The 69,222-nt window shown below is 33.2% G+C and overlaps 1 protein-coding gene, 1 long non-coding RNA gene and 1 pseudogene across 5 annotated transcripts; all 3 read left to right on the top strand.

Annotated features, from left to right (window-relative positions):
- The first annotated feature begins 9,415 nt into the window (after positions 1-9,415).
- LOC104877580 (uncharacterized) lies at positions 9,416-14,257 on the top strand. Of its 2 annotated transcripts, none has more exons than XR_784618.3 (5): positions 9,416-9,609; positions 9,830-9,924; positions 11,336-11,519; positions 11,682-11,778; positions 13,586-14,257. It is a non-coding gene; the product is annotated as an uncharacterized LOC104877580 (long non-coding RNA). The 2 variants fall into 2 exon arrangements; XR_784619.3 differs by having other exon boundaries at positions 9,444-9,609; positions 11,689-11,778.
- Positions 14,258-18,486: 4,229 nt separating this feature from the next.
- LOC100258946 (gibberellin 2-beta-dioxygenase 8-like) lies at positions 18,487-25,390 on the top strand. 3 transcript variants are annotated; one of them, XM_010646101.3, is made up of 4 exons: positions 18,487-18,656; positions 23,107-23,552; positions 24,159-24,480; positions 24,922-25,390. In XM_010646101.3, the coding sequence occupies exons 2-4, from the start codon at positions 23,116-23,118 to the stop codon at positions 25,150-25,152; spliced, it is 990 nt and encodes a 329-aa protein (XP_010644403.1). In that variant the 5' UTR covers positions 18,487-18,656; positions 23,107-23,115; the 3' UTR covers positions 25,153-25,390. The 3 variants fall into 3 exon arrangements, with proteins under 3 accessions (XP_010644403.1, XP_010644402.1, NP_001268435.1); XM_010646100.3 differs by lacking the exon at positions 18,487-18,656 and adding an exon at positions 21,904-21,972; NM_001281506.1 differs by lacking the exon at positions 18,487-18,656 and having other exon boundaries at positions 23,116-23,552; positions 24,922-25,152.
- Positions 25,391-36,604: 11,214 nt separating this feature from the next.
- Positions 36,605-38,515, top strand: LOC100253798 (gibberellin 2-beta-dioxygenase 8-like; annotated as a pseudogene).
- The last annotated feature ends 30,707 nt before the right edge of the window (positions 38,516-69,222 follow it).

Raw genomic sequence — 69,222 nt, 5'->3', positions numbered from 1 at the left:
TGCCTTTTAAAGAGAACCGTTAACTGCAAGTCTGCAACCACCCAGACTTCTCCATATATTAATTTATTTTTCTTTTCTTAATAAAATTTATATATATAATACTTTTTCTTTTTGAATTAATTAATTAAAAAGGGTGAAAATTTCCAGATTTGTAAAAATAATTGTCCCCATTTTTTAATTTTTATATAAATATTCTTTGATATTGTGATGATTTAAAATTTATTTTTATAAAAAAAATGAGAATATTCTTATTTAAAATAATTATTTTTATAATAAAAATAAAAAAAAAATTAATTTTTCAAATTAGGAAATATTTCATCTTTATAATTAAATAACACTTTCTCTTTGGCTATGTTTGGTTCCCAAAAAATTTGAAGGAAAATGTAAGGGAAAGAAAATACAAAGGAAAAGCAGAGGAAAATAAAAAAAATAGATTAAAAGTTGATAAATTATTTTTTTTGTTACTTCAAACTCATTTTATTTATTTTAACTTATCAATATAAAGATTAAATAATTTAAAAATACATAAGTTTTTAATTAGTTTTAATCATATTAATTTTCTTTGATATTTTTCATAGAACAACCAAACATAAAAAAATCATTTTCCTTTGCATTTTTTTTCTTTCATTATTATTTTTCGGGAACCAAACATAACTTTTCTAAAAGTTGAAAAAGGTGTTTTAAATATTTATATATATACTAGTGAAATAAGACGTGTCATGCACGAAATTGAAATCAATTCTTTTATATTTTATTAAAAAATTATATGAGGTAAATGAAAATCACATATAAATTTTAATTTTAATAAATAGAAAAAGGTAAAATAGTTTTAAAAATAAATAAATTTTAACCATAAAATAATTCATACATCCTTAAAAAATAATTAAAAATCTTAACTAAAAACTAAGACATAAAAAATTCAAATTAATAACTAAGTTACACCCCTATAAAGCAATAAAAAAAATAAAGGGAAAAATATGCATTGATTCACGAAAATATATAGAAAAAAAAAACTTCAAAATTTTTTTAAATTAATATTTTTTTTTTATAAGTAAGCACAGAATTCATAGAAAAGAGGCAAAAAGTCACATAGTATACATGGGGTATACATGAGGTATACAAGACTACTGTCAACCCCTTAGCCTCTTGACTTAACCATGGAGGAAAAGGCCTCATGGGTAGCCTAGGCTAAAAGCAAAGAAAGCCTGGAGGTTTGGTGGTTCAAACTCCAGGGGCTAAGTGAGGAGGCCACGGGCGAGCCAGACATGCACCGCGTGTGCACCGTGGGCGAGCCAGACGCGCACCACAGGCGAGCCAGATGCACACCACACTACGAGCGGGCCAGACATGCACCGCAAGCGGTCCAGACGTGCACTGCGAGCGGTCCAAACGCGCACCGCGAGCGAGCCAGACGCGCACCGCTAACGGGCCAGACACGCACCGCGGGCGAGCCAGACGTGCACCATGCACGCACCACGAGTGGGCCAAACGCGCACCGCGCGCGCACTGCAAGTGAACTAGACATGCACCGCGTGCGCACCAGATGGGCATTGTGCACGCACCTGAATTAGGTGGTGCAGATGAAGGCTGAGGGACTTTTGGAATTTTAATTTATAATTATTTATTATTCCATTATGTCTCCTCAAGCATATTGATGTCTTCTCCAAAAACAATGAAAACGACATGTATTGCTCTTTAAGGGGGGGTAGGTGACTCAAAGGAGGGAGCACCAAGGGAAGCCTTGACCGCACTAAAGGGGCACCATGGCACGGTCTAGGGCGTGCCTAGGACACACGGACACAACTCGAGCACGCACACATGGGCTCCACAACATGTGTGGTGTGCACCCCATGGCCGCAACGACATGGGGCCTAGTGCTGCGTACCCCCTCCCTGCACAAGCACGAGGGCACCTAAGCCTTATGTGGTGAGCCAGCTAAAGAAACCATGGGCACAATGCCATGGTCTGATGGCACCAAACAATAGTTGACTCACACCATGATGCCTATGCACAACACAGGGGCGCAATGCCCTATGCACCAAGAGGAATCAGTCATAGGCACAATGCCATGGATCGTTGCTGTGAAGCTGGACCGAACAGGGGAAGCAAGCAACAAGCCCCAAGCCATGGGCACCTAGACATGGCACAGGCTCACACATCAATGTGGAGAAGGCACACTGATGCACCAGACGCTTGGTCAGCTGGTTGGTGCACCCTACTTGGCTTAAAAGACCTTGATCAAAGACATGTTGATGGGCACCTGATCAAAAGAGGCACCTTGCATGGAAGGAGGCAGCTTGTTAGGGGGACTCTCTAGCAGCTTGGCGAGCAAGGCTTGAGGATATGGTAGTGCGGCTTGCTAATGGCAACTAGCTCAAATAGCAAGTGACCAAGTCAAGCCGTCATTTGACTAGCAGTTGGTTGAGGAGATGATGGATGGTGCAAGTGGGTGGCATGTGCAAGCCACTATCTGGGTGGTGGGTGGTTATGCAAGGCAATTATGGGCGGTTCTGGCCAGTTGCATAACCACCATATTGGCTCCAACATTTGAATTTGGAAATTCAAATTCGTAACTACAGCTTGAGTCTTTTAAAAGGGCTCCTGCAGCCTTGAAATAGAGAGAGAGAGTTTGGGAAAAGGTTCCTTCTCGTAATGCTTGGGTGTGAGTATTGTACTCTAGTTCAGGGGAAAACGATTTTGTCCTGTAGAGTGAATTAATACAAGTTGGGAAAAGGTTTCCTGTAAACATTGTGTCCATGTTACTTTACTATTGTTGTGCTTTTACTCTGTTTTTCTAAACGTTGTGAAGGAAGGTTGGCTAAGGAAGGGTCCTTAGCACCACGCACTCGTGAAAAATTTAGTGTAAACTTTAGGGGTGTGATAGCTACTAAGGCCTCACAAGCAAAAAAACCCACCACTCCTTATTTGGAAATTTTTTTTAAATTTATCTTTCATCTATTTAAAAATAATTTAAAATATATGTATTTTTTAATGAGACATCCAATTATTTTCACAAAATATTTTTTTACTTGTCATGTCATTCAAATCAATTGACAACTAGACTCTTCATAAAAATATTTATATTTATTATTATTATTATTATTATTGAATTATTTGAGATTTTTTTTTCTCTTTAAACAAACACGTCAAAGGATTCTTATTTTAGTTTTTTAAAAGTTTAGGAAATATTATACAAAAAAATCCTATTAAAATAGGATTAATATTTTTTTATTTCCTATAATTTTAAGAGGAAATATTATCAACCAAATCCTATTTAATCATAATTACTAATTCAAAAAGTAATAAAGTTGTTTATTAAATAATAAATAACAAATGTAGTAATATATAATTATTTTAATTATGATTAATTTATTTAATATAAAATAATTATTTATTTATTTATTTTTATACTATATATCAAAGTACTGTTAGCTTTTTTCCTATAATGTGTGACCATATATAATTATATTTATATGAATATTATTTAAGGGTATCAATTGATAGGTAGCTGAATCAATTGATTGGGCATCCAATAGTCTTATGTATGGAAGACTTAAATTACAAATGGGGAGTTAGAAAATTTAACTCATATGGATGTGGTGTTACAACTTTTGTAACCCCATCATTATGAAATTTATTTGTATATTACGTTTATGAGTAACGGAGGAAAATGAAAAAGTATAACCTATGCAATTATATAGATGCATTCAAGTTCATTACCCATCATTACCCATTAATTTGTACATAATGGGTGTAAATAATGAGTATAACTCTCATATAGTCTTTGATGGAAAGACTAAGAGATGTACAACTTATTATAAATTGAGGTCCCAAGCCACACTCTCATTCTTATGTCTTTTTCTTTCTTGCTGTTTATTTTTAACAACATACACCACACAAGTGACTCATCCACTATATGAGAGTAGTGAGTTGAAGACCTTGACAATACAATTCACAAGGTGACTCAATCTCACTTCATGGATCAAGGTAAGAATATGATCATTATTTTAGTGCTTCCATTTATTTTGTTTTATGTATCCAAATTTGTTTTCAAAAATAATTATTTCCGCATAAAGTTTATGAAAGTTTGGTTAACAATTGGTATCAGAGCCAACCAATTTTGGATCATAAAACATTTTTTTTTTTATTATTATTGTTTGATCTTATAGACAACTAATATATATATGATGTGATGCATATGAATGATGTAGTAACACACATTTTCAATGTTTCATGATTTCAATTATATCTATTGCATGATTTTATGAAAGTTGCAAAAAATATGATTAGTAATTTAAATGTGTGATAATGGAAATCTCAAGCAATAGATTTTCTAGTATGCATGTTTATTTACTTGTATGCATGTTTATTTACTTTTTTGTTTGAAGATGATCATATATATGTGTGTGTGTGTTGTTTAACTTATGAAACAAGTGTTGATCAACCCAATGGAGGATCATCACCACGTTTGATTATATGATAAAAGTTTAATAATAAAAGGTTGATGAAGTTTTTACCCAACGGTATTAAACTTCTTTACATTCCAATATTTTATTTTAATAATTATGTCATATCTATATGATTTATGAATTATTATAATTCAACCAAACAGAGGGATTATAATAATGTACTTTTGAATTATATGATTGTAGTTCGGTCAATGAAAAAAACTATGATATGATCTCTTATGTTTATGATTAATGTGATATCTAACTTAATTTTTGTTGTAGTTAGATTATTGTAAAGTGTGGTGTTAAATATTGTCATGATATAAAATAATTTTTCTTTTGAATTAAATTTTATTTTGCAGCAATGAATTCTACTGCTATTACAGGCTATTTGTCTGGTATTGAACAATTAAGTGGGGCAAATTTTAAAAAATGGAAGGAACAAATTGGAATTGTTTTTGGTTGCATGGATTTAGACTATGCCTTAAGAGAGCCTACACCCATAAAGCCTACTTCCGAAAGTACTAATGAACAAAAGGCTTTATATGAAAAGTGGGAGCGCTCTAATCGCATGAGTCTAATGATTATGAAATGTTCAATCACTCCTGCAATTTGTGGAGCAATCCCGGATTCAGATAATGCAATGAACTATATTAAATCAGTTGAAGAACAATTCTTAGGAACTTCCAAGTCCTTGGCAAGTACTCTTATAATCAAAATGATAACAATGAAATATGATGGTCATAGTGGTGTACGTGAGCACATCATGAAGATGAGTGACATGGCTTTATTCTCTATTATATTAAACAATTATTAATATTATATAATAAATACAAATTTATTATTAGTTTATTTATTATCAAGGATATGAATTTATTTTTAACTTATTAATACTATAATAAACTATTTTTTTTAAATTCTTACTTTATAATGTTTCTAAAGAAAAAAATTATCAAATAATAAAATAAAATAATAATAATAAAATATATTTTTTTTATAAAAAAAAAAAAAAACATTTACATGAAGTAGTTTAATTGTCAATTAATTTGGATGATATGACAAGTAAACAGGCATTTTTGGGAATAATCATATAACTCATTAAAAAATACATATGTTTCAAATTATTTTTAAGTAGATGAAGATAATACAAATTTAAAAAATTTGAGATTCTTTTTTCTATATATTTTTATATTAGTGAATCAAATACCACTTTTTCCAATAATAAAAGCTATTATTCTTTGATATTTCAAAACTCTCAAACCTCATCTTCTTCCTTGTGATTTGATAATTTAACGATGTGCTATCTGTTATGAATTCCTATTAAGGCACTGTATAATCAATGTCTTTATAATTTTAACGTTGCACAATTCTAATGTCTATTATCATTAGTAACAAATTGTCATTGATAGGGTTATTTGTGATCAATATTGCAAATGAAAATATCTTTTTAACCATTCGCTCTTAATCCTTTACAAACATTTATGCGAATAACGTCTTTAATTAGGAACATGTCACATTGGATATGTAGTAACTTCTTAAATAAATTAACACTAAACCCGTTTTTTTGAAGAAACCCATCTCTGATGTAATCATGGTGCCATGAAATCAATTTCAAATGTTTATATTGATTTTTAATGAAAATAACGAAAAATTAGAAGAAATTTTGAAGGAGGGCTAAGATATATTGAGCTCCTTATAATAACCAAATTTTATGCCAAAAACAAAATATGTGAGATTTTATCACAAACAAGCATTCCATAACATCCAAATTTTAAAAAGTAGGTTGTATAGAAAATATATGCAAAATGAGATCATTTCATTGATAAAATATCAATCTAAAAAGCAATTTGTTTTAAGAGAAAATATACGATGATGCTTGTTTTTTGATTGAATAGAAAAAGTCAAAATATTTGACTTTTTTTATTCAGTTAAAAATATTTTATTGATATCAATCAATATAACTGAATTGAATTTATTAATAACAAACTTATTTTAATTATGTTGGTTAATATCAACAAGTTACTTTTAGTTAAATATAGAAAACCAAATATTTTGGCATTTTCAATTCAACCAAAAACAAACATCACATAAATTAATAAATATTTTAACAAAATAACATTCCTTATAGATAAAGATTACACAAAATAAAATCCTTATTTTAAAAATATTTTATTTTAAAAATTATACTTGAATGATTCGATTTCTAATAAAATTTTAAAAGCAAAATCATCTATAACCAAGTAAAGTGTTTATTTGTCTAATTTCATTAATTTTTAATTAATAAAATAATAATAAAAATGTCTTAAAAAAATTATAACGGGGTATAATATTAATACTTTAATTTATATAAAGAGTATTAATTAGATATTTTATAGTTAATTAATAAAAAGTTAATTGCATCTTTTATATTTAAACTAATAAAGATTTTTTTATTTATTTAATCCTTCAAACCAACTTATTTTACTATATTGGAAATTTGAGATGTGTTTATCTATGTCTCCAATTTCCTATTTTTGTTAAGAGAAATAGGACTTATAAAGATTATTTGAAACTATCATAGAGAATTTTTTTATAAGAGTACCATAGTTTAAAAAAATAATTTATATACCACTATAGTAGAAAAAATGTTTAAAAATTTGCCATAATTTAGTAAAAATCGTCTTTTAAAGAGAATTTATTTTTAAAATAAAATAATAAGCAAATTGACTCTTAAAGAGATCATTTGTAAAAGGTCTTTAAAAAGAAATTTATTAATTAAATCAGACAATTTTTTTTATCATTTTTAAAAAATTTCCAAAAAGTTTAAAATCGTCACTTGAAGATACAATTTTTTTTTTCTTTTTAAAAAAACAAAATTTAAGGTAAGAAAAAAAAAGGGAAATCATAGGGAAATTGGGAGGATTCCCAAATAAAAATTAATTTAGTTTTATATTATTTTTCTTATTTATAAGATAAATAATAGATATTTTGATTTTTAAACTTTCTACATTACTTTTTGTTTCTTTCACTTTGGGATTAAAAAAAAAACTATTATCAATTTTATGTAAAACTTGAATTTATAAAAAATAAATTTATTATCAATTTATTAAATAATTATTTATAAAATAAATAATTTCTTGTTTTAATTTTTAAATTAATTTTATTTGATAAACTTTAAAATTAAAGACTCGTCATTTAACTTGGTTTTAAACTATTAACAAACTTAAACCATAATTTATTATCATCAAAATTTCATTTAGGGTATCCTTGAATTAACAATTTTTAATTAAAATACAACAAATAAAAGTGCTATAAATAAAAGACATTTTAACCAAAATCAGTCCAAAACATATTTTAAATCAAAATAATAAAGTTTTTTTTTTTATAACTACTGCAAATTAAAGAACTTGAAATTAACATCTAAAAAGTTATTACACATCTATTGTTATTTGTTCAGTAACAAAGAAATCATTTGTGATATTCCATATGATGGAGAAGTGTTGATAGAGAGAGGATGTTAACATTTGCATGATTGATTGCAAGTTGTCTCTCGGCATGTGGTGTGGATATGTAGTTTGTGACTTGTGAGGTTATTGCATGATTGATTGCAAGTTGCTTCACGGCATATTCTATGGATATCTTGGTTGTGAGGTTATATGGTTGTCGATATATATACCACAATGGGAATCTATGGTAAACGACATGTCTATTAAATTATTCCATCGACCACAAAAGAAGAAGATAAGGGAACAATTCATTTTGAAAATAATTTCTTCATTAGAAATTACAAATTCCAATAAGGTTTTATGATTTATTTTAAATTTTTATTGAAAATTCTAACCATTCAATTTTAGTCCTTATCATTTCACACTGGTAAATAGATATACTGTGTCTTAATTTGGGATTACCATATAGTATATAAAAGGAAAATAAAAAAGAGAGTGAATATATTCCATCGCTAATCAAAATAAGTGATGAAATAATTTATCATATTTCATTATTAATCAGGACAAGATACAATATATGATATGTTCTCTCTTACGGTGTTTGGTAGATAGGAATAGAAAATTAAAATGAATACTTTGTTTCCATTCCTAATTTTTTTGTGAATGGAAATATATTTGATGATTCTATTTTTAGTGTTTGAATGAACTCAAGAATTTAAAATTATCTATTTTCATGTTTGGTAATAATAGGAATGAGAATAAAAAATAAATAAAATGATAATAATACCATTACATATAGTTTGAAATAAGATTTTTAATTTAATTTAAAAAAAATAAAATTTGAGAGTTTTTTTTAATTACTAAATAATAAGACTAAAAATAATAATTTTATTACGAGATGAAGAGACAAAAGAGTTTGATGAATGAAATATAAGGCTAAAATAGTAATTTTGTACTATTTTATATTTTCTTATGGAATGAATAAATCATAATCCTATCAACTTGTAATGAATTAAAATCTCACTTATAAGTGGGATTTGATTTTTACCAAATCAATTTTTATTTTATTCCTATATTCATAAAATTTTATCCAAATATGATAACGAGGGGAATGAATGAGATGTTTATTCCCACTTTCATGCACCAAACACCCTTTTACCTTCTTCCATGTTATATACAACTAATCAAATATAGCCATAACTACTGCGTTTGATTGACGAGATAGGATACGATACAATATATATATATATCCAAGAATATCATATTTTATTGGATATGTATGCTCCTATATATTATAAGATATCATATCTAATGAGTATATAAAAAATAAAAAATTGATAAAAAAAATAAATTTATGATACATTATTATGAATTAAATATTTTAGAATTTAAATATAATATTATGAAGTGAAAGTATTGATCTTACAAATAAAATGATATAAAATTGAGATAATATCAAATTAAATTATTTTAAGACACTTAATTAATTATAAATTTAATATGCTTAATTAATATAAACTATATAAATTTTAAAATTAAATTATTTATCAAATTTGTGAAACCGAAAATGGACTTAAACCTAATTAAATTGATGGACTGAAAATCTTAAGAGTGAATTGAATGATATACCGCTTTGGGGTTTGCTCGCAGCACAAGAAGGTCCGATCTCTGTTTGCACAAAGGCATTCAATCCTTCCTCCTCCAAATGCCGCGTTTGGGTCGATCTCTGAGTTAAGGTACTGTTTCAATCGCTATTCCCAATTCAATCAAGCGAATTCTAGGTTCAATGCATTCGTTTAAATGCTGAGAAAATGAAAAAAGAAAAGAAAAAAAAAACAATGAATCGTAAAATTTTCATCGTCTAGAGCTCGAGAATACGGAAAATTGTGCCCTTACCTAAAACTCATATGACTCTGGTTTAGTTGATCTGAGTTTTTATTTTTGGATTTTTGGCAGCAAAGAGAGTGGGAGACAGCATTGCAATCAAAATGTGGTTTTCTTTTATTTTTCATCGCTTTCTTAGTAACCAAGCAGAGGGGTCGGATGTCACTGTGAGTCCTTTATAAACTGGGAATGCTACTGTGGGAAATTCTGAATTCTAGGATTTCATTTTGGATTAGACTGAAATTTTCTGTCAGATTAATAGTCTTTGCTATTTTGGGAACGTTTTGTTGTATAAAAATATATTTTTAGATGCAGATTATATGAAAAAAGTAATTAAATTTTCACCAGCGATCATTCTGGAATACGGGAAAATGCCGCTTTTGCTCAAAATTCACACTGACTGTTTGCTTTGTTGATCTGAGAGGTTCCCCCCCCACCCCCACTTTTTTTTTTGGAAGCAGAAAATGATTGATAACATAGGAGTGAGGACGTTGTTTTTGTTGTTGTTCTATTTCCTTGGAAACCAAACAAAGGGCTAGGGATTCTCTTTGAATGCTTTTAACTTGTCAATGCTATTGTTTAGATTTCTAGGATTCCATTTTGGACTACATCATAAGTTATAATTTTTATTGAATTAGCTATTTGGGAGCATTATCTTATACAATTACATATAAAAGAGATTTAGCTTGGATTGAAATTCATTGATTTTACCATGGAAACATAAATGATACCTACCATGCTACCAATGAATCCCATTGTAAATGGAAGCTTGGAAGAACCATTTAAAAAATAAATAAAATCTCCTACCTGAAAAAAAGGAAAAGGAAGACCTTTAAAATGCCAAACACTGTGAAGACAGGTTTTTTGTCTTTAACCAAATAATGACTAATTTATAATTGACTATATTCTTCTATTAGATCATATCTTATTTAATTCTTGATAAATTTAATCACATTTAATTTATTCCCATAATTAGACTTTGGATCTAATTTTACTTATGGGTAATCATATCGTTTAATAGGATATTTTTTCAACTATTCCTATGTACTTTGGTGTGTGTGTGTGTGTTTTTGTTTTTTTTTTTTTTTTTTTTTTGTGTGCGTGTGTGTTTGTTTGTGTTGTTAATAATATTATTCTTTTGCCTATAAAAAAGGAGAGGATATTTTCAACTATAGATCATAACTAACAAGTTATTATTAATCACATTATGTTTGAGACTTGTGACTCGACTAAATTTTTGACTATCGAGCCACTCATGTTTTAGTATTGATGCAACACTCAAAAACAAGTGCAAACAACAAAAATATGTTATTAGAAAACATCATGTTTTTTATTTTTTAAAAACAGAAAATTATGTTCTGTGTTTCTAGTTGCCAAACATGTTTTTCTGTTTTTGAGAGCGATTAACAAATGGGCCCAAAGTTTCTGGCTTCATGACAGGATATGAATGAAAAACCATTTTTCTTTATTGGCAATAAGAAAAATCATATTAAGCATTTATAAGATTTAATAACAGTCCCAAATCAGAAAGGATATTTTGCAAACTATAAATAACACTCTTCTTTCCTTCATTTTCAGTGATTAAACCATATTGCCTGTATATAGAAGCTACACAAACTCTTCAAACCAATCAAAACATTGAAGCAACACCAGCTCAGTTCACTTCAGATCCCCATTTTTACAGTTCACTCCAATATAATCTTCCATGGCTTCCACTGCTTTAAGACCTGGAGGTGCCATCTTTGCTAGCACAGAGTGTGTGGTAAGAATCCCACACATTTGCGTTCCAATTTTCATTTCACTACATTTGGTTGCTGAGAAAACTGAGGGGTATGAAATAAAATTTTAAAAAGAAAACCCCTAAATCTAACAAATGGTTTCTGATTCCTTTGACCTGTGATTTCTGAAATTAACTTGTGGGTAGAATGCAGAATTTTATCAATTGCATATGGTGCTATTGTGTGTCAACTGCTTATGGATCTGGAAGAGGTTGAAGAAGTCAACAAACAGCTCAATCAAATGTAATCTCATTGTTTCAATTCCGTGTTTTCATTTTTATTAATGACGTTTTTCTTTGATTTTTGTGTTTCTCAATGCTTTTAATATTTCTTTTGATTTCATCCTTTTTCAAAATAATCTGATTTGCTCTCCCATTGTCTGCTTGTTTGTGTTTTATAATAATGAAATTAATTTGGGAAACTTACATTTTGCTCTGTTATGAAAATTGTGTTTTAGGCCTGATCTCTGTGTGTGTGTTCTTAAATTTTTTTAAGTTGTGAAATGTTCAGGGCTGTTTAGAAGTGTAAGAAATTGGTTCAATGGTTAATATCATTTGAATATGTGTTTTTTTTTTCCCTTTTTCAATAGATATATAAAATTTGAATGTATGGTTAGCTTAGTTACTGCTTGATGGTCCACTGTCGTACAGATTCCATTTCTCCTTTGTTTCTGAAATTTAAATTGTAGCTTGGTTCATTTTCCTACTTGCCAACTATGTTAAGTGTAAAATTAATTGGTCCATTTTCAAGGACAAGCAACTTTTAGGAGGAATATATTCATTGTTTATTTTTCTCAGCTTTGTTGGGTAATTGGTTTTTCTTTCTTGTCTAGTGAAACTGTGTTTAGCAAAAAAAGAGAAGAATGACAGAAATAAAGAATATTATATAGGACATAAGTTTATTTCCAATCAAATGATGAAGTTCATCAATAGAATGGTTGAGTGCTATGCATTTTTTTAAGACTGAAAGTTATGAGCAGATTTAATGCCATTACTTAAAGTGTTCAACTCTGAATATATAACATGAGATCATGCCCACTTAACATAGCAAAAATTAAGCATGTAATGTACATTCCTGAAAACTGAGTCTTCGTTGCAAGAAAGCATGTGGACAAAAGCAAAATTAGGTTTCTTCCAAAGTTTTTAAAGACGAAAGCCTAAGGTGAGCCATAAACCTTGAAGCATTGGGGCGTAAGTTTTTTGAGATCCTAATCTTTATGGTTAATAAATATTTAAAAGTAATTTAAAACATAAAAAAGAAGATAAAATAGAATAAATGAGACACCTCATAACAGGTTTAATTTGATTGAAATGCTTTTGCAATTCAGTACTCATCTTGACCTACTTACTATGAGAGCCTTTTTGAAATGCTTTTGCAATTCACATGTTATAGGGGTATCAAATTTAAGAAGGGACACATCCTACCCCATGCTGTCCCATCAAGAGTCTCATCCATCATTAAACAGATATTTATTTAGTGGAAAATGGTATAACATGTGGCTTCCTCATCAACATAAATGAAAGATTTTAGGTATGCAGAAACATGATAAATGGTAAACGAATAATAGCTATTTTCAAATAGATCAGGATCATTTGATGTCTGATATGGATCAACATCCATATAAATATCTATAGGGGATCCTATGATTGAGATCCTATTATTTTAAATCTAACCAATTAGATAAATTACTCTTAAAGTTTTACATTAGATAGTGAGAGTTGACGATAGGTACTTCAAAAACAAATGGAGTAGAGTAAAATTCATTTCGGTTATTCGCTCATTTACAACAAAATGCTACAAGGTCTAGTATGAGTTGGGATTAGAATGTATATGTATAGAACTTAAAATAGGGTTTTGAAAAGCAAGTAATTTCTGCTGGGCCTTGAGCCTTCTTTAGTTTCATTAGGACTCTTGTTGGTCGGAACTTCCTGTTATCTTGACAGGAATTTGATATTTTTATTTCCTTATCAGAAAATGATGGATTTATTTGTCTTCCCATGGGATAGCCAGTCTCTTTATTAGCTTTTACTTCTGGTGTGTAATTTTGCAGAATGTGGGTGTTGGTTATGTTCCAGTTTCGGTATGTATGATCGCCTTTGTGCTTTGCAAACTCATGATAAAGACGGAATGCGAGTGTGGCAATTTTATCCATGACTGAAATGACTTAAGGTGTGAAGGCCCCATAGGACATTTGTTAGAAATTTCCCTTGTTGTAAAGTACTCAGAAAGGAAAAGAAGCACAAGGATAATTTGAGAAAAGTTCCCTTTTAGGCTGAGTTTTTGTGACAATTAGATCCAGCATGGAAATGCATCCTGATGAAGAAAGGAGATCAAAGTTTATGTTCATATGATTGTACCTCCTTCAGATCATTCCTGAGAGATGGAAGGATTAAAAGGATCGAACCCTTGAAAGACTGAGAACTGGCATTGTTTCAAACTTATGTGGCTTCAAGAGGAGATCTCACAAGCCTTGAAGCATCATGTTTTAAAGAGGAACTGCTATGAGGATTGCTTTTTTTCTTTTTATTTTATTTATGTATTTATTGGATATTCAGTTCAGTTCAGCATTGCACCCAAAGAGAAGAAAAAACTTCAGTCCACCATATTGCATACTTCCAGAGATAGGCTTCTTTAGAAGTTGGCTATTTCTAGCTAACCTCGAGACTTATTTTTTGTAATTTGTTATGCACTTTCAACCTATCAAAAAACCTATTCATTATCATGCCTTTTCATGCACATATGATCTTCTTTTCCTGTTTGGATAATTCTTGGTACAGTGTTAGCTTGATTTGATGCTGAATCACAATAATTTGCGCCACTTACTGATCTTCATGCGTTTCCAATCTGAGCAGGATAACAACTTCTCTTTATCAGAACTTAATGAAATTTAGTTGACCACATACTTTTTTGCCAAAAATTTGAGGGGGGCATGTGCCTCCACCTTAATTGGCTCCCCCACCGGCTCAAAATGAACTCTTAAATAGAATAAATCATAGCAACAAAATATAACTTTTGAAAAAAAAAAAGGTGTCTATTATGACTAATCTAAATTAAGAGAATTTAGTTAAAGATTTAGTACTTAAGATTTTAACACTACTCACATTGACGTGCACACAAATTATGGTTACGTTCTTGGGCGTCCTCCACTTATGGGCATGCCAATGGAATATTGGAGATATATTTTGCCGTTTCAGTGATGTGGTCCAAGCCCAGCTAGCCCATATATGAAATTTTTTAGTTTTGTTTAATGGGCTGAGAGTTGGATCAAGTTCAACCACCACATACATGTTAACCGATAGCAAGGTAGCTTGCTTTTACTTACATTTAATAAAAAAAAAAACAGGCAAGGCCAAAGGTTAAACCTTGGTTTTTGGATTTATAGTAGATAAGCCTATATATATATATATATATATATATATATATATATGACAAAATATGAATTCATAAATAAAATTATCAATGCTTTTAAATAAAAAAATGCTTATTTAAATATCATTGTTTATTTTTTATCATTTAATATAATTAAACTAAAAATATTATCATTTTAATGTTATTGTGTTTCAAATTCATATATTATTTTTTGATATTACAAATTTATTACTATTATTATTATTATTATTAAATATATCATTTTTTTTCAACAAAACAATTTCAAAATATTCATTATTACTTCTTACATCATTTTTTAGAATTTTTCTCATGTCCAGAAGTTTTCATCAATTTTCGCCTCATTAATATTTAATAGGGTTATTTGATTAAATGGATCTTTGAAAACCCAAATTTTGAAATTTTATCTCCCATCTTTTTTTGGTCTCATTTGATCAAAAATGGTCTCATTATTATTATTATTATTTTTTTGTAAAAATAACCATGTATTTTAAAACTTATATGTAAATATTTGAAATAATAAAAGACAATTATGTAAAAAATAGGTTATTTTTTAAGAAAAAATATAAGAAGAATTATATTCACAATTTGAAAATTATTTAATCTCTTTTAATAAAATATTTCTATTTTATATTAAAATATTCACTGGTATACCCGTTAAAACCGATATTCATCATTGCTGTTAAAAGGTCTCCAACCAATAGAATCCAATCTCGTAGGATCTCCTTTTTGAAGTGCATCGAGTTGAAATGTAAGGGATTATCCTAATTATAGAGGACCAACATCATGGCCTAATATCTCATCGCACTCTTTATCATGGATAGTTCAAAGGGTCCATGCTGAAAATGAGGGTAAGCCCTGTTGATTTGTGAAGAGACACTAGTACTATAACTTAACATGATGTCTCCAACTAGTCTCTTTGTCTCCCTCGTGAATGGTTCATGATAGAAAAGGAAGGTTACTTCTTCACGTGAAACTCCCATGCATTACCTCCTTTCCTTTTTCTGCATCACTTACCCTACAATCAGAGACTTTTGAAATTGTAAACTTTTTTCTTTGGAAGAATGATTTTTTTAAGCCGATCACAAGTCTTTTTCAAGGTGAGTGGTGCAGTTGGTAATGATATGGACTTCGCCAATCAATGGTTGGCATGTGACTATGAAATGGTACGACCTTATCTCAATGGTCACATAATTTCTCCTGACAAACATCACTACATTAATGGTACCATCAAATTCATTAATGACACCCTACCTCTTTTTTTTTTTTTTTTTCTTTTGAAAATGTAATGATGTAAGTAGTCCCCTTATCTAAAAACACCAAGATTGTCGGAATTTGTGGTTCTAGGTAGCCGACGTGGGTTGCCGACTTCCTTACAAGACAAGGTTATTTAATTGGCTATTTATCATGTAGTGATAGTTCCACTTCCACTTTGCCCATGCGTTGGCAACTTGCAAGTCGGCAAAGATCAAAGTCTTTGAGCCATGTCATTATCATACAACTATGATTAACAACAATCTCACATTTCCTTAGAATATTTAGCACATATCCTCTCCGCTTTTTTTTTTTTTTTTTTTTTTCATTTTAATGGTAAAACATTGAAAGATGATTAATTTGTTTGAAGTATTAACACTTTTCATAAAGATAAATTAAGAGTCCGTTTGACAGTAATTTTAAAAGTGTTTCTAATATCTGTAACACTTAAAAATTTTTATTCTTAAAATATTAAAAATGTTAAAAATATTTTTTATAATCACTATCAAACGTATTCTAATTTTGCTTTAAAATCACTAAATTACTTGACATCTCTATATATTAAGTAATAAAATTACAAGGGAAATAAGAAAAGAAAGAGATTGGACAACTAAGATAAAGAAAATATTTAAGGCTTAGAAAAAGTGTAGTAATTGATTTAAATGTTTGGTAAAGTTTAATATTTATTATTTAATGATTTAAATTGACTTTAAGTTAAATTATACTTAAATTATTGATTTAGAACTTATTATTTATTCTTACTTTAAGTATCAATGTTGTTAGATAAAATTAACTTATAACTTATTTTAAATTATTAAATTGACATATTTATTATCATAAATTATAATTAGGGTAAAAGGGGTCAAGTAATAGTGAAAGTTATAAAGTAGTAAAGGAGATTATGAAGGTAATTACTTAAAGTTGTTTTTGACTTTAAGTCATATTATTAATTTATTTTATCAAACATATTTAATTTATTTAATAATTTAAATTATGTTATTAATTCATTTTAAGTTATTAAGTTAATTTACCAAATACTCACTTAGGCTTAATGTGCATGACATGCTCCTTAATATCAAAAGACAAATACAATTTAGATTCATATCATATAGGAAAAATGTAAATTATAGAAATGATGGTCAAATTGAGACCTCTCTTTAAATCAAATTCTGATATATTGAACAATTAATTTTCCTGAAAATTTAAATTTAAAGGATTTAGACTCAATATGTATATTATGCTCGTTAATAAGATTGAATTTATTAAAAATGGTTTTAAGTTTAGGCTTGGTGAGATAAATATAATAGTTTGTTTTGAATATTTGGATATTGTTATGTGTATTGATTATGAATTGAATATTTGGGGAAGGATAGGATTGAGAGAAGCAGCCGTGAAAGCCAAAAAAGGTGAAAAGACAAAAGCAGGAGTTGTTTTCAAATGTTTTGACGGCTGAGAGTGGTGAGTGGCGAGGCTTCAACCGACCGACATGCAGTACAATGTGGCACCCAACTGCAAATATTTGAATTGGTGTGTAACACTAACACCCACGTAACATAATCTCCAGCCACTGATTAAATGCTTCCAACCCCTCATGCATTTCCTTATCTTAATTTCCCATAAAATATCTACTTCTCTGTCCCTACCCATTGCCGACTATAACTATATGATGTATAAAAGTCCACTTCATATATGAAAACAAAAAGATTCAGACTCTGTCTGCTCTTTTAAACGAGACATCAAAAATTATGAATAAAGATGGACGGTAAAAGTAATATAAAGGAAAAAACAGATTTTTTTTTTGTTTTAAAATTTTATGATAAGTTTAAAAAAATAATTTGTAAAGTGCAATAATGAAAAAAAAATTTAAAATTATCGTATTTTTATTAAGAATGAATCACGATAATAACATTTCAATCATATAAAAAACGAACAATAGAATATGGTAAAAGTTGTATGGTAAAAGTTGTCGTCTGAATTGATAAGAGACGTACCTTTTATAAGAAGATTTTTTATTGGATTGACTTGGATGTAGATTCAATTGTTTTGGAAAATCAATCATGTTTTATGTATATTTATTGTTTAAAGAAGTATTTTATAATATTTATTGTATTATTTCATAATTTAAAAAAATGAAAAAAAACGTATGTTTTATGTATATGATCTTATACACAAATATGTAATTTAACACAAAGATGAAATTTGAACATATTTTCACTCCTAATTAGTGTTATTCCACTCCCAAATTTAAAAATTCAGCTGCAACAGTCATACTTGGTGGAATAAAGGGCTTGTGGTTTAGGGTGTGAATACAAAAGCCCCTTATTCCACCCTAAACCACAAGCCCCTTCACGCATCTATTGTATACACTCATCTATTGCAACTAAGATTTTTCCCCATATTGCCTCTTCATGCAACTTCAATGAATTTTTCTCATTTTCTCTCACCCATTCAATGGATTGAGAAGTTGAACAAAGTCTAAGGTAATCCAAATTCCTTCATTTTCTCACTTTTCTCTATGGTTAATTTGCACATATTTATTTTCTGAATTTTATTTCATCTTTTATGTACAATTTCCTTTACTCTGTCATGTTCTCTATTAGAACCTATGAATGTCATTGATTTGTTCTTTGTATATATATATATATATCCATTGATCATTTGGTTCATATATTGTCATATATATGTTGCCCAAGTTTTGGAGTAACTAATAAATTTATTATGATTGGATAGTGAGCAAAAAACAAAAATAATATTCATCAAATAAACATGATCTACACCCAAAACAACTATTGACACCATAGATCTTTTACTAATAAGTAATAAGCCCATTTGTAATTTGGTTTGGAAGCCATTTGGAATGTGGGGATTATTAACCCAATCGTTTTAATTGATCTTGATATTGTCCAATTGAGAACAAGTGGTGCAAGAGGAGGACAATTCTACAAAGATCGGATGATATTGTACATAATTTTTTATTTATTAAATTGATTTAGGAGTTTCATATGTTGTTATGAGTGTGCTACATATCATACTTGAATTTTAAATACTTAAGTGGAAGGGACATAACCAAAAAAAAAAAAGGCAAAAGATATTTATGATTCGACAATAAGAGTTGAATAAGAACACTATAAAAAGTTTAAAGCAATAGAGTTGGCATAAAGAAAACATCTTATCACAAGAATCAATAATGATATTCATTCCTTTTATTTTTTCTTGATTTATATTTCATAATTAGAGTTGATATTGTCAAGTAAAAGTTTCCAATACAACTCAAGTTTTATGCATCATTATTTGATTTTAGTCCAACACATACTCTTGTTGCTGATTAGAAGGAATATTCCGACTACTACGGTGACTAAAACCAAATTAGAAATTGGCTATAAAGGATCGCAGATTTGTTAAATATTTATGAACTTACAACTATGATTCGACAATAAGAGTTGAATAAGAACACTATAAAAAGTTTAAAGCAATAGAGTCGACATAAAGAAAACATCTTATCACAATATATATAAGATTCATGGTATTAGAGGAGTCTCTCAAACCAGTAATCTTTGGAGAAAAATTACCAACCTAACTCAATACATTAACGTGGATGATTTTATCTTCATTATTATACAATATAGTGTAATTAAAAACTACCACAAAAATTTTAAAACCTCATTGGTTCATATATGTCCTCAGTTCTCTGTGCAACTGCCCAAACTTGTCCCATTATATTCCCGTAATTGAAAGCTTGAAAAGCCTTTTTTACCAAAGACAAAGTGCATGCTTATGTAGCATCCAAAAATAATAATGATGAAACAAAACAAAAGTCAGAAGAGTAGAAGGCAGCTCTAATAATAGAGAAACACCACATGGCCTTGTGTCCTATGTGTCTCACCTTTCACCACGTTCTCCTTTGCATGCATGGTCTAGAATTATAGTTCATTTGCCCAATGTGGCTTCTTTTTGCTAGAAAAGACTAGAGACACTCATTTTGGGAGAGATAACACCTGGGCGTCACGTGCCCGTACAAAAAGAAGTTCAATTTCACGTGAATCTCCCGTGCACCTTTCCCTCCTTTATGTTTGGGTCACCTGGATGTCCTTTTACTTCCCACTTTAAGATGTTGGATGGCAAATTGTAGGACACCACCACCAACTGAAAGTAGTGTATATGGAGAATACACCATTGTATCAACAAAACTAGTGAACAGCAATATTTTCATTCTCTAAGAATTAATTTTGAGTCTATGCATGCAAGCATGTGTCTTCTATATTGTAGTTGCTTTGGATGCTCTTTTGTGCTAGTTTTGCATCACTACCCAATATCATCAATTAAATATTGACGGACATCATGATGAGCTTTTCATAATTGTAAGGAGGGAGAATCTTCTGCTGCAATAATCTCACTCCAACAAAATGGAAGGCAACTCATCAGTACTTCAGTACACATAGATGGGGTTTCAATGTGTGATTTTCCATCCAATTCAAAGTTGCCCCCAACCCCACACAATGCCAACTTTAGATGATTTGATCATCAGATAACTTTCTTTTTCTATGAGAAATGATGGCACTACCAGAGATAAGTGGGGGAGGGTAAGGGACTCATAAAAATGCTATAGAGTACTTGAGATGGGTAATGTTCATTTTTTTGCGGACAAAGCTTTGGGGATCACGGTCACCCTTCTTGAATTGAAAGTAGAAACACGCTTATTTTGTTAAAAATGCTGTCAAATACTCCCACTTAAGTACAAGATGGGTTGAGATCCTACCATGACTGCAGCTTTGCTGGGTCTCCTTTTATTGAATGTGTTATGGTGTGCTCATGGTAGGTACTACGTCTATGATCAGATCATGACAGGTGATTGAAATTATTAATTCTTTTTAAAAAAATTTACTGCACTCTTAAAGAAAGAATTATTTACCCTATCAGTGGTGTGATATATCTATATCTATATCTATATCTATATATATATATATATATATATATATATGTATGTATCATGATATTATAAAACAAATTAAGCTAAGTTTCCTCATTCCTCTGCAAGTTAAGTTCTAGAAAAAGAAGTTACATGTCTATTCAAGCTTACCTTGCTAGAAAGTTCAAGTTTTATCCTGCATGAATTGATGGCCTAAAGACCAGCCACTTAGGAAGGTAAATCACATCAATAGCACATGTATATATATCACATATACATGTATATAAATGTGTTTGTGTGTGGTTCATTAGAAAGTTTCAAATGTCATATGATGTACTCTCAGCTAGTTGGAACTTCAATGTTTTTGAAAAATTATGTTATGAAAGAAAATATGTTAGAAAGTATATATATGCCTTTTGAAATAGAAAAAGTTTGGAATTAAAATTTATAAAAAAAAAATTCTAAGAGCATATATCCACTGTATTTTTAGCTGTGACATTTTTTTACCTTCACTTTTCCCCCCTTCAATTTGGCATGAGAACCATCAATTCAGGGCGTGATAGCAAGGTTCTGATATATGAGTATCATTATTAATGTGAACAACATGACATTGGTTGAGCTACTTTGACATTTTGTCAAAGTATGGCCGACTTCACAATGAAAAGATCTCCCCCTTTTACCTCTGAAAAGATTAGGGGGCCATGTTTAAGCCATATGTTCTAAATCTGCATGTGGTTATCCTGTTTACCTCTGAAAATATCAGTACTGTCGGGTTTCAATTAACCTATAAATTGGGTGTCTTCTTCCCATCTTAAGGCAGATACATATTTTATCTTTTATCTTTAACTCGTTTCCAGGGAGACTTGAGCCCTAATATCTTCTTCTCTCATGTAAGCTTTTCTCTCATTCATTCCTTCTACTAACATCTCTTCTACACCTATTTTTTGCACTGAAACACTACTCCTCAACTCTCCGTTGTCTGTTCTGCAGAATAACACCCTTCTCCCTCATCACACACAGAAAGTTACTTAAAATACTTTCTTCCATCTCACACAATTTCTTACCATTATTTACAGTATATTGTTGTTATAACAGGCACACACAAACCTTTATTGCTTAGTAGCAGTTTGAATGAGTAGAAACCCAGCCTGAAGGGACATGTACTGCTACTACTATTCTAGGGCTATTGGGCTAGTGTATCATGATCCACCCAAAAGGGCTATACACATGCATTCAAAGCTTCATTTTTGTTTTGTTTTGTTTTTTTGGAGTTACAAACAATTCAAACCAGGGCAGTCTTTGATAAATTGGTTAATAATTCAAAATGGGGTAGATACAAACCCAAAAATCAGCAGGTTTGTTTGTTTATATGTAGTTTGTTCTGGAGTCTAGTGGAAAGATTCACCTGATCTTTTTTTGTCCTGGATTGACTACATATGACAGCCTTTTATCTTCTTTTATCTTCAGCATTGAGTCTGTAGTTCATGTCTTCTCAGTTTACAGCCACCCATCAATCACCAGTTGTGGTGATAAGGGCAATCTTACTCTTCACAAGTCTTCCATTCGAATTACAGTAATTCGACATTTTTGAGATTGAGTTTGTTGAAGTATAGCAATTTCCGGTTAGAAATAAACTAATTAAGGAAACCCCAAATGTTACTGTTTACAAAAATCCCCCATTAAATTTTTCTCTCTTTTTCTTTCTCTGAGTTATATCCCAAGCATTCATATTGAATGGGCATCATTTAATGCGTATGATGTATTGCACATGTTGTATAGTCTACAACTTGATGATGAATGATTCAACTCCACATAGGCAAGCAGTGGAAACTGACATTTTGTATCATTTTATTGGGTTGGGAACAGGAAGACTCCACCATTTGTGCATATATAGGTAGACAAGAAACATTTTCATTTGCAAAAATATACTAAACTACCCCATCTCTTGAGTCTCTAGCCAGAACACAAGAAACATTACACAGTTCAGTTTATATCCTAAGCCAACTTTCCCTATCTTCTTTCAGCCCGTGAGAATGGAATCAGAGCCACCATTTGGGGAGTTCGTCAACAGTGTTTTTGGAAACATTGTAGAACAAGAGGAAACTGAAGCAAAGTTCGACGTGGATGAATGTGAACTACCGCTGATTGACCTAGGTCACTTGAATCTTGGCAACTTGGAGCATGAAGAGTGCAAGAGAAAGATTTGTGAAGCTTCTACTGAATGGGGCTTCTTCCAGATTGTCAACCATGGCGTTTCTAAAGAGATTTTGTCCAGGATTCATCGTGAGCAAGTGGAGTTGTTCCGGCAGCCATTCCAGATAAAGACTAATGAGAAGTTGCTGAACTTATCATCTGGCTGTTACCGCTGGGGAACGCAAACTGCTATTACTCAGAAGCAATTCGCATGGTCTGAAGCTTTTCACATCCCGCTTTCCACTATTTTCCAACTAAGTGAATTCGAAGGTCTCAGGTATGTGTAAGAAAATATGGGGATGATATGCTTTGTTTCTAAACCATTTATACAACCCAAAAGAAAAATCTGCCCACCAGGTTTCTTTGATTAGATGCTTCCCACCTAAAATAAGGAGTTTCTTCTTTGTTTATAGTAGTTTGAAAAGCCTGGGCGATAACAATTTACTGCCTAAAACAAGGCTTTCCCTTTTTGTTTTGAGTGAAAAAGGGTGGGTAATAACAAGCACAGAAAAGTTTAGTTGCCCCCACTCCCCACCCATGTAATTTTATAAACATACATACATATATATTCTTTGCCTCTGGCATATATTGAAGGGTTTTGGTATTGACAAAGATATTACATTCTACTGTGAAGTCCTTCACCAAAAGTATAGCAGGATTAAATCTAGTTCTAAGATGAGCATACGCAAAAATAAGATTATTTTAGGACTGTTTGGGTCAGGCGAAAGATGAACTCAAAGTGAAGGCCGTTTAGATTTTTGGCACAAAACTTTTGGAGACTTGTGATGATATATTCAAATAAAATTTTCTTGTAATATCATTGTTCTTTCAGTATGATCTGGGTTTTTTTTTTCTTCCGTAATCTTTGCAATCAAATTTTCAGGTCAAGTCTTCAAGAGTTTGCAATTAAAGCTTCGGATCTCGCTCAACAAATAGCTAAAATATTGGCTGAGAATTTGGGCTGTAAATCCACTTTCTTTTTCAAGAATTGCTTGCCAAGTTCATGTTATATTCGAATGAACAGATATCCAGCATGTCCGGTGTCGTCTAAGGTTTTTGGATTAATCCCGCACACTGATAGTGACTTCCTCACAGTATTGCATCAAGATCAGGTGGGGGGATTGCAGCTCCTAAAAGATGGAAAATGGATTAGGGTTAAGCCTAATCCAGATGCTCTAGTTATCAACATTGGAGACTTATTTCAGGTAAGTTGGCTTTTATTATATGGTCTCAAATGGCATGGCCATCTTTGAAACCCTAAATATGGGGGATATCTTCCCCTCACATGATTAAGCTCTTTATGATGTGAAAAATACACATTAGGAAGCATTTAAATTTTCCTGTGGATTTAAACACTCTCTACTGCTAGCAGCCACCTTTAATTTGGTTACTTATCTACCAGAATCTTCCATTGAACTTCTCGAAAGGGGCATATGGGTTTAAATGGCACTAACTCTAGATGAAATATGGGCAACATCCTTTCTATTTCCCCTACACAATGTCTTGTTTGAAATAAAATGATGATTCTCAATAAATGTAACAAGTGGTAACATGGTTGTATGAGATTTGAAGAGTATATACTAGGGCTCATCTTGTGCTTCTTCAACTCAAACAGAGCATAAATTGTGGTCAATTTCATAATGCAGGCTTGGAGCAATGGAGTTTATAAGAGTCTTGAACACCGAGTTGTTGCCAACCATGAAATTGAAAGGTTCTCTTTTGCATACTTCCTCTGTCCCTCTCATGACACCGTGATACAAAGTTGCTGTGAGCCTTCAATCTACAGAAAATTTAGCTTCAGAGAGTACAGACAGCAAGTTGAAGAGGATGTGAAGACCACAGGGGACAAGGTAGGGCTTTCAAGATTTCGCAGATGAGGCTTCAGAGCATCCAATCTATCCTTGCACTTCAGTCCTGTCATTAGACAACACAATAAATAAAGCATCAGTTTTGGACATATGAGGCCTCTCCATGATCTCATGACTTGTATGCTTTATATATCTGTATGGTTTGCTCTTTTGGTAATTGATTAGGGCTGTATAAACCCGAAACTGTAACAATCCTGAATATTAGTTTAGTTTAAATGATGGAAAATATTGCTTGCTGTTTAGCATATTTTTTTCCTCTATTCTGAATGCCCTAGATTTACTTCTCATATAGATTGAGCTATGGTGGTGACTGGAAGCTTGTGTCTCCCCTTTAAAGTTTATTGCTTTCTTTTAGATATCTTTGGAGTACCAATTGGAAAAACACTTGGAAATGAGGCTCAACTCAATAATTTCACAGCTTCCATCCAAATATGTAGACCCCGTTGGCCAAAACATGTCAACATGATAGGTTAATTGGCTATATTTGTATTGACAGAAAAGGGAGTTCCATGTGTAGGACCATTAGAGTCTAAAGGGAGTTCCATGTGTAGGACCATTAGAGTCTAAATGCAGTCCCTTCACGGGTTATACTCTTACGTGTTACTTTCCCACAAAAGTCACCTTTCATTATTTGGGTTGGTGCGGTTGGGACGTGATCTGGTGGATTCTACATCACTGAGAATAATTAGTACCTGTTTGAAAAATGAATTAAAGATGGAAAAAGAAAACTATCCCACTTAGAAGGGCGAAATTTAATGTGCTTTTGATGGGTAGGTTGAAATTAAAATAAGAAAACTACCCTACTTAGAAGGGTGAAATTTAATGCTTGTTTCATTCTTCTATTTTTTTGGGAAGTATTTATGATAGATATTGACTAAAGGGGCATCGAAGTCTAGTTATTTAATGTTTAATACCTAAAATGACTTTAATTTAAATTATGTTTGTAATGATTTTAAAAAATATTTATGATATTTTTAATAATAAAAAATTGTTATTTTTTAAATATTAAAACTATTAAAAACACTTCCTAAAATTATTATTTATTCATGACACAGATGATAACAAATGAGAAATTTGAAACTTTAATATATTATGTTTGACTTCAAGAAAATATTAAGAAAAATATAGAAGAAATCAAATATAATTAAGAGGGCTATTTGATCAAAAGCATTATTAAAAGCTCAAAATCCTCTAAATTTTTTTTGGATATTTTTTTTATAAAATATTATCATTTTTCCTCGTTAAAAAAATATTTTTTTAAAACATACATATAAATAGTCAAAATGATAAAAAAAATATTTATATAAAAGATTGATTATTTTTCAAATAAAAATATGAGAATGATTAGATTTACAAAGTTCGGGATTATTTTATTTTTTAATTTGATTTATTCTAATTAAAATTAGTTAGAAACATATACATTTTCAAATAATTAAATATAATTAATATTACTTAGAAATTTATGAATTTTCAAGTGATTTAATTTTTATATGAAAGAAAAGTAAAATGGGTTTAAAAAGAAGAATAAAATCATAAACATGCCATAATTTCATTAATAACATTTTTTTTCCCTAAAAAAAAAGATAGAAAAGAAGGTTGCCGACTTCAGTTATAAATAAATAATAGGCCCCGACAGCTTATTCAATGAGTCTTATTCCTAGTCATTCAAGGTTGGCCGTACCTTGTCGCTGCACCCCAAAGTCGGCATAGTGCTGAAAGATAAATAATGTCGCCTAGTCCCCATATATAATACATTTATGATAACAAAATATCTATTAAATTCAACCATACATAAAATCTACCACTCAATTTCCACATCAAATTTTAAAACTTAGAACTTCAAATTCAAAGAATTCAATTGAGGTTGGTTTTGGAATTTAGTTTGAACTCTGTTTATTTATAATCAAAACTTAAGATAGATTTGAGTTCAAGTTTTTGTTTAGTAATTTGACTAAGAATTTCAAAAAGTGAACAATTTTTCTTTCAAAATTTAGCTTAGTCGACTTGGAAACAAATTCTTAAATATGAATACGACATTACCCAAAATGACTTATACCATATTTTGAAAAAGAGAGAACATCTTTTAAAAAGTAAATTTTAATTTAATTAAAAATTTAAAAATATACTCAAAGTTCAAACTAAAACTATAATTTGAGTGGGTTGGATCGAATAGTTAATGAGTCCAACTTAAATTAAAAAATATAAAGTTCAACCCAACCTCATCCCTAGGTACTCGATGCAATCATAGTTCAACTTTATTCTTATAAATTTAAGTTAAAGTTGGATTAGTTGAATTACACTTGACTTAGTTGGATTAGTCAAATTGATTGGATTGCGTGACTTAAATTTATTCATTTGTTATTATCTTGAAATTCTATCTCACTTATTATTTAAAAATTATATATTTATTTCAAATTTTAAATAATAAATGAGATAGAATTTTAAGATAATAACAAAAATAGTAAAATTAAATTCATTTAAAAATTATATATTTATTTCAAAATTTAAATAATAAGTGAGATAGAATTTTAAGATAATAACAAAAATAGTAAAATTAAATTCATATAACCCCCCGACTTACCTCAAACATGAATTTTAAAAATGATTTTTTGTTAAAACCTCACATGGATTTGGTTAGCTAATCCGTACATATTGCATCCATGATTCAAATGACTTAGAATATAAAAATACTAATTTAAATGATGGAGCATTTAAAAAAAAAATCATTAAATTTGTTGAAATTAAATTACAATATTAAGAGGGGAATAACATGAATGGAAAAGGAGGTCGTTAAATGGCCTCATTCCATAAGGCCAAGAGGATGAAGCTTGACTGGTTTTGCGGGGATTGTTAGGAAATTTTCCTTCTTTATAAAAAAACATATAAATTTTAGCACATATAAGAAATGATAAATTAAAATTATAGAAATTAAAGTAATGGATATAAGAAAAATTGGCTTAGTTTGGTGAAGCTTGTAAGAACATGCTATCTTACTCCCAATGTGTAAGTACCGACTATTGGATAGTAGTTCTAAAATAAAACTCAATTGGCTCATTGCAATATCTCATTTATGAGCACGCCCATAAAAAAATTATAAAGAACTTGTCTACAATCAAGTTGACTAGAAATATGAAGATTCACCATGAAAAGAGACACATAAAACTATGAGGTAAGAGGAAAATAAAGGTAATATATAGATATTTTAAGATAATTTTAAAAATAAAAGAAAAATCATTTTTATTGAATAAGAGATGACATTTATGGATATAATAGATAAAAATATTACAATTCATAAGTCCTTAACTACTAGAAATATTTAAGGTTATTGAATTACATATTAAGGTTAAGATTTCGTAACAAACAATTGACTTTCAAAATCAGATGAAATATATTATAATTATCATATTAACCTTTTCCCACCCTACCTTTTAAATTGTGTAAATAATAATAAATGGTAAGAGAAAATAATTGAATAACTTTATATATGTAATCAATATAGACGTCTTTTGGATTTGAACTTATTCTTAGTGTTGACAATTTTTATTTGAGGATTCATAGTGAATTATGTCTTGAATTAAGTCTTTGAACCGAACTTTTACATGTCACACACATAGTATTGGTATGAGACTTGGTTCTTGATTCTAGATAGGCTAATATTATTAATAACCATGTGTCAGTATCTTGATTCTCATGAGAGTTAATATAGAATAATTCAATCTCATAGTCGCAATCTCACGGCAACACTCACATGGTGAGTGTTCCAAAGATACATGTGAAGTGTACTTCACAACACTTTCTACCTCTACCTCATTTAAGCTAAAACCCTTCCTAACATTACATTAGTAGCATTGTCATCATAAGGATGGGGAAGAGACTCTCTCCTCAAAATTGGTATTATTCTACCTATTGAATCTTCTTCATATGATCTATTTATTATTATTATTATATAATAATAATAATAATAATAATAATAAATACTCAACAGGAAATATTTCTCAATAATTTTTTTCGTTTTCCCTTAATTTATACAATAAAAATTTGATTTTCAATATAAATTAATTCATTTATCCCCTTCTCAAACAAAATTATCAAATCTTTGTCTTTCAAATAACCTATCAAAATATTATGACTATATATACATAGAAAATTAGATCCTTTGAAGGCTATTTATATTATACATATAATTTTCATCACATAAAACTTTGATATTCTTTTATGCCTTTATTATAGATCTGTCTCTCTTTTCTTTTTCTTTTTTTGGCCACAGATTAAGGAGAAATTTATGACCTTTATAACATAACAAAACAAATATAATTGTAGCATCATTCTTTTACTTTCCAACAAGTTTAGAATAATCTTAGAAAAAATAAATCAAAGTAGAATTAATTTCCAAATTTTAGGAAAGTTTTCATTTCCTTTTGCACATATTTTTATGTAACTAGAAAGCCGTAAATAGCTCAAGAGAAGTATCAGACCATGATCTTAATTTTCTTCTAATAATATTTGATTTTTGTAAATAGCAATAATACTTATCAAATGGAAGAAAATATGATATTTGACAAGTAAGAAAAGAAAAGAATTGTAAAACTTCAAATTAATAGATAATTAAATTTATTCTTTCTATTAAAATAATTTACAAACCAATATCTATATAGTTTTACCTACATAGAAATCAAATATATTATATTTTTCTCAATTAGAAGAATAATAATTTTAGATTGCTAGAAAATTTTCCTACTTTATATATATATATATATATATATATATATATATATATATTCTAGCACATGTAACAAATAATAAATCAAAATTATAGAAAAATAAAAGTAAAGGAGATAAGAAAAGTTAGTCTAGTTTGGTGGGGTATGTGAAAATACCTTATCCTAGGCCTCCCTATGTGTGGGTATGACCGATATTAGTTGCAAGAGACAACTTCAATTGGCTCACAACAATATCTCATTTATAGGTACATCCATAGAAAGATTAAGAAAAACTCATCATCGATCTAATTACCCAAAAAATATAAAGATTTAGAATGAAAACACATACAAACAAACTATGAGATATGATGAAGAGAAGGATGATATGTAGATATTTTAGAACAATTTCAAAGAAAAGGAAAATCATTTTTATTGAATATATATATATATATAAGCTTATTAAGGTACATAAATCCCAACTATTCTCTAATATTTAAGCTTATTGAATCACATATTAAGTTAGGATTTTATAAGGTTGAAAATAGTTGACTTCTCAAACTTTATGAATATATTATAATTATCATATTTTTAAATAATCAAAATTTAAACTTTTAAGCATCAAATTTCCAACCATTGAAGTCATCAACCACCAACCAATGGGGTCTTCTAGGGTTGAGAATGGTGATTGGTAGACTTCAACTGATATGGCATTGGGGCTGTCTTGCAACATAACCTCCCAACCATAAATGGGTGGCCCCACTAAGATTCACAACCTTCCCAAAAAGAAAAGAACAAATCACAATTATGTGTTGCCTGTTTCCTGATTTAACCTTGTAGAAAGATGGAAAAAAAATAAAATCAATCAAATAAAAAAAAAATTATACGATTTTCTTATTTCTTTTCTTTTCTTATATTTCGATTTCCGCTCCATGCATGAAATTCAAACTTATAAAAAAAAATGATATTATATTTACGCATTAATACATATCAACTTAATTTTATTTAGTCTAAATGCTTAAAAGAAAACTGATATTTGAATTTCCTAGGGTTTGTCTTAAATTTTTTATGAGAGGATGGACTGGCTTAGGGATGGTCAAAAGATAAAGGGAAAATAAAAAATAAAAAATCAAGACAAGGACCATAAGTAATAATCAAGGTTGTGGTCAACTCCGGGATAGAGAAAATTTGAAAAACTCAAAACCGAGGTAGGAACATATATAATTTAATATATTATATATAATTTAATATTTAAAAATTGAAATAAATATTTATAGCTTATATATAATTTTATATCCAAAAATTAGAAAAACTAAATCTAAAATTATATATATAAAAAAAATAACTAATATTCCCCACCTAGGATTATTAATAGGGGATATGGAATTTATTCATCTAATAAGGATTCCACATCTTCTTTCTTTCTAATCTAAAATCAGGAATAAAACAAAAATAAAGAATAAATTTACAGGTACGAGAATGAAGAGTCTTCCTCGATCCCACACTATTATATTTATATTCCTAAATTGATCTTGAATTTCATACTTAGAGGATACTTGAGTATTGTAACATTAATTTAGTCGGCTTTTTAGAGATAAAAATGTTAAGGATTATTAAGGTCTAAATAAGTTTCATCAAGGTAATTTATATAATTTTATATCTTTTTTTTCTAAAAATAAATTAATATAAGATATAGATTGAATCAATTTTATCAATTAATTTAATAATTTTGTTTAGAGGGAAAGATAATTTCTCTAATCCCAATGAAAAGTGTGGAGTAGGGAAAAATAAAAAATAAAAATGCAACTTTAAAAATTTGGAATTGGGTACCACATATAAATGTAATATATTTAGTTAATGACACCAAAGATTATAGGTATCGGAGGAATATCTTGTAATATTCATAGGGAGAATTATGTTTTGGGGGTAGATGGGTCCCCAAATTAACAAAAGGTCCACTAACTTTTCAAATTGAGCCCAAGACCTAATGAAAGTATGGAAATTGAGTTGAAGGATATCATCCTTCAGTATTTCCAAAAATGCCCTTAGTTGATTTTGAGAAAAAAAATTAATATTTTTGAAAAATACTTTTATTTAATTTAATATTTAAAAAATATATTTTTATGTAATTTAATATTTTTTAAAATACTTTTATTTAATTTTAATATTTTTTTAAAATAAATTTATTTAATTTAATATTTTTTAAAAATAAAATTATTTAATTTAATATTTAAAAAATATTATTTAATTTAATATTTTTTTAAATACTTTAATTTAATTTAATATTTTTGAAAAAAAATATTTAATTTAATATTTTTGAAAAAAAATTATTTAATTTAATATTTTTGAAAACTACTTTTATTTAATTTCGTATTTTTGAAAAAAAAATTATTTAACTTAATTTTATAAAATATTTTATATGTGTTTTTAAAGGGTATATTTGTCCGTTATTATTTCATATCCTTCAACTCAATTTGAAAAGTTATATGAACCTTTTGTTAATTTGGGGACCCATCTACCCCCAAAACATAATTCTCCCATATTCATATTATGATCCAAATAATATTAAGTATAATCATATTGAGAAATTTACTTAATTAATCAACCAACATAAATACAACTCCATCTTACAAGGATGACATCACATAACCTAAATAATTCATTTTATAAACATGTTGAATTGGGTGAACCAAATCATGATTATTGTTCTCTTAAATATTTATGAAGTTGTGAGGGTAAAATGTTTGAAGACAAAGACTTCACTCAATAATTTAACATTTCCATCCAAAAAAATTGTGACCCCATTCCCGTATATAGGACCATTAAGAGTAAATGCAGCCTTGCAATTGGATATACTCCTATTTGTCACTTTCCTACCAAAGTGACTTTTCGTTTTTTGGGATAATTATCGTGTTACAGTTGATTATAATAAGTACTATTTGTTAAAAATAAGGTGATGATCACCACCTTAAATTAAGTTCAAAAAATTCATTTGATACTGTTGCATTTACTTTCCTTAAAAATGAGTATTAAATCGAATTCATCTATAAAGCGTCTAAAGGGTTTTCCATCTCTTACACAAATGACATCTTGAATAAGAGGTTCTCTCAATTCTTTCTTATCAATATGAATTGCTTTGAAGGTAATTTTATGATCTTAAACTCGAGATTGTTAATATGGAATAAATTTTTTATATTTATATTAATGTTGATTTTGTTCATTTAAATTTTGTTATATATATAGTCAAGAGTTATAAGCAAATTATTTGGCTTTGTCATAATCATAAGTTATGCACAAATCTCATTTCATATTATCATTGTCAAATGTGATATGCAAATTCTTATATAGAAAAAAGTAATGTAAAAATCATTTTATGGTTAAAAGCTATTTAGAAATAATTTTATATCTGATTTTAGCTAAAAGTTAAACTAATGTTATTAATGTAAAACTTATATAAAATTTATTTTATATTGTAGAATGCATTAGTATTATTTACTAATTTTTGTTTGTTATATGAAACTTATTATAATAATATCATTTTTCCATATATGAAAAGTTCTTTGACAATATCAAATGTCATAAACCTCAAATTTGTAAGACTTGATATTTCAAGAAAGAAGTATATATCTTAGGTCCTTATATTGAAATACATCTTAATACGATGAATCTTAGAGTTATAATCAGGGGGGGAAATCAAGCTTCCTTGGAGAATCACACAAAAACATTGATTTGCTTTTGTCATCATCTTTATAAAGAATTTTATCTTATATTGAAATATATTTTGGATTTGGATCACTTAATTTAACTCATTAGGTCTAAATTAATTAATTAGCTTTATTGGGCTCCAATTAATAAAGTGGCCCAATCAAGAAAAGTCATTCATAAGTTCTTGTGTAACCTGCATTTTTACAAAAACATCCTTATGCATACATATTAATTAATAAAGAACCTATAAGTCCCTTAAAATAATGTGTTATCATGGAATGTGAGCTTGAAAAAAAACCATCTTTATAATATTTTGTTTTAAACATAAATACTTTAATCTATGATGTCTTTTGAAAGAAATCACTTTTGATCATTTTAGTAAATTTGAAAGTGGTTTTTGAATTTGTCATTGAACTCCTACTTTCTATGCCTTTTTAAGGGACTAAATACAAACATCCAACTAGTCCTAGAAACATGATAAATATTTCTTTTGGTAAAAGCTTGATAAAAATATTAGAATATTCAAAATATTGTAACACCTAAAAATGGTGAAGTTTTGTCTCCTCAATCATTTTGACTATGATTGTGTTGTAAATAATAATAATAATAATAATAAATTGCATGCTTGGGGAATATTTTTTCCTCCTCATTTTTGGTAGTGGAAGATTATTTATGCCCTTAAAGAACTAGCATAAATTGGGTAAGGATTAGAAGTCAAAACCTTTTCATAACTTTGTCCAAAGTTTTGGAATGAATTGGAAAACTTTGTATTAGACGAAAATTGTTTTTTTATTTTTTTATTTTAGCTAACTAGATTGTCACATATATTTTTGAAGTCTTTTAAATATTTTTGAGATATTCCAACCCTTTTTAGTTTTTATTTTTTTGAAAATCATAACCATATATTTTTTTTAAGATTTATTTATCTCTTAATTGTAATAGAGAGATGTTGTCCTTTAAGAGAAGTTCATACATCATATAATATTTCAACACCGAAGATCATTCTTTAAATGTCTTCTTTTTTAGTTTCATGAAGCCATGAAGTAAGAAATCTATCTATAATTAGTATTACATGTAAGACTTTTGCTTCTCTCATTTTCCTTAATTTCTTCAATATGTTTTCCTTCACTCACATGATGATGAAGAAAACTAATGCCACAAACTAAGGGGGGTGATTTGGTTTTGCCACAATAGGGAACTTGTAGTATTTTGCTTAATTGAGATCAAACTACAACATGAATGGGAACTTTGGATATTAAGGTTGAGTTTTTTTTTTTCCTTTAGAAGAGGAAGACATGGTTTCTAATGATAGGCTGAGCTTTTTTTGAGGTTCATCTAACTTCATTTAAGTGACTTGTCATTTGATTTGATAGTAACCAAGAGGTTCAATTTTGAGCTCTTCCCCTAACTCTGTCAAGAATTTGATAATTTGATAATGAAAGTATAAGTTTTATGGCTTATTTTCTAAAATTTATAGAGGAGTGTATAGTAAATTATACAAAGAAAAAAAATATTGAATTTCAATTCAAAAAATTATCAGAGTAAATTCTTCTTCATTATGCACTTAATTCTATACACGTCTTTGAATATTTCCATTTTGAATATCTCTTTGAATACATTCACATAATCTCTTGAATTACATGTGCATCTGTGGTAGTGAATTTGGAAAACTAGTAAGGTAGTCTACGAGCTTAAGAGGATAGATTGCAAATCTTGGTGGTCATAGAGAGGCTAGCAAGAAAACCGCAGCAATGTGGTCTACCATCTAAAGAGGGCAGGTCGTAGCGCTTAATGGGCGTAGAGAAGTTAGCGCGAAAACCGTTGCAAATTAGCACTTACATATATGAACAAAAACCCCGTAGGACAAATACTGTACCGTTAAGAGTAGGAATATATCGTACAAACGCATTCAAAGATCAGTACACTAGGAATATATGGTCCAAATGCATTCGAACACCAGCATTGCTCTCTCTCTCTCTCTATCTGTCTATCTCCCTCAACAAAAATCGCGTAAGACAAATACTGGTACACTAGGAATATATGGTACAAATGCATTCAATCAGTACACTAGGAATATATGGTCCAAATGCATTGAAACTGCATTGAAACACCAGCAGTGTTCTTTCTATCTGACAACAAAAATCCCGTAGGACAAATACTAGTACGCTAGGAATATATGGTACAAATGCATTCAAAAACCAATACTTTTTTGTTCTCAGGCTATCAACAATTCAGATTAGAGCACTCTTTTACGTATGGATCAATAATTCAAACTGGGGCCGGGCTGAGAATCCAAAAATTTGCATGTTAGTTTATGAATATATCTAGGTAGTTCTAGACTCGAGAGGACAGATTCGCTACATCTTTCCTTGGCTTGGATCCGTATGGAAATACGTACCACAACCTTTTCTTCTTTATTTTTTGTGCATTGTGGCAACATTTCATGTATGTCCCCTGACTAAACTTTGTCTTAAAGCAAACTCATCAACCATGCACATGCAGTGGTGAAGGGGCGAAACGTTATTATTATTTCTAAAATAAAATTTTTTAAGTGTTAAAAATATTACAAACACTTCTTAAAATTATTATAAAATCGACTCATAATTCGATGCATATATACTATTTTACTAAAAGGACTCCAAATTTCAGATACATTCCACCGAGTTGGTTAAAAGATTGTGATGAACCAAGTTTTAGGTACCTTTCTGGCGTTGTAGTTCATAAAAACGCATCCTTCTTGTTCCTCAAAATTTACCATCATACATGGTGTTTTTAGGACAAACTAAGTTTCATGGTTTTTCTGCTAGTAAGTACCATATGACTAGATTCTGCTTTCTAGTTACAGGTTGAAATAATAAATTCATATAATGGCATTATTCAATGTCTAATGTATATTGCACATTTTATCCTACAACTTGGTGATAGATGATTTTGCTCCATTTTGAATATAAAGAATACTTGGGAATCAATGGTAATTAGCACAAAGACACTGGAAACTCACGTTTGGATCATTTTCATGTTCTATAAGTTTCCATCTAATTCTTCTAGCCTGTGTAAGCATGGGTAAAATTGTAGAACCATCTGGGAACTGTGTAGATGAAGTGGAAAGTGGAACAGCATTCCAGAAGTTCTTTGCTGTTGATGAACTTGATCTTCCACTTGTTGACCTAAATCTCTTGAATCTTGGCCCATTGGAAAGTGAAAGAGTGTCAAAGACAAATATGTGATGCTGCATCCAACTGGGGCTTCTTGCAGTTGGTCAATCATGGTATTTCTTCGGATATTGTGGCATGGTTGCGCTCTGAGCAAGTGAAGTTATTCCGGCAGCCCTTCAACAAAAAGGCCAATGAGAAGTTGTTGAACTTACCATCAGGCAATTACCGCTGGGGAACACAAACTGCAAGCACTCTCATGCAATTCTCATGGTCTGAAGCCTTTCACATACCCCTTGTCGATATGCAGGAACAGAGTGAAATCAGCTGCCTCAGGTTTGTACATGAAAATATGGGCATTACATGCTTGTTCCAACCTTATTCTTCACTTGAAAGCTAGGATGGTATAGGCACTTGCTTTATTCACAAATAATACATTCAGGCTACTTGAGGGCTTTGTGTGACAACATTCTGCTGTTAAAATATCTGAGTGCTTTATGCCCACTTCCCCAGATTCCCACATGGCTAAAGCCAGGTTTTAAGATGAGTCCGTTCACAAATCCAAAAGGGGTCTTAGGGTGTTTGCCGTTTGTGCCATGCAAGGGATCCACAAAAAATAATGGCTTGTAATATTGAGATCTTTAGCAGAAGTCATGGGGGATTTTGTGATGTATATTTTATTCAGTTTTTTCTTGTATGTTCTATAAATCGTTTGCAAAAATATCATCTTCAAGACCATGTAAACTTTCATTAATTTTCTTAATTTTTGTAATCTTTATAATTGATTTTTCAGGTCAACAATTGACGAGCTTGCAGTAAAGGTTTTTGAGCTGGCTCAACAGATAGCTCAAATTTTGGTGGAAAATTTGAGTGGTAAATCCACTTTCTTTGCGGAGAATTGCTTGCCAAGTTCATGTTTTCTCCGAATGAACAGATACCCACCATGTCTAGTATCTCCCAATGTATTCAGAATAGTTCCGCATACTGACAGTGACTTCCTCACTATATTGCATCAAGATGAGGTAGGAAGATTGCAGATCATTAAAGATGGAAAATGGATTGGAGTTATGCCCAATCCAGAAGCTCTAATTATAAACATCCTACAATATGGTCATTTTCCATTAGTTTGGAACAACTGAATCAATGGGCATCTGTTGAAACCCTAAAGATAGTTATAGGGGCCTTATCTTAACTATCAACCTCTGAATGAAATACTCTTTCACATGGTATGTAAAACTAACATATAAGTAATTAGTGGTTATTTTCGTCCAGAGCTAAATCCAAAACACACACCTAGACATTTGGGTAATAAATCTTAAACTTTTTGTTGGGCTTAAAGGTTGAAGAAGATACAAGAATCACTAACCCTCGACATATTATGTGCAACTCTTCCATTCTCCCCCAAAAGAAAAGTTTTTCTTCTATTTAAAATGAGAAGATGATTCATTATGTACTTGACATATCGGAGAAAAATTGGCAGCATGCAAAATTTTAGAGGACCTAAACTCATTTATGAATGTTTTCCACCTATCATTTTCCGTGTAAGTACAATCTAACCATAATAATAATGAAGTCAAATTTCTTAATGCATGGAGCAATGGGATTTATAACAGTGTTGAACACCCAGTCCTTAACCATCAAAAAGTTGAAAGGTTCTCCATTGCATACTTCTTTTGTTCTTTGGCCAATGCTGTGATACAAAGTTACAGAGAACCTTCAATATACAGGAGTTTTAGCTTCAGGGAGTACCAAAAACAAGTTCAAGAGGATGTTGAAAGTACAGGGAACTAAGTAGGGCTTTCCAGGTTTCACAGATGAAGCTCAGGAAACCTATCTCAGCACCTCATTCATGTCACTAGATCAAGTGGAAACATTGCTCAAAACACATTCTTATTTTGAACACATAAACTGCCTCCATCTATTATGCATTTTTTTTATTTGTCTGTCTTCTGTTTACAATTGATCCGCTTTGTAGAAACTGGAAATTACATCAAGGGCCTAATTTTTTATTGTCTTGTCTTCTCTTTACAATTTCTCCTTATTCTGATATTGGAATGGATTTGAGCTCAGCCGGCGATCTACTTCGATTAGTTACTAGGTGCTTAGCCTCTGGCTGCACTCTGAACTCAGTAATGCACCAGCTCTATTGAAGAAATTAAACAGCTGGAGAGCTCTCCTACAAGTCTGTACCATGGAGAATATATCCATCTGTTAAGCATGTGAATTGTGGTGGGAAGTGAAGATTTTCGTGTTCCACTCGAAAGTTCAACATTCTCTTTGGAACTTGAGGAGAATTATCTGGGGAAAATGCATGAAAATGAACCTAAATAGATTCAACACTCTGACCAGAAAGCCTCAATCACTCCCACAAAAATCTTTATCAGCAAAAAGTTCTTATTTTTCTAAATTTTCCACTACCATTCATATCACATTATTATTCCAGACAGCCAAGCGCATCTGTATGTAATTGGAAAAATGGGTTGAATACGATTGTGTTAACCAATTCAGGTTGTCAGTTTGCCTATGTAGAGCATATGTAAGGTTGCTGTCACATGCTCCTTTCTGCTAGGTAGGAAAAGGGATACAATGGTGGGAATGTAAATAACTTTGGTTTGATTGTAGCGATGGTCTTGGACTTACATTATTGAGAAAAACCTACCAAAAGTATTCGTAAATTAAATATATAAAAAGAAAAAAGATACCATTAGTTGCATTTGTCATTGACAGATGGGATGTGGGAATAGAAGATGGTATAGAGTTCTTATTTCAGCATTTGATTGCTTCAAAGATAGATATTGAATGTGATACTTGCTCACTTTCCTTTTTACATTCTCCGGGCACATGAAAGGATCAGTGTGGCATTTCTATATCTCATTGGCAAAAAGGGAAACGAGGACGTTTTCAAAGTGTCAAGAAAGGCATGCAGTGATGCCTCCCTAAAAGAAATCCTCTTTTTCTTCGCATGATCAATTATATAATAACAAAATATTTACCTGAAGTTATAATGCCTCAGAGAAATCTTTGCTTTTCTTCTTATGATCAAAGCCATCGCAAAAATCTACCAAAACTTTCATGACATCGTCCTGTCTTCCTGCTTTTGATTCAAGATCAAACATGCAATGTTAAATCTGGAGTTTCTGAGTCATTTCTTCTTCATATTGAATAATAGAAGGGGAACTTAGAAAATCTGAATTAGTATTGTAACTTAGTTGGTAATTTAAATATTTAACAAAGTAGAATCGTGATGACACTCTTTTCCTTCTATACTTGTATTCAGGACCCTAGCTCTTCCCTTAATTCACTTCTCTATGTAGAGTTTTTAGTTGGGTGAAGGGTCTTCTTTTCATTGCTATATATATAACTTAATCAAAACTCATCAAAATATTAAGAAAGAATATTAATAAAGCAAATAATATATAATACACATATTAAAGTTGTTTTATAAAAATAATATGTCTATAGATGAATGATAAATTTGTGATGTTCAATAGTAATATTATATTGGGCACTGAGAAGACATAAATTTTGAAAATATACATTCAATACTAATATTGAATAAATATTTGATTTCATTAAATGTCAATAATACAAATTACATTTCTATAACGACCTGCTCTCAACCGTGTAGATATTGTCCGCTTTGGACCTAAAGGGGCTCTTACGGTTTTAAAACGCGTCTACTTGGTTAAGAGGAGCCTCTACATATATAGCGCTAGGAACTTTCTCCCATATCCAATGTGGGATGTCACAAACACCCTCCCATGTACACACAACGTCCTCGTTGTGTCCCATGGGATTGTGGGGCCAAATAGACAAACACCCCTTACGGGGCTAAACAAACCCCCACACTAGGGTTGAGGATCGGCTTTGATACCATTTGTAACAATTCGCTCCCAACTGTGTAGATATTGTCCGCTTTGGGCCTAATGGGACCTTACGGCTTTAAAACGCGTCTACTTGGTTAAGAGGAGCCTCTACATATATAGCGTTAGAAACTTTCTCCCCTATCCGATGTGGGATGTCACAATTTCAATGATTCCTTTAATACCCAAATGAAGACTAATGTAGTTCCATGGCACTTGAGGATAAAAGAAAATCATCTTGATGAAGATAATATTCAATGAGGACATGGAGATTGCATAATATTGATTATGATCATGAACATGTCATGCATTAGGTCTCCTGACTCCTTCCCACTACTTCTACATGGATAGGAAGCTCTGAGTTCACTCATGTGTTTGCTTGAAATCCTCTTTGTGTCTAATCTAGGGATGGTGCATAAAATTTGTGTAGAAGGATTAGTCATCATAAGTTGAACTTGAACCCATCTTATAAGATGAAGGAAGTAAGCCATAAAAGGATAAATGTTAACTTTATTTTATGAGTTACTGTATTTAGTCTCTATACTTATAAACTCAAAATTAGTAAAAAGGGACTTCTAGTCAAATGTTGTCATCTTATGTTATTTTCTCCCTCTATTCGACTTTTTTGATAACTCCTCTAAGGACCAACTCTTCTAGAATTATATATAGTCTTTGTCTTGTGTATTATGCATGCATCAACTTCATCAATGAATAGATTCAATGCATGTTGACTTTGGTCATATTATCCAACATCCCTTCCATCATTGCCATAATTCTCACTGTCTTCATCAACATTTCTATCATCGTCTTTCTCTCATCTCAAACCAGCATAACTAAAATTAGAAACACTAGCCTCACTACTTTGGCCATCATTCATAAAGTTAACACTAAGCCAATGAGGTTGTATTGATGATCACATTGTCTGCTAAAACAAATTTGTTTTACTTATATTATGACTTCCACTTTAAACTTCTTCAAACAAAACTTTTTCAACATCAACGTTAGATTCATGAACATATGTAGTTGTGGATCATCATCTAAGTGCAACGATGTAACCTATTAGATTAATTAGTCCTCCTCGTCTTCTCTTTCCTGAACTGAAATCTCTAAAAGGCCTAAGAAAATTATCTCCATAACTTCATCATTCCCAACATTTATATCTTGTAACATTAATTTCATGTTATAACAAAAAATAAATAAATAAATAAATAAATAGTGTTACAGTCTCGGATAGGTAAGATGATTCCTTTGTTTTGTGTAGATTATAGCAAATATGCTTCAATTCTCTAACAAGCTAAAAACAATGCAATTTGTGACAAAATTCTAATACCCAACTTCCTTGGTGTAAGAGTTTTGTTCCCATACATGAACTACCATGCATTCAATTGCAAACAATAAAGGAAGTGAATGCATATATTAATATAAGAATGATAATCAAAGTCCTTTGATGTTAGCATTCTACTTTTACTATTTATAGCAAATACTCACTAGGAACCATTTTTGTCTTGGAAGTGATTGTGGCTTGATCATCAAATCCATTATTTGCCTCTTAAAATAGTATGAGCTATATATTCAATATGACAAGATTAAACATTTAGTAAATTTGCAAATACATAAGACCATCAAAGTTACCTAATTTTCAGTGATTGGGTCTAATCTAGCAATTACAACATGATTAATTAGATTGGGATCAATACTAACTTCCTTTTTGTATTGAAACCTTGGATTGAAATAATATGATACAAAATTGAAAGATAATAAGGAGAAAATCAGTATTACTCAAAACTTATAAAATATCAAGATTGATAATAATTAATAACTAAATAATAATTACAATTACTTGTTGCATGAAATGGATAATAGAATGTTTTATCCTATCATTAATTGATGATGTTTTGAACTTAATTTGTACCTTTACACATCTAAGAGGTTCTCTTTCATAATGTGAACTAACTTATATATGAAGAGTATTATAGAAACAACTCCTCAATCCACAATTTGAAGAACCATGTATATTGCCATAATGGTTGTCATTTGATCCCAAAAAAAAGTGGTTACACATTTTTTGTTCCATTTCTTTTTCTATTGTCATGTGATTTAATTTCTTTGCGTGTTTATTCATCATTTATAAACAATTTTTTCAAATCGAACCTCATTTTTTAAAATTTGTCTAAGGCAATATAGTTGATAGCAAATCTTATTGCATAAAACAAATTATATCTCAACGATAGAACTTTCTCGTCTATACAAGTAAACTAATCATGATTGAATATAAAGTTAGTTATCTTTCTAATTATGTTTATCAAATTTGTAAAATTTTATATTTATATATTTGATGTAGTTAAATACATCAATTGTGGAAGGTTGCGGTAGCTTTAAAATATATTATGAAATTAATGATGCTCAACCTAATCGGCCTTATCTATCAATTGCACATTATGGTACATCCATAAGTCTTCTATTTTTCTCTTTGCATATCCATGTAATCTTATATCTCCTTATATTTCATATCTAAATACTTATTCTCTATCTCATAAGAAAATGGAATATGTACGTATACCCATACTTGTAATAGTGATATGGAAAACAAAAAAAAAATGTTAAACACTTATAGTAAATGTACTTCAAAAGACACATTTAGACATTTTTCTTATGTTCATATGTAAGTCCATATATGATATATGATAATTAAATTAAGTGATTTCTTCACTCTAAATGGTATAATGACAAAACAAACATTTTGTTTCATTTCTTGTTCATTTCAATAATTTCTTATTCCATTGTTTCATTCCATCTAAGTTCACAAGACAAGAATGCATTGGATACTCCTATTATCATATTTATAATTTATTTATATAATGAATTAAAAAGTAATTTCTTGGACCATTTTAAAAATCTATATATCATTTTTTTTCTAAGGGAGAATTGTGTTTTACACTATGGGCATGGAAATTGGCCCTAGGTCCTTCTATTGCCCATAATTAATGATAAGGATGTGAAATAGTAATGGACAAAAATACCCATTTGATTTACCACATCATATATGTAAAAATCGTGTTTGTGGTGTTTATGGGACCCATCATTTTTGTCTTTGTTCCATCACTCTTCACATGTCAACTCCAACCAATTCTCCCTTATTTAACCGGTTTTGGATATTTCATTATTTTTTTAAAACTCTTTTATAAATAATCTAAAATCAACATTATTTTTTATTTTTAAATTATAAATAAAAAAATTACAGTAATGATTCAAAAACTATTCTGAATTTTTTTTAAATATGTTAATTTAAATGAATAAAAATTATCTTTTACATTTTAAAAGTAAGTAATTTAATGATTAAAACACTATTTAAACTAAACTAATTCATTATTTTCTTTTCTTTTATACTAAAAAGCATTTTAAAGTTTTTTTTTTACTATTCTAAAATGAAAAGTTTAAATTTTCTTTTAACATTTTTCATTCCTTATTTTAATAATGTTTTGAACATGACTTCTGGTAATATGTTATATGAAATGTTGCAATTTATCTACTAAGGATTTTTTTTTAATGATTTGAATTAATTAAAAAATGATCAAAATAAGAAAAAGAAAAAGAGAGAAAAATGATGGATGAAGAGTTTTTATTTTAAATATCCAACTAAAATAAGATGTACAAGGTATTTACACCAAATGTACAAAGTAAATGTATTAACTATACAAATGTGTACAAGGCTACTTTCCTTGAAAGAATTCAACCAATTTTCAAAAACTTGCTCGCTTATTTCCCTTCGCCTAGAATGGGAGACATTCCATAGTCACATTTCTTGATGACACACTCATCCTATTCATTTTTTTTTTACACATACATGTTCATTCGATTACCTACCCCACTAATGATGAATAAGAACATAAATTGGGTTCAATTTTCCCATTTTCCTTGAGTCATGACAATGGAAACATGGTTAATCCACCCATATACACACATTGCATTCTATGTCTATGAAATTTGTATAAGTATACAAGGTATTTACACTAAGTGTACAATGTAAATGTATTAACTATACAAGGGTGTACAAGACTACATTCTTTGAAGGAATTCAGTTGATTTTCAAAAACTCGCTTGCTCATTTCCCTTTTCTAAAGATGGGGAACGTTCCACAGTCACATTTCTTGATGACACACTCATCCTATGCATTTTTTTGATATCATACATGTTCATTCGATTACCTACCCCACTAATGATGAATAAGAACATAAATTGGGTTCAAAATTTCCCATTTTCCCTGAGTCATGACAATGGAAATATGGTTAACCCACCTATATACACACATTGCATTCTAGCTCTATAGAATTTGTGCAAGTGTACAAGGTAAATGTACTAACTATACAAAGGTGTACAAGGCTATCTTCTTTGAAGAAATTTGATTGATTTTCAAAAACTTGCTCGCTCATTTTGATTACTACCAAAAAGTGCTATTTTGTAGACCTAATTATAATGGTTTTAAGAACCTTTGAGTAGTAATCATATTCATTTAACCCAATTAATTCATTAAGGTCCTTAGTAATTGGTTTTAACCATTTTGTGGCAAGTTTACATGTTTTTATCAGCTTATGAATCAATTCAAGCATGCCAAATGATGGAGGAGCTACTTGGACAAGTTATGGCAAAGCAATGAAGAGCTCAAATTCAAGAAGAACCAAGCTTTGGAGCTCCATAGCCCTTTGCCAAAGTCGTTCAAAGTATGCAAGGAGAGAAGCAAGGAGAGAGGAAAAACAGAGTGAAGAAAACAGAGGAAAGCTAGCTGCAGTCTTCTTGCGCACTTTTGGAGCACTTCCCGAAGTCCATTTTCTACATTCTATATACCATTTCAAAGCTCAGGAAGTCAAGAATCCAATGCTTCAAACGGTGCACGATTCGGAGTTGAAACGAAGGAGTTACAGCCATTTCAAGCAGATCACTCCAAAGTGTTGCGAAATCAGCCTTTTGTTGCGAGAATTTCGCAGCCTTTTTGTACAGTGCTATGGAATTCCTCCTGAAGCTTCCCGATATTTTTGCACCGACTCTTTTAGATATTTTCTTCAGATATTTTTGTATAAATTTCCATTCTTCTCCTTGTAATCCACCAACCATAAGATTTCTTAGTTGGGAAGGTTGGAAAAACTCCTCTATATATATTCCCTTGCATCCACTGTAAAAGGGGGGAGGATCATATATGTAATCCAATATATAGAATCAACGAACAGAGCACTTGCTCTGTTTTTCATATATATTCTTGTCTTCTCTTTCATTTTCACTTTCTAGCCAACCAAACTCTGAGGATTTTTCCACAGAGGATGAGAGGCTAAGCTTTTTGTCTCTTGGAGTAAGGAAAGCCGGGTAAGTTTCCACATGCATAATTTGGAAGTTTTGTTGTTTTAGTTTTTAATGAAGAGAAAGTGTAACCCGTTAGTGATTTCTATGTTTTTAGTTAACTTAAAACGCCTTTAAATCACCTGGGCCAACACTTGGTAAGGCAAGTGATTTCCAACCATGGAAATGCACTAGTTTACCCCTTGCGAGCCTTTGGGAGGTGACTTGAAGGTAGGATTTTCTAGAATAGCCAACACTTGGTAAGCTTTTGGACTCCTAGGAGACATCCATTAGTTATCTCTTGCGAGTTTGTGAAGGGAAGTCCAAGGTTAAAGATCATCTTGAATGGTAAGTGCTCGTGAGAGGCATGAACCATTGCAAGTTGCATCAGTGAGAGGGATTTAGTGTTTGAACCCATTAATGGGAAGCATCTGTACAACACCGGTTAGAGAATTAACTATATGTTAATTCTCTAATGCGAGGAAAATAAACAAGTGACCGGAACTCTCCATTTTGTATGAGGAACGAGCCTAGTGATCTGAACTCCAAGAAACACTTTTCTTTGTAGTTAAAATCAGTTACTATTTTTGGTTAGTTTAAATCTAAACCTTTTTTCATTCAAACAAGTTTATGTTTTCTTTTAAAGCTAACCTTGAAATGAAAAGGCACCAATTCATCTTTGAATTAATATCAATTGTGAAGTGAAAACCCATCCCAGTGAACGATCCTAGAGCCACTATACTATAGTAGCTTTGTCTTTGCTACCCTAGTATATAGTGTAATAGGTTATAAATTTTGTTGATTACTCCCTCAATCAAGGAGCACCAGCTGGACACGAATCAGCTGAGACACCAATTGGGCATGAATCAAATGGCGCCGTTGCCGGGGATCGAACCCCGAATCAAATGGTGCCATTGCCACTGCCACTGCTAGGGACGAATCAAATGGCGCCGTTGCCGGGGATGGTGCCACTTTACAGTGATATCACCTTTCTAGAGTACTTGTGATCTTCATCACAAGTTTGGTGACTTTTCTTTTCCTTTTACTAACTCTTTTTATTTGTCTATTTTCCATTGTTCATATTTTAGTATACCTTTTATCTAGTTTTTAGTTTACCTTAATTTTCTTTCTTTGAATTGTTTTTCGTTTGTTTTCTTTTGTGTTCTCTGTTTTTAATTCACAAGTTGTTAGTTGTGCATGCCATATTGAATACCATAGCAGAGGAAGCCATGAACTTCATGAGTTATGTGGCTGAATTTTCAAGAGGATGGGATGAACTAAATGCTAGAGATATGGGAAGAATGGAGTCTCAACCTAATGCTAAGGGTGAGATGTATATTTTGAATGATGGTATGAACATGAAGGCAGAGATTGCAGCTATGGAAAGGAGATTGGATGAGCTAGAAATGAACCAGATGCAAGAAGTGCAAGCCATCTCTCAAACACCATTGCAAGCTATGCCTTGTGCCATTTGTCTATCTTATGAGCACTTGGTGGATGAGTGTCCTACCATTCCAGCCAAGAGGGAAATGTTTGGTGATTGCAACACCTACAATTCCAATTGGAGAGACCATCCAAATTTCTCTTGGAAACCACAGCCGCCTCAGTACAAGCAATATGTTCAAGCACTTCCGCAAGCCTCAAACCTTGAACAAGCTATGGTGAATCTTTGCAAGGTCGTGGGAGATTTTGTTAAAAAGCAAGAAGCCATCAATGCTCAAATCAATCAAAGAATTGACAGAATGGAGAGTACTTTGAATAAAAGGATGGATGAAATGCAAAATGATATGGCCCAAAAGTTAGATAATCTCCAAGATTCAATCTCAAGGCTTGCCAACCTCAACACAATGCAAGAGAAAGAAAACTCTCCTTCTCAACCTTATCAAAATTCCAAGGGCATCCATGTAGTGGAGGCTCAAGAGGAAGAATCTTCAATGGAGAAGGAAGTCAAAGAAGTGATCACTCTGAGGAGTGGTAAAGAGGTTGATCTGCCCACATGCAAGCTAGAGCATAAGGTAGATAGTGAAACAGAGAAAGAAAAGAGGGAGGAAATCAAAGGAAAGAAAAAGGGGAAAAGCATAGAGAAAGATGACTATGATGTTAATGTACAAAGAGAACCACTGAGGATAGTCATCAAGGAAGAATTGATGAAGAAACACATGCCTCCACCTTTTCTCCAAGCTTTGTATGGGAAAATCATACAAACCAAGTCTCAATTGAAGGATGCAAACTTCATATGGGATCCGGGCAAGCTAAATAAGGATTAAATTTTTTGATGGACTTAGTCTTTTTAAAGACTAGCTAGTCCATATCTTTTTATTTTACTTTTTACTTGTTCTAATTTTGATTTCAGTGTTTTAATTTTGATTTCAATGCTTTAAATCTAGTTTGTTTTGATGTAATATAGGTTTTTGGATGATCAAAATCAAGAGGAATTGCAAAGAAATTGAAGAAAAAAAATCGGAGCAAAATCGGAGCAAAATCGGAGTCAAACGGAGCGAAAACAGGGGAAAAACAGGGGTCTGCGAGATTTCGCAGCCGCTGCGAAATTAGCATTTTGTTGCCAAACCAGTCCGCAACACTGTAGAAGTCTCTGCGAGGGCATTTCGCAGCTGCGAAACCCATTTTGGCACACGAGTGCCACTTCGCAGCACAGGAGCCCTCATTTCGCAGCTGCGAAAGCGGCTGCGAACCATCAAAGCATGAAATCCTCCATTTCGCAAGGAAAGCTCCATTTGGCAGGGTGTTTGGCAGCTGCGAAGCCGATTTTGGCACACGAGTGCCATTTCGCAGCACAGTGAACCTCATTTCGCAGCTGCGAAAATGGCTGCGAAACCAAAAAAAAAAAAAAAAAAAAAAAAAAAAAAAAAAAAAATTCATTTTTTTGGCAGCCAAAGTCCCATTCCGCAGAGGATTTCGCGGCTGCGAAAGCAATTTTGGCACACGAGTGCCACTTCGCAGCACAGGAGCATCTGTTTCGCAGCTGCGAAACGCATTGCGAAGTGAAAAAGGCTGATTTCGCAACAAAAGTCCCATTCCGCAAAGGATTTCGCGGCTGCGAAAGCACTTTTGGCACACGAGTGCCATTTCGCAGCACAGTGACCCTCATTTCGCAGCTGCGAAATGGCTGCGAAGTCCCAAAATTGAAAAATCCCAATTTCACAGCCGCACCCTCATTTCGGCAATTGTTGGACACATCTAGATCACTTTCCGAAGTTCAAATTATGCATGCAATATCTCGTTGGAAAGATTGGGAAGTCACGAGTCCACAGCTTCAAGCGGTACTCGATTTGGATTTGAAACGGAAAAGTTATGGCCGTTTGAAGATGACTGTGCAAACCATGAGCGGAAATGTCGCACCTCAATTTTGCTACTGTTGGACACATTTTTGAAGCACTTCCTGGAGCTCAAATTATGCATATGATATCTCGTTTCAAAGATTGGGAAGTCAGGAGTCCAGTGCTTCAAACGGTATGTGATTTGGATTTGAAATGAAGAAGTTATGGTCGTTTGAAGACAAGCGCGCAAAGCTGAGCGAGAATTTCGCAGCCGAGACGCCATTTGGAAGGGTGTTTCGCAGCTGCGAAACCAACTTTGGCACACGAGTGCCATTTTGCAGCACAGTTCTCCTCATTTTGAAGCTGCGATACACCTGCGAAATCACTTTTGAGCTTTGAAATGGCTATGAAATGATCTCCAAGCTTCGATATGACTGCGAAATCACCTTTGAGCTGCGAAATCACTTTTGAGCAACGAAATGGCTATGAAATGAGCTGCGAAATCAATTTTGAGCTTTGAAATGACTGCAAAATGATCTCCAAGCTTCGAAATGGCTGCGAAATCACCTCCAAGCATCGAAAAGGCCTTCAAATTCCAAAATTGACTTGCGAAAATGGAAAGAAGGTTTGCAAAAACACTTTGCAAAGCCAAGGGAAGTTGCTAAAATGCCAACAGAGCCCTGCGACCATGCATCTGAAGAGGAGAGCCCTGCACACCCTAGGATCACACACACCAAACCTCTCACTCCATTTCTGACCTCCTTAAACCATCAAATCCCATAGCTACCAGCTGAGAGCTCCAGTTGAGGAGACTATGCCATCTAAGGAGACTACCTGAACAGAGGCCAAAGTCCTGATCCAACCCACTCAAGAGGCCATCACAGACGCATCAGCTCCACAAGACCTTACCACTACTTGATCATCTCTTTACTTTTTTGTCTCTACTTATTATATTCCATGTTTTGATGTCTTATATTTTGGAATTGGATGTGTTACTGATGATACATCATACATAGACATCATTTTTGTTTAAACTTGGCATTTTTCTATTTCCTCTACTCACTAACTCTTATGTTTTCTTTGAAACATGTGGTTTCTCCTATATGACTCAGACTCCATGTTACTCAAGAGGTACCACTTCCTCCCTATTTTTTAATCGCTTTTGTCACATTGAGGACAATGTTCAGCTTGGTTGGGGGGAGAGTTGAGGAAGTAAGTATTGTTAATAATGCTAAGTTATTTTGGTAATTTAGTTGCTTTTTGCTTAATTTTTAAAATTTTGGCTTTAAACTCCATGGATATTAAGGATTAACTCTCAAAATTAAATGAGAGAAGTCGAGTTTCAACTTGATTACATGAGTCTTAGAGTTTGTATTATGCTCTTCTAAAAGTTGATGAATTGTTGAAACTCTCATTGCATGCAAACTTATATCTTCCACCTTAAGCTATTCGCACACACATACATTAGATTCCGGTTATAAGATGTGAAACTATCTCACCCTCTAAGCTTGAGAAATCATAATTTGACACCTTTAACCTCTCATTAATAGTGTTGGGACACCTCATAAAGACCAATGAGTCTTTGTAGAAAAAGAAAAAGAAAAAGAAAAAAAAAAAGAAAAAAAAATAGAATAAACTTCTTTACTTACCTTGAAACCTGAGCATGGTCCGAAGGGGTGGCGAAAGCCTTTAAAGCCTGGTGCCCTAAGCCTTTATTGGTTGGGAGTCACCGATCCTCTGCTTGTTACATGGGTGAATTGGTTAAGTTTAGTAAGTGAAAAGAATTGTGAATAAGAGGTGCGTTCCTAGCCTATCAAGAGATGGTTAATTTTGCTAAGCTTAAAGAAAGACTTAGGTTGGGGGGAGATGATAGTTATCCATACTATACTTGGAAGCTAATCACATTAACACTTAGCTTTTAGTGGAAGAATTTGATTTGGATCTTTTGAGAGTGGAAATTCTTTTGATGCTTAAACTTGCATAATATCCATTCTTTGTACTCTATGATCAAGTGAATGCTTTGACAACTCTAATTATAGGTTGAGTTTTACATCTTTATTGATCCATGGATGTCCATCATGCCACTCATATCATTTTTTGGAGTGATTTGCATGATCCTTTTTATGTATATTATTATAGTTACTTAGTTTTTATCTCCTCCATTGCTAAGGGACTAGCAATGAGTCGGTTGGGGGGTGTGATTACTACCAAAAAGTGCTATTTTGTAGACCTAATTATAATGGTTTTAAGAACCTTTGAGTAGTAATCATATTCATTTAACCCAATTAATTCATTAAGGTCCTTAGTAATTGGTTTTAACCATTTTGTGGCAAGTTTACATGTTTTTATCAGCTTATGAATCAATTCAAGCATGCCAAATGATGGAGGAGCTACTTGGACAAGTTATGGCAAAGCAATGAAGAGCTCAAATTCAAGAAGAACCAAGCTTTGGAGCTCCATAGCCCTTTGCCAAAGTCGTTCAAAGTATGCAAGGAGAGAAGCAAGGAGAGAGGAAAAACAGAGTGAAGAAAACAGAGGAAAGCTAGCTGCAGTCTTCTTGCGCACTTTTGGAGCACTTCCCGAAGTCCATTTTCTACATTCTATATACCATTTCAAAGCTCAGGAAGTCAAGAATCCAATGCTTCAAACGGTGCACGATTCGGAGTTGAAACGAAGGAGTTACAGCCATTTCAAGCAGATCACTCCAAAGTGTTGCGAAATCAGCCTTTTGTTGCGAGAATTTCGCAGCCTTTTTGTACAGTGCTATGGAATTCCTCCTGAAGCTTCCCGATATTTTTGCACCGACTCTTTTAGATATTTTCTTCAGATATTTTTGTATAAATTTCCATTCTTCTCCTTGTAATCCACCAACCATAAGATTTCTTAGTTGGGAAGGTTGGAAAAACTCCTCTATATATATTCCCTTGCATCCACTGTAAAAGGGGGGAGGATCATATATGTAATCCAATATATAGAATCAACGAACAGAGCACTTGCTCTGTTTTTCATATATATTCTTGTCTTCTCTTTCATTTTCACTTTCTAGCCAACCAAACTCTGAGGATTTTTCCACAGAGGATGAGAGGCTAAGCTTTTTGTCTCTTGGAGTAAGGAAAGCCGGGTAAGTTTCCACATGCATAATTTGGAAGTTTTGTTGTTTTAGTTTTTAATGAAGAGAAAGTGTAACCCGTTAGTGATTTCTATGTTTTTAGTTAACTTAAAACGCCTTTAAATCACCTGGGCCAACACTTGGTAAGGCAAGTGATTTCCAACCATGGAAATGCACTAGTTTACCCCTTGCGAGCCTTTGGGAGGTGACTTGAAGGTAGGATTTTCTAGAATAGCCAACACTTGGTAAGCTTTTGGACTCCTAGGAGACATCCATTAGTTATCTCTTGCGAGTTTGTGAAGGGAAGTCCAAGGTTAAAGATCATCTTGAATGGTAAGTGCTCGTGAGAGGCATGAACCATTGCAAGTTGCATCAGTGAGAGGGATTTAGTGTTTGAACCCATTAATGGGAAGCATCTGTACAACACCGGTTAGAGAATTAACTATATGTTAATTCTCTAATGCGAGGAAAATAAACAAGTGACCGGAACTCTCCATTTTGTATGAGGAACGAGCCTAGTGATCTGAACTCCAAGAAACACTTTTCTTTGTAGTTAAAATCAGTTACTATTTTTGGTTAGTTTAAATCTAAACCTTTTTTCATTCAAACAAGTTTATGTTTTCTTTTAAAGCTAACCTTGAAATGAAAAGGCACCAATTCATCTTTGAATTAATATCAATTGTGAAGTGAAAACCCATCCCAGTGAACGATCCTAGAGCCACTATACTATAGTAGCTTTGTCTTTGCTACCCTAGTATATAGTGTAATAGGTTATAAATTTTGTTGATTACTCCCTCAATCAAGGAGCACCAGCTGGACACGAATCAGCTGAGACACCAATTGGGCATGAATCAAATGGCGCCGTTGCCGGGGATCGAACCCCGAATCAAATGGTGCCATTGCCACTGCCACTGCTAGGGACGAATCAGGTAATCAAATGAACATGTACGATGTCAAGAAAATGCATAGAATAAATGTGTCACCAAGCAATGTGTTTGCGGAATGTCCCTCATCCTTGAAAAAATGAAATGTGACTCATGCCCAATTGGTGTCTCAGCTGATTTGTGTTCAGCTGGTGCTCCTTGATTGAGGAAGTGATCAACAAAATTTATACCTATAACACCATACACTAGGGTAGCAAATACAAAGCTACTATAGTATAGTGGCTCTAAGGATCGTTCACTGGGAATGATTTGCAAGCAATCAAGGATACCAATTCCAAGTGAATTGGTTTTGTTTCATTTCACGGTTAGTTTAAGAAATAAAACACAAACTTTGATTGGTAAAGGTTGAGACTTAAACTAACTAACTTAACAGAAGTTTGGAATAATTTAGGAAGAAAAGCATTCCTTGGAGATTTAGGTTCACTGGGGTGGTTCCTCATGCAAAAGACATAGCTCCGGTCAGATGGTTCATTTCCTCGCATTAGAGATTCAACTTATAGTCAATTCTCTAACCGGTGATGTACAGAGACTCCTTCAATTAGATTTCACTTTAATTCTCTCACTGATACAACTTGCAATGGTTCATGCCTCTCACGAGCACTTACCATTCAAGGTGATCTTTAACCTTGGACTTCCCTTCACAAACTCGCAAGAGATAACTAATGGATGTCTCCTAGGAGTCCAAAAGCTTACCAAGTGTTGGTAATTCCAGAAAATCCTACCTTGAAGTCACCTACCAGAGGCTCGCAAGGGGTAAACTAGTGCATTTCCACGGTTGGAAATCACTTGCCTTACCAAGTGTTGGCCTAGGTGACTCCAAAGTGTTTTAAGTTAACTAAAAACATTGAAATCACTAAAGGATTTCACTTCCTCTTCATTATTAGCTAAAACCACAGAGTTTTGCATTTTTGCACTTGGAACCTTCCCCGGCAACCTTAGCTCCAAGGAATTGGAGGTTTAGTTACTCATTCTCTGGGGAAAACTCCTCAGAGAATTCATAACTTAGAAATAAAATGAAAATACAAAGTGAGAAGGTAAGGCAGTAGAAAGAAAATACTTTACTTGCTTACCAAAAGGTTACAGAAGGAACTCCTCCCCGAGAACAGGCTCCCGAGAGGTATTTATATCAACAAAATATAAAACTAATTGTTACAAAGATATTTTGTCTTTTTACTAACTTAAAAACTAAGGAATCATGTAATTGGTGGTTTACAAGGAGTATTTTGGGATTTAGACAACAAAAATCTAATGGAAAATATCTCCCAATGTCGGTAGCAAGCTTCGGGAGGCTTCAGGAGCCATTTCGCAGGAGAAAAGTGGTGTCTGCGAAATTTCGCAGACACCCAAGAGGGCTGCGAAATTATTTCGCAAGACCGAGCTATCTTCACCAGGCTGCAAAGTTGGCTTCCATCTTGAAGTTTCTAGCTTCCCTCTCGCGGCATGGTTCGTGCATCGTCAGAAGGAGAAACACCTTACTGTACAAAAGTGTTGCGAAATTCTCGCAACAAAAGGTTGATTCCGCAGCACTTCAGAGTGACTGGCTTGTAATGGCTGCAACTTCTTCGTTTCAACTCCAAATCGCGCACCGTTTGAAGCATTGGATTGTTGACTTCCTGAGCTTTGAAATGGTATATAGCTTGCATCATTTAGACTTCAGAAAGTGCTCCAAAAGTGGCTGCTACGACTGTCATCAAGAATAGGCTTCATGACAGATTCTCTTTGCTTTTTCTCCTTGCAATCCGGATTCACTCTTGGCAATTGAATTCTAAACTTTGCCCAAGATTCCTCATAGCTCTCCTCATTCTTGACTTGCTTTGGTGATCAAAATACTAACAAAAACACCAAAACTTACACAAAGTGATCAAAATTGCTTTAAAGGATCCTTAACATGTCAATTGAGTTAAAAGGCCTAAACTACTACTCAAAAGTGTTAAAAAGGATTAATTAAAGGCTATCAAATAGCACTTTTTGAGTAGTAATCACTCCCCCCAACCGACATATTGCTAGTCCCTTAGCAATAGAGGAGAGAAAATTAAAAATAAATAGCAAACTAATCTACAATTTACAACATCATGCTGAAAGGAAATAATTCTCAAGTGGCATGATGATCTAATTCTCACATGAATCATTGAAGAAATACAAACCCAAATCTCAACAAGAGTCATAACAAACTATGCTAAACACTGTCAATCAAGGGAGTGCATTATGCAAACTGAAGTTTTAAAATCATTTCACTTTCTAAGAACTAAACTTCAATCTTCCACAAAAATCTATGTGTATTGGTTCTTTAGCTTCCGAGAATAAAATGCTACTAATCTCACCCCCCAACCTATCTCTTTTCAACACTTTAGCAAACTGACCAAAATCAATAAGAAAAGAACACACTTTCATCTTTTTTTTTTTTTTTTTTTTTTTTTTTTTTTTTTTTTTTTTTTTTTTTTTTTTTTTAAGGCAGCTTTATGGGGTACTCTTTCTGACTTGTCCATGTAATGGGGGTCCATCGATGACTCCCAACCAATTAAGGTTTAGGGCACCAAGTTTTAAGGATCTTTCAACCACTAACTCCTCGGATTTTTCCCCGGACTTTTAAGAATGAGTTTCTAATACCCAAGCATCTACCATATGCTAACTCTACCTATTCACCCTTGTAACGAGCATTGAGGTCAGTGACTCCCAACCAATTAAGGCTTAGGGCACCAGGCTTTAAAGGCTTTCACCATATGCCCCTCAGACCTTGCTCGGGTTTCAAGGCAAGCAAACAACTTTCTTTATTTCAAAGGCTCATTGGCCTTTTGCAGGGTGTTTCAATTTTTATCAAATGAGGTCAAATATACCAAGTCTCAAAATTATCCTAAGTCAAGAGGGAAATAGCTTTTCATCTTATAATCGGAAACTAATGTGCACAGTGTGTGGATAGCTTAAAGTAGAAGAACTCAATTCAATTTCAGTAGAAGTTTCAACAATTGAACCACTTTAGTAAGCATAATCCATACTCTAAATCAAGTGAAAAACAACAGTTCAATTTCTTGGTTTAATTTGAAAATTTTTCCTCAAAATTCATGGAGAATAGAGTAACACTAGAGTAAAAAGTAAAAACTACAACTAATTAACCAATATAATTGCAATACCAAAAAGGTTTAGAATACTTCCTTCCTCATACCCCCCAACCGAACTGAGCATTGTCCTCAATGTGATTTGAGTGACTGTAATAAAAGGGAGGAAGTGGTACCTCCATGCTGATAGCAAATTCGAATATTGATTGGGGAAAACCACATGTTTCAAAAAGAATAGAATATGTGAGAAAAGGAAATAAGGAGAACTTAATGCTAACTTTTAACAAGAAAAATTCAACTTGTATTACTTTGAGTTCATTTAATTACAATGCTAAAAACAAGTAACACAAGGAATCCCATATATATACCAAAATACTGGGATTTCATTTTAACTAAAACAAAACAAACATGCATAAAAACATAAATAGCAAATATATATAATGTCTGATGAGTGGGGTGATGGTGCTAAGCAGAAGGATCTGCCTCCTCTGTAGGTGGATCAGCTGGGGCTTCAGGCTCTGGAGCTTGAGACTCTGAAGGCTGAGAGTGTGGCTCTGGTGGAGTAGGAATGGAGGGCTCTACAGCTTGTGGCAGATCGAAATGGACTTGAAGCTGCCTTAGGATGGCAGCTTGTTGAGCCTGAGAGACTAACATCTGCTCCTGGCATGCTTTGATGGCTGCCAATTCCTGAGCAAAATTGCTCTGGGAAGCTGTAAGAGTCTCTAATGCTCGGCACAGCTCTCGATATTCGGATATAGGGATGGCCATCCTCGGCTCAGCTGATGTGGATGGCTGTGATGGAGCAGGTGCAGCTGGTGAAGCTCGAGGGATGGCAGGAGTAGCAAGTGTAATACCTTCAGGTGGATGTCTTGGGGAGGCTCTCCTTGCTGCTGGTTGAGGCTGCCCAGGCTGATCAATTTTGTAGGCCGTCATATTATTCCATTTATCAAGGGTAAATGGCTCACGGCATATTCTCTTTCTTTCCTGCTGAGGCTCAGAGGGGTATCCGAGATGCTCCAAAACTTGGCATAGCAGCCTTGGGAAGAGGAGTGGAATGCAATCTGCTCTTTGAAGCTTCTTCTTGTGAACCTTCTCCTCAAAGTATAGAAGAGCTGCCATGATCAGATGATGAGGCCCAAAGAAGAATCCTTCAGACATCTTGTATAGAGCTTCCAAGAGAACTCCCCTTCTTTGGGTCCAATGCTGCAGGGGATAGATATTATGCCTCAAAAAGGCATCAATCAAAAACATCACTGGAGGTAGCTCCCCCCTCAACAGGTGTGACCGATTGGCAGCTCCTCTGGACAGGGTGCTAACCATCTCTAACTCAGTTGGATTTGTCCAAGCTTTAAAATTGTCAAATTGGGTTGGCTCAAAAGGAATTTGCAGAGCTTCAGCAATGTGTCTTGCTCCCAAAATACCATGTCTACCATCAATTATGAAATGGATCAGAGTTGGATTTCTTACTTCTTTGGTTGTCATGGTCTGGTAGAAGTCCGTGACTACCCGGGGATAGAAAAAATCCCTTGGAGCTAGCAGATGCTCCATATGATATCTCCTCAGCAGCTGGAAGGATTGGGCAAGCTCTGGCCTCACTCTGAATGCTGCTAAGTCGAAGCTCAATTCAGAATGGAATGCCCGTGTTCGACAATCCAAGTTTCCTTCGATTGGGGGCTGGGGGAGCAATGGCCTTCGGATCACTTCTTCCAGAGGTGCTTCAGCTGCAATTTGGGGCTCTGGAATTGGCGCTGGAGGCTCCTGAGCTTTTTCTTGGGGTGCCGGAGATGGTACCGGCGATGAAATTGGAGTTGCTTCAGGTGAGGGAATTGGCGAGGGAACCGTTGACGGCACTGGAGTTTGAACCGGTGAAGGATTTGGTGAAGATACCGGAGATTGAACCGGTGTTAGCTTTGGGGATTTCTCAGGGGATTGCTCAGTCAAATCAATTGGCTCAGAGCTCTCAACCCTGGGCTTCTTCTTCAATGGCTGACCGCCTGATCTTGTTAAATATCGCCTTGCCGGCGGCTTTGGTGGCGCCGGCTTCACTGGAGAAGGTTGTGGTCTCGACGGCGAAGGCTGGGGAGCAGGTTCTGGAACAGAGCCTGGACTTGGCTCCTTTCGCAGACTCCTTTTGCGGTTCGAAGGAGATGAAGATTTTGCTCCTCGCGTTCGTGCCATTTTAGAGATATCGATCTTTGGCCGGCGTTGCTAAGCGGAGAAGACGACCGGAGAAACGGACGGCGTGGCTTGGCGAAGAAGATGAAGGGGCTGCGAAAATGGCTCTCTGATTTTTGAAACCCTTTTCGCAGCATTTTTGACCGGTATAAATAGGAAAAACGGAAGCCCAGGGGTCAGTTTAAGTTCCGCAACAAAACGGCAATTTCGCAGCAACTTGCCATTTTCGCAGCAACTTCGCAGTGAGTTTCGCAGCTGCGAAATTGATGTCACTGTGCTGCGAAGTGGCACTCGTGTGCCAAAACCACTTTCGCAATTGCGAAATGCCCTGCGGAATAGGACTTTTGGTGCGAAATCACGCTTTTTCATTTCGCAACGCGTTTCGCAGCTGCGAAATTGATGCCACTGTTCTGCGAAGTGGCACTCGTGTGCCAAATCCACTTTCGCAATTGCGAAACACACTCGCAGAGGCTTCTACAGTGCTGCGGAATGGGTTGGCAGCAAAATGCCAATTTCGCAGAAGTTTCCTTCACCCTGCGAAATTTCGCAGAGCTCTGTTTTTCCCCTGTTTTTGCTCTGTTTCGGCTCCAATTTCGGCCCGATTTTTTTCTTTTCAATTTCCTTGAAATTTCTTCCACCTGGGATCATTTAAAACGATTAAAACACACCTAAAAACATGATTTAAGATCAAAAACTAAAATCAAAAGCATGGAAACAACTTGAAAATTTACAAAATTTACAAAAATTTTGGACTGTGGTAAAACCACGTCCAGCAAACCCATTTCCCTTAGGCTTTTTGAGGTTCAAGGAGGTTGATTGCCTCCTTTTCTGATTTGAATGACTCCATGAACGGCTTAAGACGATAGCCATTGACTCTAAAACTGTCCTTGCCATTGGAATTCAATAAGTCCACCACTCCATTGGAATATACTCGGTGAATAACAAATGGACCAATCCACCTTGACTTGAGCTTCCCAGGAAAGATATGGAGTCTTGTGTCATACATCAGAACTTTTTGCCCTTCCTGAAATTCCTTGTTGGAGATGAGTTGATCATGCCACTTCTTCATCCTCTGTTTTGCAACTTTGGAATTGATATAAGCATTATTTCTCAATTCCTCCATCTCATTAAGGTCTAGAAATCTCTTTTCTCCGGCCTTAATCAGATCCATGTTCAGCTTCTTTATGGCCCACCAAGCTTTGTATTCAACTTCCACAGGGAGATGGCATGCTTTGCCATAGACAAGACGATAGGGAGACATCCCTAGAATAGTCTTATAAGCTGTTCTATATGCCCACAATGAGTCATGAAGCCTAATAGACCAATCTTTTCTGTTGGAATTCACCACTTTCATCAAGATGTTCTTGATTTCCCTGTTAGCTAGCTCAACTTGCCCAGAAGTCTGAGGATGATAAGGTGTGGCCACCTTATGCTTCACTCCATACTTGGATAACAGAGCTTCAAAAGGTTTGTTACAAAAATGAGCACCTCCATCACTGATTATGGCCTTGGGCACCCCAAATCTTGAGAAAATGTTCTCTTTAAGAAACTTGAGAACCACCCTGTGATCATTTTGTTTACAGGGGATTGCCTCAACCCATTTAGAAACGTAATCCACCCCCACCAAGATGTAAGAATTACCAAAAGACATTGGGAAAGGTCCCATGAAGTCAATGCCCCAAACATCAAATATCTCAACTATCAGAATGGGGTTCATAGGCATTTGATTTCTTTTTGTTAGCTTTCCAAGCCTTTGGCATTTATCACAATTCCTACACATGATATGGGCATCTTTGAAAAGAGATGGCCAAGTAAACCCTGATTGTAATACCTTCATGGCTGTTTTCTGAGAGGCAAAGTGGCCTCCACATGCATTCTCATGACAATGAGATAGAATCCCTTGCTGCTCATCTTCAGGGACACACTTCCTAATAATCTGATCTGCACAATACTTGAAGAGAAAGGGCTCTTCCCAATAATAAGAATGAATTTTGGCGAAGAAGTGCTTCCTGTCCTGTGCATTCCACTCACTTGGAATTTCACCAGTTACTAAATAATTAGCAATATGAGCATACCAAGGAGTTTTCACTAGGAACATGAGTGATTCTTCAGGAAAATCATCATTGATAGGCAAGGGATGGGAATTATGTGCTATAACTAACCTTGACAAGTGGTCAGCTACTACATTCTCCACTCCTTTCTTATCTTTGATTTGAAGATCGAATTCTTGTAACAAAAGAATCCATCTAATCAACCTTGCTTTTGCATCTTGCTTTGTCAATAAATACTTCAAGGCTGAATGGTCAGTAAACACAATGATGAAAGACCCCACTAAATAAGCTCGAAATTTGTCCAAAGCAAATACCACAGCTAACAATTCTTTCTCTGTAGTTGTGTAGTTCCTTTGAGCTTCATTTAGTGTTTTACTTGCATAGTAAATCACATAGGGCTTCCCATCTTCTCTTTGGCCAAGCACAGCTCCTATAGCAAAGTCACTGGCATCACACATCAGTTCAAAAGGTAACTGCCAGTTAGGGGCTCTCACTATTGGAGTTGTTGTTAAAAACTTCTTCAGTTGATCAAAGCTATGCTGACACCTTTCATCCCATATAAACTTAGTATCCTTAGCTAACAGCTCACAAAGAGGTTTTGAAAGACTAGAAAAACCTTTTATAAACCTCCTATAGAACCCTGCATGGCCAAGGAACTGCCTTACTCCTTTCACAGTTGTTGGAGATGGTAATTTGGCAATAAGCTCCACTTTTGCTTTATCAACTTCAATGCCTCTTTCAGAGATGATATGGCCAAGGACAATTCCTTGACGTACCATAAAATGGCATTTTTCCCAATTCAGCACCAAATCTTTTTCAATGCATCTATGAAGAACTGCTTCCAAATTAACCAAGCACTCCTCAAATGTACCTCCATATACGGTGATGTCATCCATGAAAACCTCCATAATTCTCTCCACCATATCACTGAAAATACTCAACATGCATCTTTGAAATGTAGCAGGTGCATTGCATAACCCAAAAGGCATTCTTCTATAAGCAAATGTTCCAAATGGACATGTAAAAGTGGTCTTTTCCTGATCTGCCAAATCAATTTCAATTTGAAAATACCCTGAATACCCATCCAAGAAACAATAGAATGGATGTCCAGAGACTCTCTCCAGCACTTGATCAATAAATGGCAATGGAAAATGATCCTTCCTGGTGACAGCATTCAGCTTTCTATAATCAATACACACCCTCCAACCTGAAGTGAGGCGTGTAGTAATTTCTTCCCCTTTCTCATTTTGAATCACTGTGATCCCTGACTTCTTTGGTACCACTTGAGTAGGACTCACCCAAGGGCTATCAGATATAGGGTAAATGATTCCTGCTTGAAGTAGCTTCAGCACCTCAGCTCGCACCACCTCTTGTAGATGAGGATTCAACCTTCTTTGAAATTGACGAATTGGCTTTGCTTCCTCCTCCATATATATATGATGAGTACAAACTAAAGGACTAATGCCTTTCAAATCAGATATTTGCCATCCTATTGCTTTCTTACACCTCCTGAGAACTTCCATTAAACAATTCTCTTGATGACTGGTCAGAGATGAGGATATCACAACAGGACATTGATTATTTGCTTCAAGGTATGTATATTTCAGCTCCACAGGTAAAGGCTTCAGATTGAGTTTTGGAATTTCTTCTTCAACAGCTGCCTCCTCTTCTTCATTGAACAGAGGTAGAATTCCTTCTATCTTTCTCCAACTTTGTAGAGTAGCAAGCCCAATAGGAGATTCAGAAAAACCTTCCTCAATATCCACAAGACTTTCACTCAACTTGTCTTGCATATGCTGATTGCAGTGCTCCTCCACCAAAGTATCAATTATACATAGCTCTTCTGGTCCTTCTTCTTCTTCTGGAGTGATTTGCTTTTTAGACATATAGAAAATATTGAGATCCAGGGTCATATTACCAAAAGTGAGTTGCATAAGCCCATTTCTACAGTTGATGATTGCATTTGAAGTTGCAAGAAATGGCCTTCCAAGGATGATAGGAACTAAATTAGCTTCCTTCACAGTTGGATCAGTATCAAGAACAACAAAATCTACAGGATAGTAGAAATTATCCACTTGAACCAATACATCCTCAATTACTCCTCTTGGAATTTTCACTGATCTATCTGCCAAAGATAAAGTGATTGCTGTTGGCTTCAACTCTCCAAGGCCCAGTTGCTTGTAGACAGAGTATGGAAGCAAATTCACACTTGCTCCCAAGTCTAGCAAGGCTTTCTCCACTACCTTTCCTCCAATCATGACTGAAATGGTAGGACTTCCAGGGTCTTTATACTTCAAAGGAGACTTACACTGTAAGATTGCACTTACTTGCTCAGTCAAGAAGGCTTTCTTGTTTACAGTCAACCCTCTTTTGATAGTACACAAGTCCTTTAGGAATTTTGCATACGTTGGAACTTGTTTGATCATATCCAGCAGTGGAATATTAACTTTCACTTGCCTCAATACTTCCAGGATTTCAGCTGCATTTCTAACCCCCTTTTTCCCATGTAATGCTTGAGGAAAAGGTGGAGAAGTTGATTTCTTCAGCATTTCTTCCTTCAGAAGCTCTTTCTCTGGAATTGCTTTGATTGTTGCATCAGAGTCCTTCTTTTCTTCACTGATCTCACTGCCTTTATCTTCCATTTCCTTCCCTTTCTTCATCTCTTCTTCTTTCTCAACATGTGGCTTGGGTGTTGGATGCTCAATTTTTTTACCACTCCTTAGAGTGATCAAGGCCTTCACATCTTTCACCTGTGATGATTCTCCCTCATGGCTTTCCACTTCATGGACACCTTTGGGATTTTGGTTAGGTTGAGAAGGAAATCTTCCTTTTTCTTGCAGTGTATTCAAATTTGTAAGCCTTGAAATTGAATATTGGATGTTATCAAACTTTTGGTTCATGTCATTTTGCATTCCATCCATTCTTTTGTTCAACACACTCTCCATTCTATCCATTCTTTGATCCACTCGAGCATTGGTGGCTTCTTGCTTTCCCACAAAATCTCCCACTACCTTGCTGAGATTAGCTATTATTTGTTCAATACTTGAAGATTGCTGAGATGGTGGATCCGGCTGTTGGTATTGAGTTGCTCTGGCCTTCCATGAGAAATTTGGATGATTCCTCCAACTTGAATTGTAGGTATTTCCATATGGAGCATTGTTATTGGGCCTGAATTGTCCAACAACATTTGCTTGATCTCTATACATTTCCCTTTCAGCTGAAATTGCAGGGCACTCCTCCACCAAATGTTCAAACGATTGACAATTGGGACACAACTTCACTTGCACTGGTGCTTCAGCAACAGCTTGCACTTCATGCATTCTTTTCAGCTCCAGCTCCTCCAATCTTCTTGTCATAGCTGCCAACTTTGCTTTCATGTCATCATCTTCTTTCAAATTATACATCCCAGCTTTTGCATTATAAGCATTCAACTGAGACTTCATTTTTCCCACTTCTCCTTTGGTTGGTTCATCCCATCCCCTTGAAACATCAGCTACATAGCTCAAGAAATCCATAGCTTCCTCTGGATTTTTGCTCATGAAATCTCCTCCACACATTGTCTCGAGGAGTTGCTTCATTGAGGATGACATACCATCATAGAAATAGCTCACCAATAGCCAAGTATCAAAGCCATGGTGAGGACAAGCATTTATAGCTTCCATGTATCTCTCCCAACACTCATAGAATTTCTCATTCTCTTTAGCTGAGAAGTTTGAAATTTGCCTTTTCAAGCCATTTGTTCTATGAGTAGGAAAAAATTTCTTGAGGAACTCAGCTTGTAAATCAGTCCAAGAGCGGATACTCCTAGGCCTTAAAGAATTAAGCCAAATTTTGGCCTTATCCTTTAAAGTAAAAGGAAATAACTTAAGCCTCATCAAGTCAATTGAAGCTCCTCCCTCTTGGAATGTATTACAAACATCTTCAAATTCCTTGATGTGTGCATACGGATTCTCACTTTCCATCCCATGGAAAGTTGGTAGAAGTGGAACAAGATATGGTCTGATCACTAGCTGCTCTGTAGGGGGCACTATACATGATGGTGCACTCATACGAGGTGGATGCATACGGTCCCTCATTGATCTGAATTCATTGAGATTGTCTTGACGACCTTGGTGACTATGCTGATCTTCAGGTGCAGCCTCCATGATATTCAAGATTACTTCAAATTCTCCTTTCTGAGGTGTATCACACTTAACAAGCCTACCTCCAATGTCTCGTATCCACTTTGGCATACACAACTAGTATTCAGCTGCAACTAAAAAAATGAAAAACAGAGGACACAAAAACAGAGGACTACAACAGCAAAATTAAACTAGACTAAATTTAAAAAGATAAACTTAGATTATAAATTAACTAAGAAAGAATGAAAATTAGTAAAGTGAAAGAAACTTTACCAACTTGTGATGAAAATCACAAGTGCTCAAAAATGGTATCACAATGAACTTGACACTCACTCCCCGGCAACGGCGCCATTTGACTCATGCCCAATTGGTGTCTCAGCTGATTTGTGTTCAGCTGGTGCTCCTTGATTGAGGAAGTGATCAACAAAATTTATACCTATAACACCATACACTAGGGTAGCAAATACAAAGCTACTATAGTATAGTGGCTCTAAGGATCGTTCACTGGGAATGATTTGCAAGCAATCAAGGATACCAATTCCAAGTGAATTGGTTTTGTTTCATTTCACGGTTAGTTTAAGAAATAAAACACAAACTTTGATTGGTAAAGGTTGAGACTTAAACTAACTAACTTAACAGAAGTTTGGAATAATTTAGGAAGAAAAGCATTCCTTGGAGATTTAGGTTCACTGGGGTGGTTCCTCATGCAAAAGACATAGCTCCGGTCAGATGGTTCATTTCCTCGCATTAGAGATTCAACTTATAGTCAATTCTCTAACCGGTGATGTACAGAGACTCCTTCAATTAGATTTCACTTTAATTCTCTCACTGATACAACTTGCAATGGTTCATGCCTCTCACGAGCACTTACCATTCAAGGTGATCTTTAACCTTGGACTTCCCTTCACAAACTCGCAAGAGATAACTAATGGATGTCTCCTAGGAGTCCAAAAGCTTACCAAGTGTTGGTAATTCCAGAAAATCCTACCTTGAAGTCACCTACCAGAGGCTCGCAAGGGGTAAACTAGTGCATTTCCACGGTTGGAAATCACTTGCCTTACCAAGTGTTGGCCTAGGTGACTCCAAAGTGTTTTAAGTTAACTAAAAACATTGAAATCACTAAAGGATTTCACTTCCTCTTCATTATTAGCTAAAACCACAGAGTTTTGCATTTTTGCACTTGGAACCTTCCCCGGCAACCTTAGCTCCAAGGAATTGGAGGTTTAGTTACTCATTCTCTGGGGAAAACTCCTCAGAGAATTCATAACTTAGAAATAAAATGAAAATACAAAGTGAGAAGGTAAGGCAGTAGAAAGAAAATACTTTACTTGCTTACCAAAAGGTTACAGAAGGAACTCCTCCCCGAGAACAGGCTCCCGAGAGGTATTTATATCAACAAAATATAAAACTAATTGTTACAAAGATATTTTGTCTTTTTACTAACTTAAAAACTAAGGAATCATGTAATTGGTGGTTTACAAGGAGTATTTTGGGATTTAGACAACAAAAATCTAATGGAAAATATCTCCCAATGTCGGTAGCAAGCTTCGGGAGGCTTCAGGAGCCATTTCGCAGGAGAAAAGTGGTGTCTGCGAAATTTCGCAGACACCCAAGAGGGCTGCGAAATTATTTCGCAAGACCGAGCTATCTTCACCAGGCTGCAAAGTTGGCTTCCATCTTGAAGTTTCTAGCTTCCCTCTCGCGGCATGGTTCGTGCATCGTCAGAAGGAGAAACACCTTACTGTACAAAAGTGTTGCGAAATTCTCGCAACAAAAGGTTGATTCCGCAGCACTTCAGAGTGACTGGCTTGTAATGGCTGCAACTTCTTCGTTTCAACTCCAAATCGCGTACCGTTTGAAGCATTGGATTGTTGACTTCCTGAGCTTTGAAATGGTATATAGCTTGCATCATTTAGACTTCAGAAAGTGCTCCAAAAGTGGCTGCTACGACTGTCATCAAGAATAGGCTTCATGACAGATTCTCTTTGCTTTTTCTCCTTGCAATCCGGATTCACTCTTGGCAATTGAATTCTAAACTTTGCCCAAGATTCCTCATAGCTCTCCTCATTCTTGACTTGCTTTGGTGATCAAAATACTAACAAAAACACCAAAACTTACACAAAGTGATCAAAATTGCTTTAAAGGATCCTTAACATGTCAATTGAGTTAAAAGGCCTAAACTACTACTCAAAAGTGTTAAAAAGGATTAATTAAAGGCTATCAAATAGCACTTTTTGAGTAGTAATCATTACCTACCCCACTAATGATGAATAGGGACATAAATTGGGTTCAAATTTTCATTTTTTTTCTTGAGCCATGACAATGGGAATATGGTTAACTGACCCATATTCACACATTACATTCTAGGTCTATGAAATTTGTGCAGGTGTACAAGGTATTTACATTAAGTGTACAAGGTAAATGTACTAACTATACAAGGGTGTATAAGGGTACTTTTCTTGAAGGATTTCAACTAATTTTCAAGAACTCGCTCGACTCTAATTTCTAAATTTCATTATCCAAAATTTATAACTTCATATTTTGTTTTTTTGTAACCCATATAATTTAAATTTTCCAAAACCTCTCCATCTCTCTTGAATGTTTTCCTATTAAACTGCACATATACTCTTTTTCCAACATATTTTTTCAAAATTTCCTTATATATTTATAATTAAGTTTATATTTATGAATGTTAATATTATTGAAAAAAAACCATAGTCTTTAGAGTGTAGAATGCATTACTCAAAATTTGATATATATTGTGATTTTAAAATTAACTTATGTTCTAGACGCATTTTTATTAATTCACCATGAATACTAATACAAGATTACACAGTTCAGTTGCACCCTTATTGTGAATTTGATCACATCCTAAAAATAAAGAAATAAATAAATAATTGAAGGAACAAATAAAATTACATGGGAACTACTTAGTTGCATGCTCACATTATCAAAGACATTCTAGAAAATTCTTTCCTATAATGTTGGGAATTAGAATGCCCAAGTTTTAGGATGAAAATCAAAGTCCCACAACTCTGGTTGTAGTTCTTTTTCACTTGTAGATCCATGGACAAACTTGTTAAGTCTATCACACATATTCACTTTGTTCCAATATTAAAAGTAGAATCCCCAACCTACCCAAAAAGGAGAGTTCAAAAATAGTTCACATTCCCATTCAAACAAGCCAATTTTCTCAAGAAAAAACCAGTGAAAAAAGCAAAAACTAAACTAAATACAAAATTAATCAAGATGATGTATAAGTACCTAAGCAAGAAGTACATGGAAAATTGAATTCCCAACAACCGAAAAACTTGCACTAGTGAAGGTTTTGATGCCGATGAAGAAGAAAATGGCGATGGTGAGGAACACGGCGATGCCGACTAACGTCGTCGACAATGATGACCACTAAGATCTAGAATAGATGATGACGGCTAGGGTTTCGAATCGTTTAGGGCATCGACATCTTTAATTCTTCAAAAAAAGAAAGCTAATAGGAGAAATATTTTAATTGTCAAACTTGGAATCCATTTTGCAAATTATATTTCCAACAGGATTTTATTTTATTTTATTTTTTTTCCAACTCAGCTAAGGGCATTTCCAGGTTTATGGAATGTCAATATCCTTCATTTCAATTTGTAAGACTTTGCTGTGTTTTCGGCCCGATTATGCAGGTTAGGGGGACTTAAGGTTAATTTCCAAACTTATCTGGGTCTAAAGTATAATTCTCCATTTTTCTAAATAGACCACATGTACAAACTTGAAAAGACTTTTGGCAAAAACAGGCCTCATGTCATGACAAACAAAAGCAAAAGAAGACAAAGCAATTCCAATTATTGAGGGGAAAAAAACCATGGCCTTGAATTCTACGTGTAATTACTTCTTTTTTGAACCCTCTCGTACAACCTTTTTTGCATTTGGAAAATTTAGAATTCTTCTTTCCTAAGTTCCCTTCAAAATGATTCAAGGGTGCCCTTCCTTTTACTAAAAAAAGACATATGACACAACTATTAGGGCTAGTCGGCTAGGCCAGTGTTACAATGTAGCTATTCGACTTTTAGTGAGACAATATTACGATTTATTCTCAAGTTCCCATATTCTTTTTTCTCCCCATGGGCCATACATATTCATGCAAAGGAAGCTCAACTTCACTTGAACCTCCAATGGATCTTCCTCTCAATCTTTGGGGTTGTCTCTTTATTTTCCACTATAAATGGAAACGCAAAATTTTGGGGTGCAAGCACCACGCACGCTAAATTCTAAAGGGCAACAATGTGGACAACATAAAAGAAAATATAATATTGCTTCAAGAATATTAAAAATTTTTAAAAAAAAAAAGAAAAAAAAAATTGGATACACTTTATCAGTTGATCTTTTTAATCTATTAAGCTCTGCTTCTTTATATTCAAAATCTAATATTTTACCTTTGAAATTGATAAAGAGTAACACTTTATTCCTCAAATTTATTAAAAAGTAACACTTAACCTTCAATTATGAATGAACAACTTGTTAAATAAAAAACAATATATATTGTTCAAGTTCCAAGTTCTAATATTTTGCAACCATGTGCGAAAATTATGAACACATATGAACATTTCTCTAAAAT

The sequence above is a fragment of the Vitis vinifera genome, chromosome 19 (assembly GCF_030704535.1).
Source record: "Vitis vinifera cultivar Pinot Noir 40024 chromosome 19, ASM3070453v1".
NCBI classification, from domain to species: domain Eukaryota; kingdom Viridiplantae; phylum Streptophyta; class Magnoliopsida; order Vitales; family Vitaceae; genus Vitis; species Vitis vinifera.
The sequence above is the reverse complement of the archived record's forward strand: the minus strand, read 5'-3'. Positions and strand labels throughout refer to the sequence as shown.

Excerpts from the sequence above, each read along its gene's own strand:
- LOC100258946 (XM_010646101.3), top strand. The coding sequence starts at position 23,116 with ATGGAATCAGAGCCACCATTTGGGGAGTTCGTCAACAGTGTTTTTGGA. Across the intron at positions 23,553-24,158 it reads AGTGAATTCGAAGGTCTCAG|GTCAAGTCTTCAAGAGTTTG; the intron begins GTATGTGTAAGA and ends TCAAATTTTCAG. Across the intron at positions 24,481-24,921 it reads ACATTGGAGACTTATTTCAG|GCTTGGAGCAATGGAGTTTA; the intron begins GTAAGTTGGCTT and ends TTCATAATGCAG.